The 67,514-nt window shown below is 44.2% G+C and overlaps 1 protein-coding gene and 2 long non-coding RNA genes across 6 annotated transcripts; 1 reads left to right on the top strand and 2 right to left on the bottom strand.

Annotated features, from left to right (window-relative positions):
• Positions 1 to 6,838: 6,838 nt before the first annotated feature.
• On the bottom strand, positions 6,839 to 36,037 carry LOC122211808. 4 transcript variants are annotated; one of them, XR_006198851.1, is made up of 5 exons: positions 35,259 to 36,037; positions 15,809 to 15,881; positions 13,970 to 14,697; positions 9,335 to 9,397; positions 6,839 to 7,209 (listed from the first exon to the last, which is right to left on the bottom strand). It is a non-coding gene; the product is annotated as an uncharacterized LOC122211808 (long non-coding RNA). The 4 variants fall into 4 exon arrangements; XR_006198849.1 differs by lacking the exon at positions 6,839 to 7,209 and having other exon boundaries at positions 8,194 to 9,397; XR_006198850.1 differs by lacking the exons at positions 6,839 to 7,209; positions 9,335 to 9,397 and adding an exon at positions 10,783 to 11,811 and having other exon boundaries at positions 15,768 to 15,881.
• Positions 36,038 to 45,520: 9,483 nt separating this feature from the next.
• Positions 45,521 to 53,529, bottom strand: SLC30A1 (solute carrier family 30 member 1). The gene is made up of 2 exons (XM_042925313.1): positions 52,051 to 53,529; positions 45,521 to 50,383 (listed from the first exon to the last, which is right to left on the bottom strand). The coding sequence occupies exons 1-2, from the start codon at positions 52,658 to 52,660 to the stop codon at positions 49,482 to 49,484; spliced, it is 1,512 nt and encodes a 503-aa protein (XP_042781247.1). The 5' UTR covers positions 52,661 to 53,529; the 3' UTR covers positions 45,521 to 49,481.
• A 128-nt stretch (positions 53,530 to 53,657) lies between these two features.
• LOC122211897 lies at positions 53,658 to 55,289 on the top strand. Its single transcript, XR_006198890.1, has 3 exons — positions 53,658 to 53,746; positions 54,218 to 54,355; positions 54,978 to 55,289. It is a non-coding gene; the product is annotated as an uncharacterized LOC122211897 (long non-coding RNA).
• The last annotated feature ends 12,225 nt before the right edge of the window (positions 55,290 to 67,514 follow it).

Raw genomic sequence — 67,514 nt, 5'->3', positions numbered from 1 at the left:
TCAGTACATCTCCCACCTATTCATCCTCTGTCCCTCCACCCCCACCCCAGGGTCCCACCATCCTTCAGGCCCTGAAGCGGAAGGTTACTTACTCTCCTCACCCAACAGCCTCAGCAACCTTTCTACTGCTTGCTCTCCCCTCACCCCTCCCCTCACCCTCCCTCATCCTCGCCACTTCCCTCCCAGTGCACTGCCTGACATCTGGTAGTTTGTCAAACAAGATGTTTGCTACTTTGGCTGCAGCATCTTCAGGAGGGACTTCTCTGTGGGCTCAGACCCTAAAACAGTGATGGGGACAATGGAAGAGGACAGGCCTGGCATGGGAATCCATCCCAAGCCTCAGACCCCTTGACACTTTGCCAGAAAGCCCAAAGACTGTCCAGACAGGAAGGGGTAAGAGTGTTCTCTGCTTCCGGTGGGATGGCCTGGCTGAACCCCTGTTACTATGATCACGACTGCCATTGCAATATTATCATTAAGGTAGGGGCCCCTGGAGCCCAGAGAGTGGGATTCCTGATAAAGAAGCCGAGTGGCATTTAATTGTGACGATCATTTCACAATGGATACACATATCAAAACATCACGTTGTACACCTTAATTATTTACGATTTTTATTTGTCGAAAAACAAAACACAAAACAAAACAGGAAGCAAAAGCCAAGTGGGTATCAGCCTTGAGCTGATAGCCAAATTTAGAACTTAGCATATGGAGAGTTAAATGGAAAGCAATTGCTGAAAGCTACCTACACTGGCTCTTTTAGTGAGCTGCCGTGGGTCCTGCGCCCACAGGGAGCTATCTCAGGCTGCCTTGGAGGGACAGATATGGAGCTCTGCGCCCCTGTTCTCCAAGTGCCCGGCTGCGTGCCTCTGCCCCCATACTTGGTTCACGCCTGACCCCAGCGGTACGTGCTCAGCCAGGCCCTGCCTCGTCCCCAGCCCTTTCCTTGTCCCCAGCCCCTTCCCTGAACTGGAAGGAAAGCCCCCGTACCTACTGCCTTCCCAAGCTTGGCCCTGACTCAAGCCAGGCCTGAGACAGCAGCGGGGCAGGGAGGAAGCTTGGCCCACCCGTTAGCCTGACTCGGCCTGGGACAGGAAATGCTTCAGCCAGTTTCAAAGGCTCTGTAGCCAAGGGAAGGAAGCCACTTGAGGTGGGTCCCCAGGTCAGACCAAGGCTTTTGAGAAGGTGGAATAAATTAAGAATGCCAGGCTTGGAGCCTTGGGGAAAAGGTTGCATCCCCTGTGCCTGGCTAGGCTACAAAGTTCACGGTGAGCAGTGAGCAGGACCCAGATCTGCCCCCTAAATGCAGTACTTATAGAGGACTGAACCTGTGGCTTCCACACCAGCCGCACCTTCTTCATGGCCTGGCCTCCAAGGGTGGGAGACAAGTGGGCCTAAGTGACCCTCCCCCTGGCATGTCATTCCTACGGCAACAAATAGATGCCCAAACACCAAGTGATGAAATTCTCTCTTCCTTGCAAAGACTTTTGCAACTTAGCTTGGCGTCCGCCCCTCCAATTCACATCTAACTCTGGTCCATTCGCTGACCTCCAAGTCCCTTTATCTGTTTGTTCTCAGGAAAGAGAATTCTGAGTCAAAAAGGTGTCTGGATAAAGTCAGGCAGATGGTCTCCCCAGCCCCACACCGGCAGCCTCCTGGATCAGCCCAGGCAGGGGCTCCCTGGGAAACCAACTTCCTCCCCACACCTGCCTTCTCCTCGCCCCTTGAGAAGGAGCCCCTGGCGAGCACCCACCCTGTGCCTTTTGCTAATGTTGTATGTGCCTCCTCTGTTAAATCAGCAGACCAGCCACATTTTACAGACAAGGAAGCTAAGGCCTGAAAGCTCCAGTAACACTCTCAAGGCCTCAATGCTGTTAGTAAAGGGCCGAACCAGGACAGGAATCCAGGTTTGACTGACTCCTTAGGGACCTTTTACTTCATTCTCCCAAGTGCTCTTAAGTCATAGTGGCAGAAGTGAGCCACCAAGTGAGGACTACCTGACTTTTTCTTTCTTTTTGTTTTTTTTGTTTTTTTGTTTTTTTGGGGTTTTTTTTGTTTTTTTTTTTTTTGACTCTGGACACTTTATGGGCAACACCATGCCACTCAGTGGCGACAAGAGGGTAAGTGTCCCTGGAAGGCGCCTCTTGAAGTTAATTGGGACAAGCCCATCTTCTGTTCAGCCCTCTACATAATCCTTCCAGGTCTAGTCACTGCTTCCTCTCACAGGAGTCTAAGGTTTTTAGTCCTTCAGCCTCTTCAATGGGGCAACAGACATCAGGGAATATCTTGCCCACCTCTCCCTTCTCCCTGGGACCAGAGTGCTTGACCCATTTCCTTGATGCAGCTATTAAATTCTTGTAGAAGGGAGGAAGTAGGGAGCTGAGTGGAAAATTGGGAAAGAGGGAACAAGACTGCAGACAACCTACTGTGGTAGGTGGATCTCCAGCCATAAATTTATTCCAGAATAAATAGAACCACTCACCTTTTATTTGTAGGCAGATTGGAGATGTCACCACTAACAGATGTCACCTGGACACCAGCACAATCCACTGGGGCATCACACAGCAGCTCTCAGAACACCTGGACTGTCTCATGGGCTAACTATGGAGAAACCCTACCCAACAGATCCTCACCCAGCCCACTGGCCCCTCCCAGCCTCCCACCCCCAGACTCCCTGGCTCCACAAGGAAGCCTTGATTCCCCTAAGGTTCTGGTGAGAGCTTCACCAGAACATGGAGATCCTGGCTAAAATCCTACCCAATCTTTTAGTCCTGTCTTGTGGGAAATGGCCAGGATAGTTAGATGGGAAGAAGGATCCCATTCCTGACCTTAAAAACCCTCCAATCTCTCACATACTGCTGGTGGAAGTATAAGTTGGTACAACCTGGAAAACTTGCTGACAAACACACTACAGTTAAACATAAGCCTAGCAGTGCCACCCTTTGTATATAAGCAATAGAGATTAGTGGTTATGCTCACCAAAAACATGCACAGAAATGTCCGTTATAATTCTATTTGTAATAGTTCCAAACTGGAAGCAACCCAGATGCCCATCAATAGGAGAATGGATAAATGAATGGATTATATAATCAATATGTATATAATTTTATACATTTGTTTCATATTACCTACATATATGATTTCTATATATTAGATTTGCTATGCAGCATTACATATGCTATACAGCAGTTAAAAAGAGGAAACCACTACATATAGCATCAAGCGCGAACCTCACAGACATTCTGTTGAGCAAAAGAAGCCAGACTCTAACCATATGATTCCATTTCTGTGAAAGTCAGGAATAGGCAAAGTGAAATATAGCAGTAACCTCTGCCCGGGAGCAGGGTGTTTTCTGGGAGAGTGCATGAGGAAGTTCTGGGGTGCTGGAAATATTCTATACACGTATCCAGGTTGAGGTTCCACACGTGTATATATACATTACATATTTCAAAATCCATCTGGCTGTATACTCAAGATTTGCCAACTTCATTAGGTAAGTTACACTCACCACCTACCCTTCCTGCTCCCTGCCAAAAAAGAAGGCAACAAAAATTTTAGACGATATTGTTTTGGTTTATTTGGTTTGTGTTTTGTTTCTGATTAATTTCACCGCTGGGAAAAATTAGTGGGCAGGCTCAAGTCTCACTTGAGTCCGTCGTATTATAGGTAAATACTATTTCATTGTATGTGGCCAGGGAGAGAACAGCTGTTCCTGTGTCTTAGCTAGGTCCGAGACTGGTTTCCTGTGAGCATGTGAGTGTGTGTGTGTGTGTGTATGTATGTGCATGTGTGTGTCACATGATGTTCAGTTAGATGATGATCTGCCAGGGGTCAGAGATTGTGTGTGTCAAATTCCCCTTAACACCCGCACCACCCACAGAGATTGATTTCAACAAAATTTATTGTATGTCTAGTAGGTGCCATACTCTATTCTGAGGACTGGGGATATAGCAATAAAACAGAAAAAAAAAAAAGCGCCTAGTTTTGGTGATACCAATCAAGATTGGTGGACAGTGGTTATAGGGTGGAGGAAAGATCGTTTTCAGATTCTTTCCAACTTCCTTTGGGATCTGGGGCAGGCCTCACATCCTCCAGCATTTTGCCTTTTCCAATAAAGAACTCCAAGTTGCTCCTCTGCAGGCTGGAAAGAGGGGTGGGGTGTGAGCCAACAGGTCAGACTACCACAGTTATGCCACCAGTCAAAGCCTGCAAATGACTAAACATGGTTTTAGCTAATATGAAGGACCCCCCAGAGCAGTCAGGGACTATCACTAAAGTGTCAGGTCATTAGGAAGGGCAAACACAGACACACTTTGTTTGGTTCCTGGTCCTGCCGCCTCTTCTCTGGGTCACTGTGGACAGGTCACTTAATCCTCTGAGCCTTTTTTCTCATCGGTGAAATAGGATGGTCATGTCTACCTCAAAGGGCTATTTGTACGGGTAAAAGAAGCTAGATCAGCGCTTCCGTGGCACACAGTCTTTGGGAAATATGTAGTAGTTATTGGAATTAATTGGAGAGACAGAATATACGCATCCAAACTGAAAACGTTCACTCACCTCCCACTCGAATCTAAAGTATGCCTGTTCCCACTCCTCAGCCTTGCACACAGCTCTTCAAACTCCTACACCCTCTGCCAAATCAGGAAACTTCCCACCTTCAAAACCAGAGACATGCCATATTCAGCAAGGCTTCCCAAACTCACTTGTTCCTCCGTGGCAAATACCCCTGCTTCAGACCTCACATCTCTGCTGCCAGGAAAGCTGTTCTCATGATCGAACTCCCTTGTTTTTCCATCAGACAAGGAGATGCTTGTGGGCAGGGGCTGTGTCCCCTGATCAGATTAGAGTTCTGACACCAGCCACTATGGAGTCCTTGACTCATGGCCTGCAGAAGCCACACTTGATTCCACCTGAAGGTCTTAGCATGTGCCCCGGCCAGGACCTGGGATGCTTGCTGCTCTGCTCTTTTCTCTCCCTTCTCTCAGCAAGTTGCCAAATGAACTCTTAGATACCCTCCAGGACTCCGCTTAAACACCACTTCCTTCAGGAAGCCCTCCTTGACTCCTGGACTGAAATTCCTTATTTTACCCTCTCAAGGCATCCAGTAATTCTCCTTCAGAGCACTGACAGCCAAGAATGATTACATACCAGCAAGACTCCTTTAAATGTTGCAAGTTCAATGAGAACAGGTACATTGTTTTCCCTAGTATAGTCTCAGCACTTACTTAGTTCAGTGTTTGGTGGGTGCGTAACAGAAGTGCAATAAACACTCTTTGAATGAATGAGTGAATGAATGAATGAGTGAGTCAGTGAATGAATAAATATAGCCTCTCCTCACCGTTCCCAGGTCTTAGCACGCATCTGTCCATACAACACCCTCAGGTGCCAAGGAAAAGGACAGATATGAGGACCGTCATCTGCTTCTGGCTGAGGTATATTTATTTCTTCCTGGGAACTTGTTACCTTTTTTCCCCGGTTGAGCCATGAGTCTTCAGGTTTTCTGGACAACGCCCCCCACCCCCACCCCGTACACACCCTGTGCCACCAACACTGAAGAACACACACATTCCTCAGTCAGAAGAAAAGCTTCCAAAGGGTTTTCCCCAACAGGGGGAACGGGGCAGCAGGCTCATACCACGGCAGCGACCACGGGCTAAATATACCCTGCTTTGCATCCTGTGTGCTTGAAAGCACACCCGGTAGACACGCATCGCAGGCTTGGAAGCGTACCTCACCCGTTCACCCACGCCAGCTCCAAGAAGCTGCCCCCACAGCCCCCACAGCCCCCACAGCCCCACTGAAAGAACCTGGCTGGATCCTCTGGTCTACCCCCGCCCCACTTCACCCCCACTACCACCCCCCCACCCCCACCCCTGCCCTACCACCCCCACCCACCCATACCCCCACCACACCCCACTCCACCCCACCCCACACCAATATTTTGCCTTTGCCCAGTTCTGACATGTGGTTAGACAGGTGCCCACCAAAGCCTTGGGCAGCAGCCAGAATCCGTGGGGCTGTAGAGTGCGGATCCCCACCCCAGGGGGCGGTGGCCAGGAAAGCACTGACGCAGGTGGCCTGCAGTCTGGTTACTGTCTGTTCTTCCTGCTGCAACAAATCACTGTATTGCCCTGAGCCTGTTTCCTCAGTGGTAAAATGGGGGTGGGGAGTGATCATACCTGTGCGTCCCACCCCCCAGGCTCATAGTACAAACCAACCCCAGCTGGGAGAATGGAGAGAAGGCCCTGCGATGGGCTGGCCACCGTACAGAACACTGAGGAAACAAACGTGAAGGAGGTTGGCCCCTGCCCTCGAAGGGGCCACGTCAGCAGTAAACAAACATTCACAATCCAGCGTGACAGAGGAGTGGGAGGGGTGCCACCAATGGGCCACACAAGAGGAGCAGATGCCAGGGTGATGGACACCTGTGGAGCGTGTAAAAGATCCTCCACCAGGAACTCAGGCCAACCAGAGCATAACTCTTGCCCGCTGGCTGCGTGACCTTGGGCAAGTTACTTAGCCTCTCTGTGCCTGTTCTGTGCCTCATAGAGGTGATATGAGGATGAGGATACGTAAATGAACTTTTGTAAATGAACTTACGCAAAGTACTTAGAACAGTTCCAGGGGCAAAGTAGGCACAAAATAAATGTTAGCTGTTATTCTTATTATCTTGAATTCATTCAACCAATATGTACAAGGCTCTGTTTCAGGCACAGGGAACATGTCAGTAAACAGAACAGACCGGAAAAATCTGCTCTCGTGGAGCTTACATTCTGGAAGGGGAGGGAGACCTATTTAATACACAGTAAAACCTTGGCTCTTGAGTAACTTGGTCTGCGAGTGTTCTGCAAGACAAACACACATTTCTAATAAATTTTAACTTGATAAACAAGCGATGTCTTGCCATATGAGTAGTTATGAGATCACAACAATGATTCTTGAAATTTCCTTTGATATATAAGTGCTTTGGATTACAAGCATGTTTCTGGAGCGACTTATGCTTGCAAACCAATATTTTACTGTATTTGATGAGGGTGCTTTGGAAAAGAAGGAAGGAGAGAAGGGGAATAGAGTTCCAAGCCATGGGGGAGGGTTTCCATTTTAAGCATGGTGGTCAGGGAAGGGCTCACTGGGAAGGGGACATCCACCGGAAGAACCAGGGTACAAGCAGAGTAGCATCAGGGGCCGTCTCCTCTGGTCCTATGAATACATCTTTAGTTGCAAAAGAGAAATGACCAGGAATGTGAGGATTAAATTAGAAACTACAAAACGCCAGACATACACTGAGCCCAGAATAAATGTCAGCTCCTCCCTTTCCCTTTTGTCCCCAACGACTCCTCTCCAGTCATCAGGGAATTTGAGATCTCCCAACCAGAGCATGCTTCCTTCTCGAGCCTCTCTTGGCGCCCTTGCCTGGGTCCTTGCAGGCAGGGTGGTCTCAGGTCCGAGGAGCGTGCAGCGGGCTGCGGAGTGTTCTCAAGAAGACTGAGAACCTGAGCCTGGAGGCCGGAGGGCAGCTACCAGCCCCGCAGCCTTCTAGCGGTGGGACCTTGGCCAGGGACAACAATAACAACTGTCACTTATGCCAGGCACTTATTCATTTTATCTTTCCATCAGCCCTGGGGGGTGGACAGGAAAAGTGACCCTTGGGGAGGTTCACCGGGCAAGAGGCAGAGAAGCTAGGGCCAGATCCTAGCTGTGGCACTCCAATGTCCCAGCTCTCAGATTTACCAGAAAGAAAGATGAAATCAAAACCCGAACACCGGATTAAATTTGAGTTTCAGATAATCAAGAAATCGTTTTTTTAGTATAAGTCTGTCCCAAATATTGAACGGGACATACTTGTAGTAAATTATTACATTGTTCGTGTGAAATTCAAATATAACTGGGTGACCTGTGTTTTACCCAGGCTTTCAGCGGATCTATCACGTAGGTCTCCCAACGTTGGAAGTCACTGCCTCCCGGGGACTTGGAATATCTAGAGGATCTAGACGTAAAGGCACCAACCGAGGAGGCCAGTAAAGGTCCTGGCACGCCCCTTGCTTGAAGTGAGCTCTCACTTGAAGGTGGGTTGAGGCTCATCCCATACAGCCAGTAAGCAGGCAGAGGGGCCCCTGTTCTAGCTCCTGAGCTTTAGGAGGCCCGGACATGACTCTTCAATGGCCAAAAAAGACTACAGGGCCAAGAAGTCCTGTGTTCCCCAGCCACACTCTAGCACGAGGACCCCGAAAGTCACTGCCCAATGGGCCCTGAGCCAGCTTGCAGGGCTTGTGAGGATTTCCACCCTGGGCCTCCTGAGGGCCGACCTCATGGCTGGTGGGGACACCCCTGATTAGGACTGCCCGATAAAATACAGGGAGCCTAGTTACATTTGAATTTCAGACACACAAGGAATACTGTTTTAATGCAAGTATGTCCCAAACTTGACAACCTTTCCCTGGGCCCAAGGACGCCCATTGCTGTTTGGCGATGTGTCAGTGTGCGGGTGGGGCTGTCTACATAGGCACTGGTGATACTGGTGGCCCCCCAAGATACAGGATGGAACCAGAAATGGGAAGAAAAGGTGGGTGGGCCACCGTCTGGGAACACATTTGTTCTCCTACGCTGAGCCCTGCAAATACCAGCACCTCCCACTTCTCTCTGCTGTCCCCACCCACCTCTGAGCTACCAGCCCTGCCTTCCCCAAAGGGACTGCTCTTGAGTGGGGCACCAGGGAGCTGGCTGGCTCATCCTCTGTCCAGCCCCCCCAGCCTTGGACACCAGCCCCGCAGCCCCTCCATCCTTACCCTCAAGCCTCTATCTGCCACTATCTCTGCGGCCTCCCCAGTCCTCCCAAGGTTTGCTCTCCCCACAAGGCCCCGAGGGCGTCAGTTGAAGAGATGGGTTGGAGAGATTGGGTAATGGGTGTTCTGGTCTAGACAAGTCTGACCCGGCCAGCCCCACAGGAGGAAGGTCAGAGACTGGCCAGCGGGGAGAGCAGCGGGTCTGGGCGGAGGTGGGGGTGAGGGCTGCTGGGAATTCAGATGCCCTCCTTGACCCATTCTAGAACCCTGCGGAAAATGCTGTTCTCTCCCCTGGAGGAGCTTCTCCTCAGGACTGAGGTGAAGAGTGAGGACAATGAACTTCTACCCCTGGGCCCCAGGCTGCAGAAAGGCCTCTGCTCTGGACGCCTCCCGTATCTGTATCTCGTTCGTACCTCAGTCCTAACACCGAGTATGTGTAGAATGCTTGCATCAGTGCCCGGGACGTGCTAGTGCTCAGCACGCTACTGCTTTTATCATCATCATCACTACTTAAGAATGATACACGACGACATTTTTACGCTCATCTTACTCACTGCGTGGTGAATTCCGAAGGACTGGGCAGGCCTGTGTTTCGTTCATTTTAGTGGTCCCGGCGCCTGGCACAGACAAATATGTGTTCAGTAAATGTTAGTCTAGTGAAAACAATGGATAGCGTTTAATTGTTCCCGTTTGTGTGTCCCTGACTTTCCCCCAGTGTCTCCGTGCTACGTGCACACGGACCACGATAAACCGTCCCTGGCTTCTATTTTTGCTGTGCCTCCTTTTCACAAGGCCTCAAACCTCTCCAACTCTTCACACCCCCATTGCCTGTCCCCACCCCTAGATGCTTCCACCAGGGTTTTCGCCTCCCCAGTGCTCCCCACTGGGCGCCACCAGCCACTGCTGCCAACGGCTTGGAGCGGGGGTGTCAGGGGCCCTGGACTGGGGCGACGGTGGATGGGGTCAGAGTCTTTGAGGGAACATCTTTCCGTTTTATTTGCAGTCCTCTTTCTAGTGCTTGGAGAGTATCAGGCTGGGCTGTCTGTCCCCTCCCCTGATGGGCTGAGGGTCACTTCTCCCCCTAACGTCGGGAGTGCGGTTACCCACCTCCTTCCCGGGGCGAGTCCTCCTCAGCGGCTGCAGGGACTGGGGAACAAGACTTCTGTAGGACAGCCCCCCAGCCAGACACGTCTAACCCTGTCTCAGGCCCGTGAGGGACCCTGCTACGGCTAGTCCGAGGAGTCACAGGCACGCACACTCACCCTCACCCCCACACACTCACCATCACATACACACCCTCCTGCACACTCTCATACACTCACCGCCTCACCCCTCCTGATCGCCTCTACTGTCAGCAGCTCCACAGATAAGCTACAATGTGACCAACCCACAAAACACACGCTGCTGTAGTAAACCTCGTTTAGTACTTAGGAGCCCCAGTTAGCAGGGGACGCGATGTTTTAAAAATCTCTATTTTCATTTTTTTTCAAAATTAGCACTTTTTCAGAATCCCTCTACATCCCCTTCTTCTAGACCTCTGCATCCCTTCTGCTCCCTCTCTCTCGGCCCAGAACTTCTTGCTTGTTGCACCCCATCAATACCCCTAAAGATCCAGAGCTAGGGAGGCCCAGCCCCGCGAAGGGCAGGCTGGGGAGGGACAGAAAGCCTCTGCATGACCCCTGCCATCTCCTGATACTTTGCTGGACTTGTGAGCCCGGGGGCCCAGGGGAGGGCATCAGAGGGCCTCGTGCTCAGGGGCAGGGCTGAGGACACCCTCTGTTCTGGGCATCTGGGCGGCTTGCCGTCTGGCCTCAGCCACCCACACATGCAGTGATCTCTCAGTCCCGGGCTCAGCCTGGGTGCTGCTGGGGGCCTGCACTCTGCCTCCCTCCTTGTCTCTCCTCTCCAGCCCTCTTCCGCTTTCTCCTCATCCCTGCCCAGGCCCCTGCGGGTCCCATTTTGCTCCCCACCCCCCCTCCTTCTCTCCCCTGCACCTGTTTCTTCCTCTTTCTCCCTCTCCATCTTGTTGGCTCCTCTGAGTCACTTGCTTCCACACCGTCCTCTCCTAAACGGATAGCCGGTGGCCCCTCCCGGTCCCCTGAAGTGCAGGGCCTTCCAGGAATCCCCTTCTGAGAGCTCTGATCAGGCCTCAGGGGACCCGAGGGGCAGGTGGGGGAGGGGTGGATAGCAAAAATAGCTCCTTGTCTGAGCCTGAGGGAGGCCTTAGCAGGGGAGGAGCTGAAAGGTTTCCAAGCCCAGTGGAGAGGACAGAGGACCAAGAAACTGGCACCTGTGATAATGTCTGTGCCTGAAGTGTCTGCAGGGTGCCCCTGGTCTTCCCATGCCAGGATGTGCCACTGGCCACCAGAGCAGTGGGACCTCCCAGGCACCTGGCCTCACTGCTCCTACTGTGGGGTTTTGAGAACTGGTGACAGGCACAAAGACACTGAGGCAGGTCTTACAACATCAGGACTGGGGTTGCTTATGCCATTCCCAGTGGCTGCGTGCCCGAGGGGAGCTGGGTGCAGTGCTGTGCTGAGGGCCCCCATCAGTTCCTGCTCTGTACCTCCGGGACACCCTTCCCTTCAGGTGGACATCTTTTCCCTTCCGCCCACCCAAATCTCCACATCCCAGGGCCCACCCTCTGTGAAGTCCAAGACCGTGGGAAACCCTCCCTTGGCCTTTCGGTCTCTTAATTCCAGCCTGTGCCCAGCAGGCGCTATTGGTTGCCCGTTGTTCCGCGGGGGTCCTCCCGACTGCCGCTCTGCTGCCCGATGACAAGGGCAATGCCTTAGACATTTTTTTCTGAGACACAAATAAGCAGCAGCAGCATTATGGTCATTATGAGTTTATTTCTCTTAATCATCATCGTATGGTTGAATTCTCCTCCAGAAAGAAACTCCCATTTGATAAAAGCTTTCAAAATGCCCTTTGCTTCCAGGACACGATTTCATTTCATCTTCACTGCACCCCTCACTAGTGGACATTGTAGCTCCCATTGAATAGGGGAGGGGAATGGGAGCTCAGGGCCCTGCAAAGACAGCAAGACTGGATTCAGTGCCACCCCGTACAACTGGACCTTCCCTCCTCCCGAAAGCTCTCTCTTCACCTGGCCTCAAGGACACCAGCCTTCCTGGCTCTCCTCTTGCCTTCCTGGTTGCTCCTTCTCTTCTCCTGGGCTTCTCAGAGTCCCCAAGGCCCAGCCCTTTTCCTTTTCTCTGTCCGCACTTACACTCTTCATGACCTCATTCAGGCTCATGGCCACTGTCTAAAGGACGACACCTCAAACAGTTCTAGTCCAGACCTTTCTCTTGTCTACCTGCCTACCCGACATGCCCAGCTGGAGTGACAGACATCTCAGATGAAGTAGATCTGAGGCTACTCCAGTTCTCCCCAGGCCTCTCTGGAACCTGCACCATGGGGCACATGGGTGGCTCAGTCCGTTAAGCATCAGACTTTGGCTCAGGTCACAATCTCATGGCTTGAGCCCCGCATGGAGCTCTATGCTGACAGCTGAGAGCCCAGAGCCTGCTTGGGATTCTGTGTCTCCCTCTATCTCTGCCCCTCTCCCACCTGTGCTTTCTCTCTCTCTCAAAAATAAATAAACATTAAAAAAAAGAAGAAAGAAGAAGAAAGGAAAGAAAGAAAGAAAGAAAGAAAGAAAGAAAGAAAGAAAGAAAGAAAAAGAAACTGCTCCGTTCTGTCCTTCCCGGTTTCAGCCCCTGGAAACTGCAACTTCTCTTGTCAAATACCCGGAGGCTTTCTTTGCTTCCTCTCTTTCTTTCCGTCCCCAAATCCAATCTGCAGGCGATCCCACTGGCTCTTCCCTCATCTATACCCGAAATCAACCTCTTCCCCACCACCACGGTATCTCCCTTGCTCCAAGTTGCCCTCCCCTGTGACCTTCGGGTCCCACCAGGCCCTAGTTGGTCTCTGTTTCCACCTTCTACCTGCCCAGCAGTGGGAGTGTCCTTTACACATAGAAGTCAGATCGCATCACGTCTGTGCTCAGAGCTAGCCTCCATTCTCTGCTCTGGACCCTGCCAATCCCCATCTCTTCCTGCCTCCCTGCCCCACCCCTTTCTCTCTAGCTCTTGCTCTCAAACACAACAGCCTGCACTTTCCTGCCTCTGCACTTTGACCTGGCTGTTCCCTCTGCCTGGGATACTCTTCCTCTGGAACTACATGGATAACTCCTTCACTTGCCCTGACCACCGTGTTAGGATTGCAGCCAGAATCAACCTCAGCCCCAGTCACACACACTACTGGTCCCCCTTTTTCTGCTTCACTTAATCGTTATTTCACTGTCTTTAAGATCTAATTTACTTATCTCTTACGGTGATTATGGACTGTCTCCCCATTCCCCACGAGAAGCAACCCGAGGGCAGAGGCGTCAATCTTTTTGGTTTGCTGCTATATCTCAAGTACCAATAGTGGCGCCTGGCACATAGTAGGCACTCAATAAATATTCCATGACTTAATGAACAGCTTATCCCTTTCTCCTCTTTTGCTTGTCTGTGTGCTAGAACTTCTTGAGGCTCCAGCTAAGAAACTGGCCAGGTGGACATGTTCTATTTTCTTAGCCCCGTAACTTAGGAACAAGGCAGGGGAGGCCTTAGAAAGCCAGGAAGCTGCTAGGACAAGTTTGGCTGGTCCATCAAAAAACAACAACAACAACAACTGCTTGGGTTGGGCTGAGCCCAGCCGTGACCTGTGCATATGGCGCCTCCCTCATCGCCCTCCCATTCCAAACCCAAGGGGCCCAGCTGAGCCCGTGTCACCTAGCCTGCAATGTGCCCCACCTACCGCCCTGACCTGTTTTCTCTCATTCACTCCTCCTCACAGCTTCTCCAAACCCCTCCCTGCCGGGGAAGCTGCCTCCCAGTTCCACTCCCACATGGACCACAAGATGCTTGCATGGATCTGGACGCCCTCAGCACTGGGTACAAGCAACTTGAATACTGCCGCCCCCCACACGTACACCCCCAGGGTGGTTTATACCACAGGAGCTGCTATGGAGGCAGGCTACTTCCATTCAAATGCAAGCGCCACTGCTAACCAGCTTTGTGAGTGTGGACAAGTCTACTGTGCTCCCCAAACCTTAATTTCCTCATCTGTAAAGTAGGACCTGTGGCTGCCTTTGAGGGTTGCTGTCAGAGAATCTATTCACAGAGAATCTAGTACTGCACCTGCGGCCCAGTGGGTGCTGAATCATGGTTACTGCTCCGTGAACTCCCACTTCTTGAGGGCCCACCGTGTGCCAAGCACTGTTAAAGGTGCAGGCGGCCGTCCAGTGCGTGGTGGGTGGGGGGAGGGGACAGCGTCCTTCTTAATGGACGGGCGTTGAGATGAAGTGTTGCTGCCGGGAATTGCTACTGGAATTCTGCCTTGGATTGCAAGCAGATAGAAGACACGGTGCGTGTGACTTGCGTCAGGGTGGGGGTGGGGGGCGCCCCAGAAACTGTCCTAACTTATTGCTGTCTGCGAAAGGAGCAACGTTTATCGGGGAAAAATATCCACTGGTGTTGCAAAAAGACTTGAGGCTCATCTGCAAAACTCGCGGAGGGCGAAAGGGTTTGGGGTCAGGCAAGTCTGGCTCAAAGCCCAGTTCCGCAGAAAAAAGGCTGGAAGGATATTCTCTTCTCTGCGTAGGGCTCACTTTCTCTCTCCAGGTCTCTTGTGAGCATGCTGTTGGCAGTGATGTCAAAACAGGCTACCACCACTGCGTCCTCAGCGTCTCTGACATCAGTGGGCAGTGTGGGAGGACGGCGGGTCACCGGCGACCAGCTGCTTATTGAGGCCATCTTCTCCAGAGGTGACATTGTGCTGTATCTGTGCTGGCTGGCACCACACCCCGCACCTCTGTTACACTGCAAAACTTCTGCCTTCCCGGCTGGCTGAGCCAGGTGAGCTCCCCCTGAAAAGAAAGAAAGGAAGGAAGGAAGGAACAAAGAAAAAGAGACCCTCTTCTTTTTCTTTCTTTCTTTTTCTTTCTTCCTTCCTTCCTTCTTTCTTCTTTCTTTCTTTCTTTCTTTCTTTCTTTCTTTCTTTCTTTCTTTCTTTCTTTTTATATATTTTTGAGAGAGAGAGAGACAGACGGACAGACAGAGCATGAGCAGGGGAGGGGCAGAGAGAGAGAGAGGGAGACACAGATTCTGAAGGAGGCTCCAGGCTCTGAGCTGTCAGCACAGAGCCTGATGTGGGGCTCACACTCACTAGCTATGAGATCATAACCTGAGCCGAAGTCAGATGCTTAACTGACTGAGCCACCCAGGCACCCCACAAATGTCTTTAAAATGAACAAAAGAATGGAAAACAGAGTAGTTGCTGCTGCTGCTGCTGCTGCTGCTATGAACCTCTAGGCAAATTTAGGGAAGCCAAGCTGCCCTTCTGCACCCCTGCTTGGTTTCCAAAACCCTGCTCCTGCCTCTCTCCATTCCCAGGCTCTGCATTTACATCACATATTTAAATATTCACAGTTTGGGGGGCACCTGGGTGGTTCAGTCGGTTGAGCATCTAACTTGGGCTCAGGTCATGATCTTGCAGTTTGTGAGTTTGAGCCCTGCTTGGGGCTCTGTGCTGACAGCTCAGAGCCTGGAGCTTGCTTCGGATTCTGTGTCTCCCTCTCTCTGCCCCTTCCCTGCTCATGCTCTGTCTCTCTCTGTCTCTCAAAGATGAATAAACGTTAAAAAAAATTTTTTTAAATATTCACAGTTTTGCCTGAAATAGATGAGAATCATGAAGCTTGCAATGTTTCCCAAGGATTACCAAAATCTCTTAATCCCCTTCTTTCCTGTAATATCCTGTAGGGAAACTGATTTTAACAAATGCATTTTTAAATTGCTCAAACGTTTTCAAACACATGGCTCTAGAGTATCAGGAACAGCTTCCATATTGAGGCATCAATGGTAGTCTTAGTTTGCACCAAATTGTGTGTGCGTGTGTGTGTGTGTACGTGTATTTCTTAATCCCAGCTTCCTCACTTACCTTGGGACCTGTCCCCAGGTGTTTGGCCCCCTGAGCCTCACCTGTAACACCCGCATGACATTCCTCCAGGAGGAATCCACTGAGCACCTTCTATGGCAGGACCTTCTCCAAGCCCTGGACACAGAGTGAACAAAACAAAGGAGATTTAACCTGTTGTGTGAGAGGAGCCAGACAATTAGTTACGTACCTCAGATCATTTTCAGCATTTAGAAGAAAAACGAAGCAAAGGAAGAGCACGGTGACCTACCTGCCCCTTGAGCTGCTGTGTGGATCGTACCACGTGTCAGGCCCACGTAGGAGCCTGGTTTCCTTGTCTCACTCCATCATCTCCTACAGCACCCTGACCAAGGGGTGGGAACGTCCCACCCACACTCCACATTATGAGGTATTTTTATTTTTTCTCTTTATCAGCAGAAACTCAGGATAGGAATGGCAGTGGGCATGGTGGTGGGCGTGTGAGATACTTTTCTATTTCTTCTCTTTACTGAGCCTACTACGTTCCAGGCAGTTGGCCTGCACAGCCTTTTTAAAATTGGAAACTTTTACATAAACACCCTGAGTTCTGGATCCTCTTGAAAAATTGGGACTCTAGCAGCACTGGGTATGCCTTCCCTTGGGGCAACAAGTAGCCAGTGCCAAGAGGTGGCTGGTTACTTTCGAGAGCGTGAACGTTCTCTGGCTCACTAGCCCTTAAAGTCTCTTACACACAGCCAGCTTTGGTCGCCTGACTTATGTGCTCATCATAATGAATACATACAAACTAAGGGAAGAATACTGACAGAAACATATCAGGTTTTGACATTCCTCCCATGGAGAAGAGTCTATGTCCCTCCCCTTGAATTCGGGTGACTCGTGCTTGCTTCAGCCAACAGAGTCCAGTGGAAGTACCAATATGTCAGAGGCTAGAACATAAAAGCCCTTCCGCTCTGTTCACTGGAACTCTGTCTTCCAGAGTCCCAAACTACCATGTAAGAAGTCCAATTGCCCTGGGGCCACCATACTGTAAGGATGTCCAACCCACATACTTCCAAGCCACATGAAGAGGCCATTTATGGGGGCTCTAGTTGGTAGTCCCAACTGAGCCCAGCCTTTGAGCCATCCCGGTCCGGGCACCAAACATGTGAGTTAAGATGTTTCCAACATGTGAGTTAAGATGTTTCCAGATGATTCCAGCCCTCAACCAGCCACCTGTTCATGTCTTCCACCCTGAGGCCTCAGACATGTGGACAAGAGAAAATTCATCCTCACTGTGCCCTTTCCAAATTCCTGACCATAGTAAAACGATTGTTGTTTATATATTTTGGGGTGGTTCATGATGCAGCAATAGGTAATTGGAACAATGTCCATTAGGAAGGATCAACTGAGCCCAGAGCTGAAGGTAAGTAGGTAAAGAGAGGGGCACTGGAGCAGAGCATTTTGAATAGGGGTTTGGGGAAGACAGCAGGTACAAAAGCTCTCTGGTGGGAGGAATCTGGTATATTAAAAAACAATAAAGAAAGCAAGCAAGCAGAAACCCCTCTAGGTATTTCCAGCACGAACTATTTAATACAGGAAGTTAAATGTTTAAAAACAACAAAACGCTAGGGCTGAAAGACAAGTCAGAGAAGCTGCCATAGAATTCAAATTTAATACCAGGTTTCAAGATTCAGGAAGTTTCAAGAAACACAGGAAACCTTCCACAGTGATCTGACTCTATTAGGAAGGCAGGTGATGTGACAGAAAGCACCTACAGGCGGCTACAAATCTTCTATGAACCCAAAGCTCATGTAATTGTCCACCACTGCCCTGCTAGAGACACAATAATATTTCTGCTTCTCTTCTACTTCCAAGTCTATCATAAGTGCCTCTCATTTGTGGAAACAAGCCTAGAAGCTTATTGGCTGAGGATTCTGGGAAATGTGGTTTCTGGGCTTCTGGCTCCGACAGCACTGGGGAGAGCACAGAGGGGAAGGGGGACTGAGGTCAATGGGCGATCCAGCACACAAGGCACGACTGACCTCTCCTTCATCTCCTTCATCACTTCTGGTCATCTTGTCTTCCATTTCACTTCAGCTGCTCACCCCTGTGATCATGCCCCCATAATCTCAATGTCGTGTCTCCTGTCTTCCCAATTCACTCCCTCTGGTACCTGAATTCCAATAATTCTTCTATCTCCTGAGACTTACCCATCCTTCCTTTTCCCTCCATCTCCCCAGTGCCCCTCTCACCCCGATTAGATGATCTAGTCAATCACTATAGGCACTCATTTTAATACCCTCAACGCCCTGCCCCCTCTTCCTTCACTGTATTCTTCTAGAAAAATGCCAGCTTTGGCTAAATCTAGCTCTCCACCTACTTAACACCTGTACCACAACAGCTAAATGTGTCTAGAAAACATCAACGATGGTAACTGACCTTACTGTAAATTCACAGCCAACTGAGGTCAGGTGGACCCCTAGGGCTCCCCAGGAATCCTATCTAATTTCTCTTGTTCATTCGCCCTCCCACTCTCTAAGAAGACTTGCCAGAGAACTTTCATATGCTCCTACCACATCTGCCAACTTAAGTCTGTATCCAGATATTACACTTTCCTCCTGTTACTCTGGACACTGTTAGTGCTCCTTGCTGAAGCCAGACCCTCTCCTTAGAAACTAGAGCCCATCCTGTCCTCTACCCAAGGACCTTATTCCAACAGTGTCTCTCTCCTTCATCATCACATTTTCACCCTCTATCATGTCACTCCCATTAGCCTACGGACATAATGCTATTTCCCTTATCTTTCAAAAATAGTCTTCGGGGTGCCTGGGTGGCTCAGTTGGTTGATTCCAGCTCAGGTCATGATCTCACGGTTAGCAAGTTTGAGCCTCACGTCGGGCTCTGTGATGACAGCACCAAGCCTGCTTGAGATTTTCTCCCTCTCTCTGCCCCTCCCTGGCTTTGTCTCTCTCTCTTTCTTCTCTCTCAAAATAAATAAATAAATAAATAAATAAATAAATAAATAAAACCTTAAAAACAAAATAGTCCTCTCCTAATTCCATGTCCCATACCAGCTACTGACCCCATTTCTATACTTCTTTACAGCAAAACTCTTCAAAAGAGTACCTGTACTCACTGTCTTCAATTCCTATCCTCCATTCTCTCTTGACCCCACTTCCATCAGTCTTTTCCTCTTACTTCTCCACAGAACACATCACCTCAAGGTGACCAATTACTGGCCAACACATTGATTCTCATTGAACTTGAACTGGGTATGAATTGAACATACCCAATTCCCATCTCACTTGGCCCCTCCGGACTTTTTAACTGAGCTGGTCACATGTTCCTTGGAACATTTTCTTCCCCTGGCGTCCAGGACCCCACCCTCTCCTGGTTTTTCCTCCTACCTCACTGGCTGCTCTTTCTCTGTGTCCTTTGCTGACTCTTTTTCATCTTCCTGACCCCAAATCATTGAAGTGCCCCAGGCCTCTGTCCTTGGACTCCTTGGTCTCTTTAAGAGCCCATTGAGGTGGGTGGTCCCGAATTTAAATAAGGACAATTCTCAGCCATGCTCATGGTTTTAAACACGTCCTATAGCTGATGACTCTTAAATACACATTTCCAGCTAGATCTGTTTCCTGAATTCTGTACTTGAACATCCAAATGCCTATTTGATACCTTCTCTGGGAGGTTTAATATTTATCTCAAATTTAACATGTTCAACACCAAACTCCTGCTCTTACCTGCAAAGCCTGCTCTCCTATAGTCTTCTCATCTCTGTACGTGGTCAATCCATCTTTCCAGTTGTTCGGGCCAAAAGCTTGGAGTCATCTCTGACTCCTCAGTTCCCGTCACACCCAGTCCTGAAAGCCCTGCCAAGCATCTAGATTCTGGCCACCACTCAGCACCTCCACCACAGGGACTGTGTTCAAGCCTCCCTCATCCCTCTCCTGGATTCTGACAAGAGCTTCCTAACTGGTCTCCCCAATCCTGTCCCTTCCCTCCTTCATTTTATTGTCAAAAAAGCAGGCGGGGATCCATTTAAAACCTAAGTCAAAGTCATGCCATTTCTCAGCTCAAAACCTGCCATCTCACTCAGAATAAGAACCAAAGTGCAAATGCCTGGGTTCTTCTTTGATCCCGTCTTCTATCCCCTTCTGTTGCAGCCACACTGTCCTCCTTGTTCTTGAGCATGGAAAGCATGCTCCCACCTCCGGGCCTTTGTATGTGCTGGTCTCTGCCTGGCATGTGCTTGCCTCATATGTCTGGCTTGCCTTCTTTTTAGGCCTTTGTTACAATGACACATTGTAAGTGAGACTTTCCTTGACCATCCTTTTAAAATCCTGGCCATCCTTCCTTCAAGGCCTTTCTTCTCTCTCTTTTTTTTTTTTTTAGTGTTTATTTATTTATATGAAATTTATTGTCAAATTGGTTTCCATACAACACCCAGTGCTCATCCCAACAGGTGCCCTCCTCAATGCCCATCACCCACCCTCCCCTCCCTCCCACCCCCATCAACCCTCAGTTTATTCTCAGTTTTTAACAGTCTCTTGTGGTTTGGCTCCCTCCCTCTCTTTTTTTTTCCTTCCCTTCCCCCATGGTCTTCTATTAAGTTTCTCAGGATCCACATAAGAATGAAAACATATGGTATCTGTCTTTCTCTGTGTGACTTATTTCACTTAGCATAACACTCTCCAGTTCCATCCACGTTGCTACAAAAGGCCATATTTCATTCTTTCTCATTGCCAAGTAGTATTCCATTGTGTATATAAACCACAATTTCTTTATCCATTCATCGGTTGATGGACATTTAAGCTCTTTCCATAGTTTGGCTATTGTTGAAATGTTTATTTATTTTTGAGAGAGAGAGATAGCACAAACAGGGGAGGGATGGGGGAGGGGGACCCAGAATCTGAAGCAAGCTCCAGGCTCTGAGCTGTCAGCACAGAGCCTGACGTGGGGCTTGAACTCATGAACAGTGAGATCATGACCTGAGCCAAAGTCCAACGCTTAACCAACTGAGCCACCCAGGCACCCCTCCTTGATCATCCTTTTGAAGTAGGACCCCCTTTTCCCCTCCCTGTTCTGTTTTTCTCCTTAATGCTTTATTGCCAGCCAACTTGCTCTAAATTTTTCCTGACTCTAGAATATAAATGCCACAAAAGCAGAGACTTTATTTGGGTCACGTGAGTATCCTCAATGCATATATCCATGCCTAGCACACAGTAGGCATTCAATACTATTTGTTGCATTAATTGAATGAGTAGGTGTGGAGGTCATGGCTGTTAGGTGAGGCTGAGAGGTGGGCAGGAGCCAGATCAGCAGGGCTTTTAGGTCTTGCTAAAGATCTGGGGGAGGGCTGACATGATCATAGTTGTGCTTGGAAAAGCTCCCCTGGGTTCCAAGAGGGAGAACACTTCCTCTAGAAAGGTGATTCTTGCCTTTATGGAATTGAGCGTAGGGAGATAGGGGGATTTGCATTTTAGAAGATGCTACTCTAACTTAGAAGGGGCAAGGGGAATGTGGGGCTAAAGAGATCTCTGCATTTGGACAAGACGCAATACCACACGGGGCTGTGATTATGGGCAATCAACCCTGTACCTCTGAGTCAGCAGCTCAGTAAAACCCTTTACAAGCAACAGGCCCTCCTGCACTGGAGGGGCCTACAAAGGCTCACTGCTCCAGAGATTATCAGAACGTAGTGGATGTGGCATTCTCCCACCTCCCTTGTCACCCCGCATCAACTTCCCTTTTCCTCCTGCACTCAACCCGGAGAGATTTCAGTGGAGATCAAGTCCAAGGACAAGAGGCTAGTGAGCTTCTCAGGCCCCTAGAGAGTAGGGGAGGAACTGTGGGAAGGGACTGGGGCTGAGCAGAAGCAGCCTGCAGACCCTCTCAGGGTGGAGCACCCCCCCGCCCCCCCTTTGCCGTGAGGTGTGGCCCTGGGGCAGCCCTCACTCAAATGCTCCCTGTCACCAACACTGCAGTCACCCAAACAGCTGCACTATTTATTCAGCATTTCCCTGGCCTGCTGGGCTCCTCAAACTAAATTTGCCTTCTGCACATTCCTTGAGGGTTTTAATAACCTACCAGTAAGAACAAAAAGTCCGTTTCTACTAACCTAATGTCAGGCCAAGGTGGAAATACCTTTCTAGGGCCCCTCCCTGTCCAGCTCAGCTGGACTCTCATTGCAGAGGGAAGCAAAATTAATTTTGACTTTGCTGCCGAGATGCACCTAATTCCTTCACTTTGCCAAGGAAGGGGGGAGGAAAATCACAGCCAGCAAGGCAGAATGTTCCCTCCCCAGGCACTCAGGAGTTTGGGATTCTTTCCTACCTTCTCGTGTGCTGGGTTGCAGGATTCTTGCCAGCTACTGACCTCCCATGTCCTGCTCTAGTGCCTGCCAGGCACATACCACCTAATGAGGCCACAGGGCCTTAGGGAGAGCGCCAGGCTGAGCCTGTGTAGCCAAGTTTGCTTTGTCACTAACCACAGGTCACAGGCCAATCCCGGGTCAGAGGCATCCTGCAAATGCACGGTTGTTGGTGGCAGAGGGGAACCAGAGAGGAGAGAGCTTCCTGAAAGATCACGGGCCAGACTAGAGAATCAGCCCTCGCAGACCAAGAGCAACCCCTCTTCGGGACCCTCTGTCTCCTGCCCCGGCGGGAGCAGGAGACCATCCACCATTTCCCCTCTCTCCTGCCCCCAGGAAAGTTCCTCTTTCCCTAGTTCTCACTCAGGAAAGTCTAAATACAGTGAACCATAATTATTGATTGATAGAGTCACCTGTGGGGAGAAAAGTTTCCTTCCCTTTTGGAGGAAGGTGAGACAGAAAACTGACGCTTGAGTGCCTTCTGTCCACTTCGGAATGTTAGCCTGGTATTATGGAAAGTGCCTCAGTATCTGAGCTTAGAACAAGCAGGGCAGGGGCTCAGATCCCAACTTGCCTTGTATAACTATGTGGCTCTGGGCAAGGTACTTAGCTTCCTGGAGCCTCTGTAACTACTTCTGTAAAACAAGAGTAACAGTACCTTCCTCCCACGGCTTTTGCAAAGACTAACAAACATGCAGCAAACTTAACTCTTAACTCCAGCTTGAGTTAATAAATGGAGAAACTGAACTGCTAAGAGGTTGGGTTATATGCTAACAGAGGAAATGTCTTGGGGCTGACACGGGACCCCCAGACTGAGCCTGTTGGGGGCAATGGTTCTCTAGCAGGATGCAGGAATTTGGGGTTTGCCAAGGTCGGTTCTGACTCATGATGACCTTGAGGGCCACACAGCTTGTACGGCACCTGGACCTGGTCACTAGCCTGTTGAACACCTCTTCAACAACACATCAGTCAACGAGTTTGGGCCTCTTCCCCTGCCCGGTACCATAGGTGGATTTAAAAAGGAATGAAAAACAGGCCTTGGCTGGGTGACCAACTCCTCCCCCTTTGCCCAGGCAGGCCTTTCAATGTTAGCACTCAAGTCTCATGTCCCAAGAAACACCTTTTCAGTTCTGGGCAAACCAGGACGGCTGGTCACCCTGGTCCAGACAACCACCAACAGAAAGCAGCACTGACCCAGGTAGCTCTGACGTGGATGCTGATGTTTGTGCTGCTTAAAACTCGTGGGCTGAGTGTCATTTCAAGACGACCAACTGAGCACAAGCTACCACTCTCCCTTTTGGCTCAAGTTCTAACAATCACAGAAAAAAACACCGAACTTTTTTAAAACGTCAGTATGTATTGAGGCATCATTTGCATAGAAAAATGACACTTCTCAAAGCGTATAGTTTGCGACCTTCTGACAAGTGCGTGCAGGTATGTTATCACCACCACAATCAAGATGTAAAACATTCATGTCCCCCCCCCCCCCGCCGCCAAAGTCCTGCGGTGCTCTTTACGGTCCTCCCCTTCCTCCAACCCTCAGCCACTGGCAACCACAAATCTGATGTTTGTCCTTGCAGCTTGGCTTTTCCAAAATGTCATTTGATGGGAATTAGACAATGTGAACCTTCTGTTTGTGGCTTAATGTGTGTGAGATTCCTCTGTGTTGTGTGAGTCAGAAGCTCTTTTTTGATTTCTGAGAAGTAGCCCACCACACGAACGTGTCGGAACTTGTCCATCTATTCGCCAACTGCCTGCTTCCAGCCTTGGACACTTACTTATAAGACAGCTATAAACATTCACACACAGATCTTGCACGAACATAAATTTTGATTTCTCCTGGGAGACCACCCTAGGGTAGGGCTGCTGGTTGTATGAATATTAAAAATCGCCAAACTGTTGGGGTGTCTGGGTGGCTCAGTTGATTGGGCATCCAACTTCGGCTCAGGTCATGATCTCACGGCTCATGGGTTCGAGCCCTGCATCGGGCTCTGTGCTGACAGCTCAGAGCCTGGAGCCTGCTTGGGATTCTGTGCCTCCCTCTCCCTCTCTTCCCCTCCCCTGCTCAGGCTCTGTCTCTCTCTGTCTCTCAAAAATAAATAAACGTTAAAAAAAAAAACAAAACTAAAAAAATTGCCAAACTGTTTTTCAAAGTGACTGTACAATTTTGCATTCTTATCAGCAGTGAAGGAGAATTCCAGTTGCTCTAGACTGTCACCAGCACTTTTTAATTTTAGCCATTTCAGCCAATGTGTAGGGGTACCTCACTGTAGTTCTAACTTGTGTTTCCCTAATTCTAATGATGTTGGACATCTTTTCACATGTCCCTTTGCCATTCATACTCCTCTGATGAAGGGTCTGCTCATGTCTTTTCCCCATTTTTAAAAAAAGGGGGGCTCTTTGATTCTAATTATTGTATTTTAAGAGTTCTTTACATATTCTGCTCATAAGTCCTTTATCGGGTATTTGTTTTGCAAATATCTTCTCCTTGTCTGTGGCTTGTTTTTTCATTTTTTTGAGAATGTCTTCCAAAGAACAAAAGATTTTCATTTTGATGGAGTAAAATTTATCAATTTTTTTAGTTTATGCTTTTTGTGTCTTATTTAAGAAATCTTTACTTAGTCTAAGATGGTAAAGATAGTTTATGTTCTCTTCCAAAAGTTTGATTGCTTTAGCTTTTATATTTGAAAAATACAATTTAAAAATGAAATAAATTTGGGGCACCTGGGTGGCTCAGTCGGTTGAGCGTCCGACTCTTGATTTTGGCTCAGGTCGTGATCCCAGGGTGGTGGGTTTGAGTCCTGCATCTGGCTCTATGCTGAGCATGGAGGCTGCTTAAGATTCTCTCTCCCTCTGCCCCTTTCCCCTGCTCTCTGTCTCTCAAAAATAATATTAATAATAATAAAATTAAAAAATAAAAATGAAATAAATCTATAATCAAACTCAGAAACAAGAGGAGGAAACTCTTCTGGGCCAGAAATTGTGTGGAGTCCCTAAAAGGCAGAAAGCACACGAGATTATGGAGAAGGTCATTGTTCTCAAAAAGGAAAGGGTGCTACCAAGAGGACCCCACCCTCAGAGGAGGTGGATACTGAAAGCAGCTAAGACATATAGGGGCTTGAACCCCTCTGTACCCTGTGCCCTGACCCTCTTCTCTCAGCCAACTCTATCTAGATACATGGTAGCAAAATTTCAGAGCACCAAAGAGAAAATCTTAAATCCTTCCAGAGAGAAAAAAGGATTACCTACAAAAGAAAGAAACTCAGATTGACATGAGCCCTCACTAGCTACATTGGATATAAGACAAGCAATACCTCTATAAATGTTAAGGGGAAATAACAGAAGCTAAAATTCCATGTCCAGCCAAAGTAGACTCTCTCTAAAACAATTACAGATATATTCCAACAAGAAGAAATATGAATCCATGACGAATGAGTTTCAAAAAGTAGTGAGGTAAGGGGTGCCTAGGTTGCTCAGTTGGTTAAGCCTCTGACTTCGGCTCAGGTCATGATCTCACAGTTTGTGGGTTCGAGCTCCACATTGGGCTCTGTGCTGACAACTCAGAGCCTGGAGCCTGCTTCAGATTCTGTCTCTATCTCTCTTGGCCCCTCCCCCACTCACAGTTTGTCTCTCAAAAATAAATAGATATTTAAAAAAAAGTAGTGAGGTGAAATACATGTGTTTATGTGTGTGTACACACCAAAAGTACATGTACATATATATGTGTATTTTGTGTATTTTATATATATATTTAAGTGTATATAAATGTTTACAGTGAAACAAAAACCAAAATAAAAAAAATTTCTAGAACTAAGCTCTTGATAAGTTTGGTAATTATGCCTGGTAACATGAATAGTTACCCTTGGTGATGGTATGGGAAGACATCCCATGTTTATGGATAGGAAAATTTAATATTACTAAATTTGGTTTGATTTCTCCTAAGTCTTCTGTCTTGGCCTACAAGTGGCTATCTCCTTGTTATCTTCTCAAATGGCCTTTTCTCTGTTGAGAACATATTCCTAATGTCTCTTTTTCTTCTTATGAGGACATCTGATCCGTTATATTGATTAAGGACTCACCCTATCAGCCTTATTTCAACTAGATCATTTCTTTGAAGACCCTACCTCCAAACGCAGTCTTACAGACTAAGGTCCATACATATGACCTCATTTAACTTAAATTACCTCTTTAAAGTTCCTTTGTCCAGGGGTACCTGGATGGCTCAGTTGGCTAAGTGTCCAACTTCAACTCAAGTCATGATCTCATGGTTCATGGGTTTGAGGGTTTGAGTCCCATGTTGGACTCTGTGCTGATAGTGCAGAGCTTGGAGCCTATTTCACATTCTGTGTCCCTCTCTCTGCCCCTCCCCTACTTGTACTCTCTCTCTCTTTCAAAAATAAATAAATAAATAATAAATTAATAAATAATAATAAATAAACAAACATAAAAATATTTATAAAAATAAAGAATACATAAGGGTCCTTTGTCCACATATTTTCACTTTCTGAGGTACTGGGTGTTAGGACTTCAACATATGAAGTGGGGGACCACAATTCAGGCCATAGCATTATTCAGTGGGGAAAGGACAGTCTTTTCCACAAATAGTATTAGGAAAACTGGCTATCCACATGCAAAAGAATGAAATTGGACCCTTTTCTCACATCATATACAAAAATTAACTCAAAATGAATCAAAGACTTAAATGTGAAAACCAAAATTAGTAGAGAAGAAAACATAGGGGAAAACCCTCATGACACTGAATTTGGTGATGATTTGTTGGATAGGCAGTAAAAGCACAGGCACCAAGAGGAAAAATAGATAACTTGGATTTCATCAAAATTAAACACTTTTGTGCATCAAAGGACACTTATCAAGAGTAAAAGGCAACCATGAAATGGGAGAAAATCATATATATACAAATTCCTAGAACTCAACAACAAAAATACAAACAAATGAAAAATGGCAAAGGACTGCAATAGGCGTTTTTCCAAAAAAGATATGCCAATTCCAATATGCACATGAAAAGATGCTCACTATCACTAGCCACTAGGGAAATGCAAATCAAAATCACAATGAGATACTGCTTCATATCCGTTAGGATGGACATCATCAAAACAATGGAAAATACTAAGTGTTGGGGATTGTATGGAGAATCTGATATCCTGGAGGATTGCTAGTGAGAACGTAAAATGGTGCAACCACTATGGGAAATATTTTGGTGATTTCCCCAATTTTGGTGATTAAACACAAAATTACCATGATCCTGCAATTTTACTTCTAGGTGTATACACCAAAGTACTGAAATCAGAGACTCAAACATATACTTGCACATCAATATTCATAGCAGCATTATTCACAACAGACAAAAGGTGAAAATGACGCAAATGTTCATGAACAGAGAAGTAGATAAACAAAATGTGGTATATTCATACAATGGAATATTAATTAGCCTTTAAAAAAGTAAAAGCCTTTAAAAAAGACTCAACACAGATGAGTCTGGAAAACATAATGCTAAGTGAGATAAGCCAGACACAAAAGAACATACTATATGATTCCATGTATATAAGGGACCTAGAATATGTAAATACATGCAGAAAATATAATAGAGGTTACCAAGATCTGGAGGAAAATGGTGAAGAGGAATTATGGTCTTATGGGTACAGAGTTTTTGTTTGGAATGATGAAAAATTTCTGGAAATGGAGAGTAGTGATAGTTGCATAACAACGTGAATGTACTTAATGCTGCTGAATTGCACATTTAAAACGGTTAAATGGTAAAATTTATGGTATATATATTTTATCAAAATAAAGAAATACACGGTAAAAAATATTAGCATGGATGGTTGTGCAGTGGAATGAGAGAGGAGAAAAGTAAAGACGTGCTAAGTTTCCTGTTCAAGGGACTTACTAGAGACAAATTGAACTGTATGGGAATGAAAAGTACAGCATAGGGAATACAGTCAATAATGTGGTGGTAACTCAGGGCGCCCGGGTGGCTCAGTAGGTTAAACCGACAACAGCTCAGGTCATGATCTCGCAGTTCCTGAGTTGGAGCCCTATGTTGGGCTCTGTGCTGACAGCTTGGAGCCTGGAGCCTGTTTCAGAGTCTGTGTCTTCCTCTCTCTCTGCCTCTCCCCTGCTCGCACTCTGTCTCTGTCTCTCTCTCTCAAAAATAAACATTAAAAATTTTTTTAAAAATAATGTAATAACTCTGTATGGTGATGGATGGTAACTACACTTATCACAGTGAGTATTTTGTAATGTATATAATTGTCAAATCACTATGATGTATACCTGAAACTAATGTAATATTTTATGTCAACTGTATTTCAATTAAAAAGATTGAACTCTAGCCATGGTTAAAAAAAAAATATGCTGGGGCGCGTGGGTGGCTCAGTCGATTGAGTGCCCAACTTTGGCTCAGATCATGATCTCACGGTTCGTGAGTTTGAGCCCCGTGTCCAGCTCTGTGCTGACAGCTCAGAGCCTGGAGCCTGCTTCAGATACTGTGTCTCCCTCACTATCTGCCCCTCCCCTGCTCATGCTTTGTCTTTCTCTCTCAAAAATAAATAAACGTTGAAAAAAATATTTTTAAGTATGCTTAATATTATGTGTTAAATATTTAAAGGGACTGAAGTACCTACAAAAATATAAGTAGAAGGTAAAACTTTCTAACAAGTAAAGGAAATTAAATGGAACAAAAAGCAGAAAGCAAAAGCAAAACTATAATGTATGGAAATATAAAACATACACAAAATGGCATGCCTAACTGTAAATACATCAGTAGTCTCAATAAATATGAACAGGTTAAATTTGCCCATTAAAAAAAGGAATCTAGAGCTGGATTTTTAGAAAGTGTCTAGCCATAGACTTTAAACTAGAGATGCACTTAAAAAAAATGACACAGGAAAATGAAAAAATAAAGAAATAGAAGAAGATATATCAAGCAAATATAAAGAGGATGAAAGTAGTTGTAACAACATAAATGTCAGACTACCTAGAATTCAAAGCATTAAAAGTGATAAAAAGAAATGTTTTATATTAATAAAAGGAGCAATCTCTCAAGAAGATATAATGATGATTATTGATATGCTTAAAACACAAGATTGAAATATATAAAGTAAAACTGAAAGTGACAAATATTTGTGATAGTGGGAGAGTTTTACACATTTCTTTCATAAAATGACTAATCAAGCAGACAGAAAGTAATTACAGGTATGGGGAGGGTTTTAATAACACAACTCAATAAATTTCTCTCAACAAACAAATGGAATACACATGAAATTTGCAGAACTTGATAATTTCATGATCATGACCACAAAAGAAATTTCAGCACATTCTAAAATGTTGACTTCATACAGTCTCATTCAGTAACTATAATAAAATAAATCTGAAACCATACAAAAATATAGCTTCCCCAATTCTACTTACCTTCGGATTAAACAGGAAGTCAAAATAGTGGTAACATATAACGTGGAAATGATACAGAATAAGAGTAGTGCATATTGAAATCTTCAAGGATTCAGCCAAACCAGCAGTCAGAACATTTATAATCTTAAATACACATTAAATAATTATAAAGTTCAAAAACAAATGAGTTAAACTTAAAAAAAAAACTAAGCTAATAAAAGAGAAACAAAGTAAACTCAATTGAAATAGAAAAAAGGAATAAAATAAGATTGAAACTAAAAATTAATAATTTAAAAACAAATTTGCACTTGTGTCTAAAACTAAATGATCTATTTGCAAAGCTCAATGTAATGGATATTTCGGCAAATATAACGAAAGAGAAAAAGAACAATTAAACTAAACATTAAGAAAAATGAAAGACATATGACTATAGATAGAAAATATATTTAATAATTATGAGGGACAACTCTAGCAGAACTTCAAGAGATGAATATTCCTGATATGACCTCTTCCACAGCTTGGAAAAATGGTGGAAAACCACTCACTCATTTTAAGATGCTAGCTTAACTTTGATTCTTAAACCAAACAGGATATCACAAGAAAAGAAATTTAAAGGCCAATATAACTTATGAGATAGATGCAAAAATCTTAAAGAAAATGTTGGGAAACCAACATTGTGATCAGCACTGTATTAGAAGACCATGTGAGGATTGAACTGAGAACTCAAAGGTAGTTCACATACAGAATCTGTTAGTATAATTTCCTATATTAATAAAATTAGAGAAGAAAATCAGATGACCACTTCAATAGACAATAAACAATAGCCTTTGATAAATTCAAGTCCATTCATGATTTTTTAACAAACTCCTAGAAAACTAACAAAACTTCATAAACTTGTTAAAAGGCATTAACCAAAATACTTAACAAAGGTGGCACATTTTTGTAAAGCACTAAAGCAATCCCACTAAAGTCAGTAAAGACTAAGTATTACCTCTGCTTCAACATTTTATTTAATTATTTATTTTTAAAGTTTATTTATTTATTTTGAGAGAGAGAGAAAGAGCATGAGCTGGAGTGGGACAGAGAGAGAGAGAGAGAGAGAGAGAAAGAGAGCATCCTAAGCAGGCTCTGCACCATCAAGAGTGGAGCCCAATGCAGGGCTCGAACTCAGGAAGAGGTCATGACCTGAGCCAAAACCAAGACTCGGACACTTAACCAACTGAGTCACCCAGGTGCCCCACATTTCAACATTTTATAGGATGCTCTGACCAATGCAGTAAATATATAAAATGTATAAATGCTGGAAAAGAAAAATATGCCATTATTAACAGATAATATAGTCATTTGTCTAAAGAATATAAAAAAATTAATTGACAGACTATTATAACTGCTCACAGAACTTAGCAAGATAGTCAAATACAAAATTAGGATATAAAGAAAGCAAAACAGAAAACCCACTTCCTTTCATATACACCAGTTACCCCATTAAAAAATGTCATGATAGGGGAGCCTGGGTGGCTCAGTTGGTTAAGTATCCGACTTTGGCTCAGCTCATGATCTCACAGTTCGTGGGTTCAAGCCCTACGTCAGGCTCAATGCTGACAGCTCAGAGCCTGGAGCCTGCTTTGGATTCTGGGTCTCCCTCTCTCTCTGCCCCTCCTCTGCTCATGCTCTGTCTCTCTCGTTTTCTCTTTCAAAAATAAATAAATAAACATTAAAAAAAAATTTTTTTAATGTCATGATAGAAGTGCCTGGGGGCCTCAGTCAGTTAAGCCTCTGACTCTTGATTCGGCTCAAGTCAGGATCTCACAGTGGTGAGGTCCAGCCCCGCGTCAGGGTCCACTCTGAGTGTGGAGAATGCTTGGGATTCTCTCTCTCCCTGTCTCTCTGCCCCCCCAGCCCGTTGTCAAAATAAATAAATAAACATTTAAAAAAAAAAAATGTCATGGTATACATGCCAAAACATTTGAACCTGAATCTAATGAAGACTTTAGCTACCGTTTTTCAGGAAATACTGGAGACATTAAATGACATTGTGAGGAGGCAGACACACACGTTGAACACGGGTAACTCTTCAGGACAAATGATCAGTTTTTTTACTAAATTAATCGCATGAAAAAGTGAAGGGATAATGATGGATACATGGCATTATATATTTGTCCAAACCCATAAAATGTACAACACCAAGAATGAACCCTAAGGTCAACTATGGACTGTGGGTAATTATAATCTTTCAATATACATTCACTGATGGTAACAAATGTACTCTGGGGTGAGGTGTTGATAATGGGGGAAGCTGTGCCTTGGGGGTGGGGAGTAGACGAGGAATCTGCACATTCCTCTTAACTTGCTGTGAACCTAAAACTTAAAAATTTAAGTCTTTAACGGGGCGCCTGGGTGGCTCAGTCGGTTAAGCGTCCGACTTTGGCTTAGGTCATGATCTCACACTCGGTGAGTTTGAGCCCCGCATCAGGCTCTGTGCTGACAGCTTGGACCCTGGAGACTGCTTTGGATTCTGTGTCTCCCTCTCTCTGCCCCTCCCCTGCTCACTCTGTCTCTCTCTCTCTCAAAAATAAACATTAAAAAAAATTTTTTTAAAACACACAAAAAACTTAAGCCTTTAAAGAAAAGTCAAGACCTCAAAAACAAAACCAACACACAAACAAAAAACCCTAGCAATCTGTATTGTGATATGAATAAATAAAAAATATAGAAGCCAAGAATATCACACATAAAATATCTCCTTACCACTCATAAAAAATAAAAATGGTGAGGGAAGACAGAACTCCTACAGGTTAGAAGAAAATCAAGAAACACACCCACCAATCTGTTTAGATCCCAGTTCAAACATGAAAATATATCTTTAAACAATCAAGGAAAATTTAACCTAAACTGGTATTAGATGACATATGAGACATTTTTCCTAATTTTGTCAGGTATGATTATTCTATGTTGTTATGTTTTTTTAAGAAGCCTTGTGAGGTAGGAATATATAAATACTTCTATTTAAATTTTGAACTGATGAGGCTTTAAAAAATAATATATAATAATGAGTAATGTATCTGTGAGTTGCTTTAAAATACTCAATCAAAATTGAATATATATAAATTGAGTAGGTGTATAATATGTATATTTGAACCCTATCCATTTAAAAAAATACATTTTATACCTGAAAATAAATTCCATGTGAATTACATATGTGTATGTATGTGTGAATTATATGCATATATATTAAAATAAAACATGATAACAAATTTTCATTACATGGGGCTTGGAATGTCTACTGAAACTAGATTTAAAAAGCAAAAACTATAAAGAGAAAATGTAATTTGTCTGCTTCAAAAATATAAATGCTTTGTGTACGAAGAGATACCACAAGAATATCAAAATTTAAGAATAAGCAATAGCCTAGGAGAAACAAATAATATCAAGAATATACTTTTTTTTGAAAAAGAATGTATTTTATTTTATTTATTTATTTTTAAATTTTTTTGATGTTTATTTGTGAGAGAGAGAGACAGACAGACAGAGTGTGAGCAGGGAGGAGCAGAGAGAGAGGGAGACACAGAATCTGAAACAGGCTCCAGGCTCTGAGCCATCAGCACAGAGCCTGTTGCGGGGCTGAAACTCACCGACTGTGAGATCATGACCTGAGCCAAAGTCAGCCGCTTAACCAACTGAGCCACCCAGGCGCCCCCAAAAAGAATATATTTTATTTTACTTTTTAATTTTTTTTTCAATATATGAAATTTATTGTCAAATTGGTTTCCATACAACACCCAGTGCTCATCCCAAAAAGAATATATTTTAAAAACTCTTACAAATTCATGCAAAAGAGATAACCAACCCAAATGAGAAAACTACAGAAAGAATTTGAAAAAGAAATTCACTAAAGAGGAAATATCAATGGCCAATAAAGACATGAAAAGACACTCCAATCTACTGGTTTTCAAATGTATGCAAATTAAAGCCAAATTGGAAGTACCACAAAGTTTTGGCAAGAATCTTAGTTTAATAATATGAAAACTTTTCAAGTACTCTCATGCACTGTCAGTGGGAATTTAAATTGGCCCTTTGAAGGGCAATTCAGCAGTATCTAATAAGTTTAAACTGTATATACCCCCCATGACACTTCTTAAAATCAGCCTTCTAGAAAGGCAGACGCATGTGCTTAAGGAAATGCGATTAAAGACAATTCATTGCAGGAGCACCTGGGTGGCTCAGTCAGTTGAGCATCCGACTCTTGGTTCCAGCTCATGATCTCACAGTTTCATGGGTTCAAGCCCTGCGTCTGGCTCTGCGCTGGTAGCGTGAGGCCTGCTTGGGATTCTATCTCTCTCTCTGCCTCTCCCCCACTTGCGCTGTCTCTGTCTCTCTCAAAATAAATAAACATTAAAAAAAAAAAAAACATGAAGATAATTCATTGCAGCATTGTCTCCAAGAGGGGAAAACTAGACCTCCTTCAATACTCATCAACAGAAGCCTGACCAAATAAACTGATCACTAGCAGAAACTATGCAGTAGCTCCAAATGGAGAAGTAAATCTCTATGAACTGCATCTTGCTGCATAAAGAAGCAAGTTGCAAACTGATTCAGTTGAGAAACAATCTCCACAGAAAATCCTGCATAAATTAATACAATTATATGTTAGTAATATATGCATACACATATATATGAATATGGCTTGAATACCTATGTAAATATAGTACTCATATTAACTTAATACCTGTATATACACACACAGTCATAGGTTATCAACACATAGATATGTACATACACACACGTGCACATAGCAAAATGTCTTGAATGACACACACCAAACTGAAGATCATAAGGGGATGGTGATTAGATCAAAGAACAAAACCATAGGATTAGAGCAATAGAAAGTGAAAACCTTTGAGGTATTCAAAATCCACTATTTTTTCAAAATCTTGAAAACAGAGGGAAACGTCCTTGAACCTTGTCAGTATCATTTAAATTGTTTACTAGGAGAATGAATCTGGATATAAATTGTATAATTAAGAATAAGTTTATTTTTGGGATGCCTGGGTGGCTCAGTTGGTTAAGCATCTGACTCTCAGCTCAGGTCATGATCTCATGGTTCCTGCGTTCGAGCCCCATGTCGGGCTCTGTGCTGACAGCCTGGAGCCTGGAGCCCACTATGAGTTCTGTGTCTCCCTCTCTCTGACCCTCCTCTGCCCCTGCTCACACTCTGTCTCTCTCTCTCTCTCTCTCTCTCTCTCTCTCAAAAATAAATAAATATTAAAAAAAAAAAAAGAATAAGTTTATTTTTTAAACTTCCAGAGCTGAGTAGATGTCTTTGGCCACACTGATGAGAGGCACCTTAGGACAGAGGGGATGGCAGCTGGAATGCAGATTCTTGTGTCTGGAGGCTTTTAATTGCTGACTAGCACTAACTCAGTGACCTCCACTGCCCCACATGGGTCTCCCCGAAGAAAAGTTAAATCCCAGGCTAGTGACCGCCCCTCTACCCCTACAAACCCTGTATATATGGGGAAAGTAAAACTCTAGGGGAAAGCCTTTGGATCTTGACTCCGTGGAATCCACAGAAGTATCTGATAAAAAGGAGATAATTCTGCAAACACAAAATTACACATGTCAAAATATTAAAAATCTGGATGACAAACCAGACCGTTAGGACATAGTGAATCGACATTCTTAAAACACACACGACGTAGATTTTTCTGAAATCGTGATCTCTCTTGCTATATTCAAACCAGGTTTCCACTCACCAGAATCCATCTGTAAATGAGGAGCCTAAGGAAGGGCACATGGAGAATAACACATTCTAAGGTCAAATGGGAAAGACATCCAACTCCTTCTACAAAAGATGAGGGCAGGGAATCAAAAGTTGATTGAATTCAACCAGCTGATCTGATGTGGCTCCGCCCCTACTCCCAGCCTAGTCCCCCAGTGCAAGTTTACTTTGCATATGGAGATCATGCCACCCATTTTTCAGTTGTGATTCTGGATGTACAGGGACCACAACTGTATCAATATTTGGATAAGGATTAGGAATTGGACAGAGTGCTGGGGGGGGGGGCTGTTTTGCTAGTTCAGGAATGCTCAAGAGGATGAAAATAATCATACGACCGTTCATTGAGGTTCTACCAATTGCCAGCACTGTGCAAGGCACACTTCCTACATCACTGCGCTTTAATTCAGTCTCCTAAGACTTCAGGAAGAATGTCCTCATTTTGCAGGTCAATCACTTGCTCAAGGCTACATAACTCGTAAATGCCAGAGCGAGCACTTAAACCAATTCTCAGGTTCCAAAGTCCATGTTCTCACTCACCCACCGCATTCAGCAGGCTCTCTTTTTTTCCAGGGAGGCAAAATCAAGCTGGAAGATGTCTACTTTAGGGGCAAAGCATTTGCTCAAAGCTCCAGGAGTCCAGGCAGCAAAGCGACATCAAGGTCAGCCTCGAAGAAAGAGCCCCTTCCTTGGTCCTGGGGTGGGGAATCCTCCAGACCCGAGAGGCCTTGGGGCTGGAGCTCATCATCCCCAGAGTTGACGTTTACGCACAGAACCTTGCTGAGTCACCTAGGAAGTCAATGCTATTACACAACAAATCAGACGGCCACTAAGCCAACCTTGTTCCTCAGGGTTGCTTCAACCCCAGGCTTTAGTGACCCAACCAAGGGGCAGCAACTCCTTAAAGGGAAGTCCAAGTGTTAGAAAAACAGGTTTTGGGGGAAGAAAGCTGATTCTCAGACTGATCAAATAATTCTAGGTGCACAGACCATTCCCCCCCTCCCCAGGGCATGCTTTTATGTCCTCCAAGAGCTGAGCAACCCCCACCTCAGGGTCCTACCCTGCTATTCCCTCTGCCTGGAAGGCTTCTCCCCCGGAAATCTGAGGGACTTGCTCCTGCACCCCATTTAGCTCTCTACTCAAATCTCTTTTTCATTCTTTCAGGTTTTCTGGCCTTTATATCTAAAATATTGACGACAACACTCCTTCCTTCTGACAGACACACAAACACGCCCATAGCACTCATCCCTGCTCTATTTCTTTTCTCCTTAGAATCTATCATCAGCTAATATAATATACATCGTACTTCTTTATCTTATCTGCTAGACTGTAAACTCCACAAGGGCAGAGATTTGTGTCTGCGCTCGCAGCTACAGGGCCAGCACTCAGAACAGCGTCTGCTGTTTAATAAGCACTCAGTAAATACTTGTTGAATGACTAAATCCATCTGGGCTTTAGAGAACAGAGAAATCTTGGAAAACCCCTACAAGGTGTAAGAGTGGCATTCAGGGAAAAAATCTAGAGCTTTGGAGACCCCTATTTGAAGGTAGGCCCAGACTAGATACTTAATCTAGTGTAGGAAGTAATCTAGATTAAAACTTATTCTCACTAAGCCTCATTTGGTGGTTGGTCAAGGGAGAGTATTTGCCTCTTGGGATCGCAGTGAGGTCTGATAATAATGTCCGAAAATTGATTTAATACCAGGCTCTGTGCCAAGGACTGTACATGCACTATTCCTTTAATCCCCACAACAATCCCATTAACCCCAAGCAGATCAAAGTGGCGTGCCCAGGGTGATGAAGACAGGAAACGGACAGGTCACAGGACTCCAACCTTCATTTTTGTGTCTCTGAAACCCACAAGCGAACCACCACGTTGGATGCAGAGTGATGCTGGGTGCTGATGGGGAGAAGGTGCCCACACTGTTCCTCAACTTGCCCTCCTGCCTGTGCCCTAGGCACAGTTGTTCCCAACCACTATCCCGGAGGTACTGCTCCTGCTACTGAAAAAGAACCGGGACTGGAGAGCCTGGGTGGCTCAGGTGGTTAAGCAACCAACCTCAGCTCAGGTCATGATCTCACAGCTCGTGAGTTCGAGCCACGAGTCTGGTTCTGTGCTGACAGCTCAGAGCCTGGACCCTGCTTCAGAGTCTGTGTGTGTGTCTCTCTCTCTGCCCCTCTCCTGTTCGCACTCTGTCTTGCTCTCTCTCAAAAATAAACATTTAAAAAAAAAAAAAGAACCAGGACAGTTGAGAACCCAGGACAACCCACACCTGTGGCCCTACCAGCCTTATGACCTGCTGCAGCCTTTCACATTCAAGTGCATGTACTCTCAGCCCTCCTGCCACCAGGATCTTATTTGGCACTGGGCCCTGGTACTTTGTCACTTTTACGTGGAATAAGTGATTTACAGGAAACAATATTTTTACTTGAAATCAATGTATCACTGAAATCGTTCCATTGCTTAACAAGTGGCATATGTTGTTCAACTGAATTTTTTTTTTATTTAAGCAAGAAAAAAAATTTGTGGACACATATAGTTACATATACACACACATAGTTTTAAAATACAAGTTGAAATATTGCCCTGTGTTTCAGCACCAAAAATAGACAAAAAGGGCTTTCAAAACCTAATTTATACACTTCACAAAATTAGCTCTTTTTTTTTTTTAATACATACAAAATGCTCGTGTTGTGCTTTGAACGATGATGTAAGACAAGTTTCAGATTGCTCTTTGCAAGCCCTTCTCCACAAATCCCATACTGTGGGCAAGAGCAGTCTTGACTTCCAATAAATGAAAAACCTCTTGGGATGGAATCAGCACCATCTTTTCTCTTTTGTACGTTGGATTTTGTAGGAGTGTGGATACTAGAATGTTCTATAAAATAATAGTTATTAACGAATGCAACTGAGTGATGCAGAGAAGCAGATACTGAAGCAAATATGCAAAATCATTGTGTGTGGTTTTTTTTGCTGCTCATTAACTTCTGTTTCAAATGGGTGCTCCTTATGTGACTTGTCACTAAGTTGTAATTAAGAGAGGGAAAACACAACTTAAAACACTTCAGCAGCTAAAGCCCCCACCCCCAGCACTAGTGGTGTTCAGTAAAAAAAAAAAAAAAAAATATGTGTTAGCTGCTGACTCAGGAGTTTTTTCACCAGACCTACCCCAACATGCTCGCTGCCTGCACACTCAGAGGTACTCAAACAATCCAGTTAGAAAAAAAAAAGTAAAAATTATATTATCCATTGATTTAAAAAGAAGGCAAAGGAGAAGGAGGAGGAGGAGGAGAAGAGAAAGAAGGAGAAGAAGAAGAAGAAGAAGAAGAAGAAGAAGAGGAGGAAGAAAAGGAGGGGGTGGGAGAGAAGGGGAAGAAGAAGGGGAAGTAAAAGGAGAAGGAGGGGAGGAGGAGAAGAGGAAGGGGAAGAGGAAGGAGGAGGAGAGGAGGAAGAGGAAGAAACACACAGTGAATGTTATTACCTCCTTTGGATGTGCTTCCCTAGAACTGCAGGTGGTGATGCCCGGCTTGCTGGGTCAGAGCAGTGGAAACTCACCAAGGACTCTTTTCTCTGTGCCATACCGCTGCCCCTCACAAGGACTTCTCAGAAAATCCCCACATCTCAGCTAGAAAGATCTCCAAGCTATTGGGTCCAAGCTCTGCCCTTAGCAGAAATCACCACCAGGCTCCCCAGCGAGAGAACAGACAGCACATGTGACACACGGCAGCCAATGGAAGCACCTCACACCCGTTCTCTCCGTGGCCTGTGTGATTGTTGGAATTGTCTTTCTTGTTCTGACCCTCAATTATTTTCCCACCTTCCCTCCTTTCCCCATAGCAGCCTTAGAAGAGATTACAGGTAAACATCTCTTTATCTTCCAGATACTCCTGTCTCCTGCAGGTGGTGTTTGTTTTAGGCATCACCAGAAGGGGAAAAAATGTCTAATGACTTTGAAAGATAGAGAGAAATGTGGTGCCAATGAAGAGAACTGGTATGAGCCCAAGAGTTAAGAAAGGGATTAATCAAGGTTTTAAGGGTCACAAATTGGGCTTAGAGAGAGAGAAAAAGAAAGAAGAGAAAGAAGGAGGAGAAAAGAGAAGGAAGGAAAGAAGAAGGAAAGTAAGAAATAGGAAGGGAATAAAATGACCGGCTAATATTTCCTGAGCACTTAAAATAAGGAGCAGAAACAGTTCAAAGTGCTTTACTTGTATTAATTCATTTAATCTTAAAATAACCCTCCAAAAGAAATACTATTCTTATAATTTTGCAAATGAGGAAAAGAAGGCAGAAAGTTTAAGTGTCTTAGTGTGGAGTCTGGGATTTGAAAGCAGGCGGTCTGACTCCAGAGCTAAAGGCTTTGCATACTGCTGAATTTGAAGATCCTCGCAGATGGGAGACTGGGCTGATTCTCAGTATAGTTGATGTCATGGCCAAGAGCACAGACTTTGCCTGAGCCAGAGCTGGGTTCAGTCCTGGTTCCTCCACTCACCAGAAGTCACTCAATTCTCTTATCCTCAGTTTCCCCATCTTTAAAGAGATAATAATAGCCTTTGGTTCATGGGGTGCTTGTAAGGATTACATGGGCTAAATTAGCACAGTGCCAGAACACAGAATGTGCTAGATACATTTTAGTTTTTGTCCCATGTAATCCTCACAAGGACCTTATAAAGGATGTGTTGTCCCATCTCACAGATGTGAAAAATGAGACTCCAAGAGGTATCCAACCTCCCAAGGTCATATGCCTAATAAGGGGTTGTGCTGAGGAAGAACAGGAAAAAGAGAATGGAGAAGGGAGGAAGAAGAAAAGAAGGAGTGACCAGGCTCCAAGTGGGACAAAAGAGAGAAATGTAAGGAGAGGAGAATGGCGGCTGCTGTGGTGAATGCCACTCTATAGTTACCTCAGGTGGACTCAGAATGACATCTTTAATTCATACAAGGTTGTTTCACTCACCATGTGCTCTCCTTTCATTCAGATTGGGTCTTGTGGTAACACATGAGCAAGTCTGGATGCCCGCCAAATCCCTTAAAGAATTATCTATCCCTAAAGCTTTGTATCTCAACATACAAAGTCAGATCATATGTATAGTTAAAGAAAATCCATCACTGTATTTCATATATTCAACCTGAGCATCTCCTTACCTGCAGAGCAATGTTTCATTAATTTACTTATCCAATGTGAATTACTGCATGAGCATAAAACAAAAAGTTACATCACCTTTTATAGTGTCTAGCCATTTTTTCATAAAATTTAATTACAAGTTAGTCTGTAATGTAACTCCAGTGAGAGCAAAATAATAAATACACAAAGTTAGTGTGTAAATTATAGTTTCACACTAATATACATACACTACCTTTATTTCTTATTGCTGCTATGACAAATTACCACAAACTTAGTGGCTTAAAATAAGATAAATGTATTACCTTATAGTTCTTGAGGTCTTAAGTCCAAAATAGGTCTTATGGAATAGATAACAAGTGTCAGCAGATTCATACTCCTTCTGGATGATCTAGGGGAGAATCTGTTTCTTTGCCTTTTCCAGCTGCTAGAGGCCATCTGCATTCCTTGGCTAGTGACCTCTTCCTCCATTTTCAAAGCCAACAACATAGCATCTTCCAATTTCTCTAACCCCAACCCTACTTCTGTCACCCATATTTCTGTCATCATATCTTTTAACTCTGATCCTCCTGCCTTCTCCTTTAAAGACCCTTATGAGTATATTTGGTCCATGTAGAATCCAAGATAACCGCCCCCCCCCCCCCGCCTTGTCTCAAGATTCCTAACTTAATAATACTTGTAAAGTCCCTTTTCCATGTAAAGTAACATATTCACAAGTTCTGGGGATTAGGACATGAACATCTTTAGGGGATCATTATTCTACCATAATATACTACCTAATTTTTTCAGCTCGATGACTTTTAAAATGTGTAGAAACTCAGGACCCAATGTCTTCATCAATAGATACTGCTGCATCACTATCACTTTCCAGAGGAATTTAAAACTTGGTGCAAGAGCCCAGGGCAGGTGCCATTGAAGGTCACTCTTGGTTCAGGCTATAAAAATTCCTGATAAATTTTGTTCAATATTGTCTTAGACATTTTCACCATTAGAAAAAAAAAATAAGTGCAACCATTCTCATTTTTTCTATTTGAATATTTAAATTTGCACGTTAATAAAAATCACTGATTCTAAACCCTTTTAGGTTGCCAGAAACCCATTTCTACTTTATATTTCAAAAGAGACAGCCAAGGGCTTCCATGACCAATTCAGATGGCCACATTTGCACTGCTTTCCTGAGCAGAACAATCTTCCCAAACGATCAGAGGAGCTCCTGTCTACCTGGTCCTATCAATGGTTAGAAGTCTTAGAAATCACACCTTTAGACTTTCTATGTGACCATGCAGCATGGAAGCATGGTTCCTGGACTTAAGGATGAAACTAAAATTTGAACAAAACAGGAAGAGTCTGTGGTAACAGTCTATGTAAAAGGAGGAGACCAGATGTAGCATTTGGATCATGTGGGAGAGGCTGGAGGAGTTCTCACTGGTTAGCCTTTTATGGTTTCCCATGGGGGGGCATTCTGCCTCCCTTGGGGATATTTAAAACAGTTAGGGTGTCTTGATGGGCGGGGGAAGGGGGAACTACCTGCATATGTGAGGAAGGAGGCCAGGGTCTCTAAACTCAGTGCATGGGACACTCCTGTAACTATGATAAATTGTCTCACCAAAATGCTCACAGCATTCCTGTTGAAACGCAGATGGTCCTCTTCCTGTGTCTCCTCCTCCTCATCCATATTTACTTTCTTCAATCACCTCTACTCTTCATTCCCCTAGAGGCCTACTGCTTTCAGCATTAAAGGATATTTAAGCTATAGTTCTTTGTATTCTAGCAAAAGCAGTTAATACCTCAAACAATGCTATATGATAACTTAGGTGAAAATGCCACTAGTTTGTAACGATTAGCAGTTGTCCACAAGGCTAGAGTAAAACCAGGAGAGGCTCTGAATTCTAAAAAAGATTGTTATTCCTCTCCCCAATGTAATTAAAAAAAAAAAAAAAAGACACTAAACCATAATGTAAGTAAACCTAACTTAGGTAGGAAAGTTCTTTTTTTTTTTTTTTTTAAGTTTATTTATTTTGAGAGAGAGAGAGGGAGAGAGGGAGAGCACATGCAGAGGAGGAGCAGAGAGAGAGGGAGGGAGAGAGAGAGAATCCCAAGCAGGCTCCACACTGCCAGCACAGAGCCCAACATGGGGCTCGAACCCACGAACTGTGAGATCATGACCTGAGCTGAGTCAGACTGTTTAACTGACTGAGGCACCCAGGCGTCCCTAACTTAGGTAGAAAGGTTCTTCATGTGGTAACTACTATAATTTTTAAAAATAAATAGCAAATGCTTTAAAATTTATTTTCCTCATTTCCTTTGCCTTTCTATTTGGAAAGGCAAATTAGATGAAAATTAAAAAGAACTCTTCAGGGTGGGAGGGAGGGCAGGGTGGGTGATGGGTATTGAGGAGGGCACCTTTTGGGATGAGCACTGGGTGTTGTATGGAAACCAATTTGACAGTAAATTTCATATATTAAAAAAAAAAAAAAAAAAAAAAAAAAAAACCTGAGAACAAACTGAGGGTTGATGGGGGGTGGGAGGGAGGGGCGGGTAGGTGATGGGTATTGAGGAGGGCACCTTTTGGGATGAGCACTGGGTGTTGTATGGAAACCAATTTGACAATAAATTTCATATTAAAATCAATCAATCAATAAAATTATATCAGATTTAAGACTAGAAATCTTTGCAGAAGTTTATATTTGAGTCACAATGTTTCAAATTATTATTTGTGACATACTGATTTTTACTCAATTGTGACATAAGTATTGTTTATTTTTATAGTCCACTCACTGTGCACACTAGAAATTTTAGAAACAGTTTAACAGAATTATAGGATGAGTATTAATTACTTGGTGTGCTTTCATTTCTTTTGCATTACTTGGTCACTTATAAGCAGTAGATCTTCTTAATTCAATAAAGGTTAATGCTTAGTAGTGTTTACTATTTTAAAATAAAAAAAAAAAGAACTCTTCATTTTGAATCTACTTATTTAGTTGTTGGTGATTCAAAGTGATGGGAAAGCAAGCTACTTGATGGATTCCTTGCAGAATTCCAGTTCTGGCTCCATCACTTACTAGCTAGAGGACTTTGGGTAAGGTGCTGAATAGGTCTGTAAAATGGGAATAATGAAATATGCCTAATGGTTTGAAAGAATTAAATGAAACCATGTGTTGCTTTGTATATTTTCATAAGAGCCCAGAATATTATAGCTATTAATATTATTACTATATTTTCAGTGCTAGGTATATTTTAGCTATGAATAGTATTCTTTTGTTCCACTCCCACCATTCCTCAATATTCATTTAACACCTTTGAATTCCTACAGTGTGCCAGTCCCTGTGCTAAATCCTGAGCAAATAAAGATAGGGGCACCTGGGCGGCTCAGTCAATTGAGCTTCGGACTCTTGATTTTGGCTCAGGTCATGATCTCACACTTTGTGGGATCAAGCCCCCTATCGGGCTCTGAGCTGGGTGTGGAACCTGCTTAAGATTCTCTTTCCCTCCACCACTTGTGGACTCTCTCTCTCAAATAAATAATTATAGATGATAGATGATAGATGATATAGATAGATGATAAAGAGACGACAGCTCTGACACCATAGTTTGTAATCTAAAAGGTAAACAAGTTTATAAATAAGCAAATGCAACAAAGTGCCATAAATTCCTTGATTTACAAGAAAAAAGGGCTCAGGGCGCTCAGGTGGCTGTCAGTTAAGCCTACTCTTGACTTCAGCTGAGGCCATGATCTCATGGTTCATGAGTTTAAGCCCCATATCAGGCTCTGCACTGACAGCACAGAGCCTGCTTGGGATTCTCTCTCCCTCTCTCTGGCCCTCTCCCCCACTCACACTCTTTCTCTCTCAAAATGAATAAATAAACTTAAAAAAAAAAAAGCTACATAGCCTACAGTGGGGGAGCAAAAATTATGGTCAATTCTGAAGACTCAGAAATGTTTACAAAATTCATTAAAAAATGTCCATGACTTTTATTTTCATTTAACTCAAAAGCAACAGCTTTCATCCAGATGTGCAATGCATAGTACATGAAATTATGTTGTAGGGAATGTTGGCAAATACTTCTTGAAAGACCACATTGCCTGAGAATTCTTTTCTGAACCCTTAATAGATGACATTCAGATAAGAAAATAAGCTGGCCAACAGCTATAAGATACTACTGATTATATCTGTGCATTTTGATTTCAGAAATTGAGTTAAGGTATAAACAAAGGATGTGTTTGGAAATCAACTGAAATGTGGTATGCATACGTACATGCGGGCAAGGGTATTTGGGAACTAGTTCATTCTCTTAGCATTGAATACCTAATGAACTGACTTGACTTCCAGTCTCACACTGTCTACTCGCCATGCCAAAGCTAATCTGTGTCCTTTTCCACCTTCTCATTTCTCCAAATATTGATGGCTTCCTCCATTCCTAGAAACCAAATTCAAACTGGTTCACATGGCACTTCAACCTTTAGCAAGTTCCTACCTCTCGATCCTCAGCCCTCTGTACTATCTCATGCCCTTGTCTCTCAGCCCCCATGTACATGAATCCTTCCCAAAGATCTTCATCCCTTCTTTGGAGTATTACTGTATTTACCAATTCTATGATCTATTGCCATTTATTGCCAATTTGATTTTTTCTTATGCAACTTTTATCTGCTTATCTCCCAGCCAGAAGCACAAGTTCTTTAAAGAAATTCTTTGTATGAGAGACTACATTTATCACAGTCCTGAACTCATATAACCAAACTAATGTACTAATGTACTCTTGGGTTAGTAGTTCCGGATGATCATGTAATAGCAAAACATTTAATAATCCATATTAGTAACTATGCTTACAAATAGCAAGTACCAAGAGGCAGGTTAACCTATAATTATGTAACGTGTGAGCTTAATATTTGTAACAAAAACATTTCACAGCCACTGAATATTTCATGTTAGTGAGCCTTTGCAGTGTTAGCCCTTCAATTTCGGTTGCAATTTTTGCCCACGTTTTTTTTCCTTCCCCATTACCATCCTATAACCTGGTCTGTGCACTAGCAACACTTAAGTTAAGCTGCAATTTCCCTTGAAACACCTTAAGTCTACATAACCCAGCCTAGTATAGGAGGGGAGGCCACATGCACAAAATGATGAAGTAGGTATTAAAATTAGTTTATTTTTCTACTTGACATTTAATAAATGAGAAGAAACACAGTAGTCTGTCTCATAAAGAACATTTATAATACATAACAATCCATAAAGCCTCATGGTGAGGTAGGAACAGCTTTGGAAAACAACGCACAGTCATAAAACATACAAAAAGTCAGGTAAAATGTTGCAGCACTAAAGGACATTTGATCTGCATCTGCATTTAATGAGATGATACTTGCATTTAACTGTGCCACATCTGGCCCAAAGGACAGGCTATGGTTGACACAAAACGACACAACATGGAAGTTTCATAAAGAATCACAGAATACATCGATACGCTTCATTGTGCTGTTTCAAGGCAGAACCATAACAGGGCAATTTGTGTCTTTTTATATATAGCCACATAACAATTGTATGTTACATTCCCTTCAGCATCTTTTTGCCAAAGACACTGGACCACAAAATTTTTGGTTTAAAAGTTTAAAGTGAATGACATACAAAAGGCTCCTGTGCCGGTGAAAAGGACCGCTAAATATTCCAGAGCTTGTTAGTACGACAGAATAGCATTGCCACATAATATTGGTAGCGCTACATGAAAATAGTGCTATTACAATTCCCATTTCAGGTGGCCACTGTATTTGACAGTTTTCCACTGAAAAAAACAACAAAAAAACCTCCACCTTCCCAAGAGTTTTAACACTGTTTTAGGACTTAACTGAAACTCTATTAAAATAAATATTTCCATATTGTAGAATTATTCTCCATATTTGTGTATGTGTGAACATCTTAAGACAGCAGGTAAATGACATTTATACCATTCAAACGGTATCTGCTTATAAACAGTGAAAATCTTCAACTCAATACCGGTTAGCCTACTAAATACTTCACACTAGGTTCCATAGGCCATTTCCCCCCAAACTTTCAAAAATTCAAAATTAACTGGGCATGTTAAACAAGATACAAACATGTTATAACCATAGTCTTCTACCTATTGAGATTTTTCAAGGTGCTCTTGATGGAAATTTTTCCTATTCAAATTACATACCTTAGTTATCCAGACATTGTTTTCTAAAACGCTAAAATTCATACACCAAAGCTTTTGTCCTTTTTTGACTTTTTTAAAAGGTCCTGGTCCATATTTTTACCATGCAGATGCCCTTCAAAAAAAACCTTTAAACAATCATAGAAGCTATAAGGTGACAGTGGAGAATGAAATCACTCTCATCACTAAGGCGGCATTTGGCTTGGAAAAATTTGCGTTGGTTTTAATTCAGGCACATGCAGCACCTCCTTTTCACGAAACCGAGACAACAGACAAGTTTCTAAACACATATTCTAAACACACTGATCTTGCTCAAATATAAAAGAGCCAGCAGGAGAGATGCACCTCCTAAAATTGATGCATTGCTATAAAAAGCATATTTAAATATTGGGTTTAAGTCTCCTAATAATTCAGGGTATTCCCCTCATTTTCTTTCAGGGAGGAATAAGCTATTTTGGAAAAGACACTTAAATCCCACAATATTTAAATATAAAAGCATTTTTTAAAAGATAATGCTAAAAATGGGTTAGAAAGTGCATTGTAAAGAAATAAATAATTCTCTGCTAAAACTCAAAAGGTGAGTCAGTGCCCACTGATTTTGCTATTATGACAAAGTCCTCTGAAAAAAGAATTCTGTGGTACCACTTTGTTACATATAAGCTACTTAAAAATTATGCAAAGTGAAATAACTGAAATCTAAAGGCTTTTACCTCCAAAGCACTTTTGGGGGAAAAAAAAAAAAAAAGCCCTTGTTCCATGCCTGTACACCATTAAAACAAAAACAGAAACAAAAACTCAGTTAGCTGATGTCTTATACGTTGTACAACCTTTAAGAAAGACCCAATAGAGCATTTGTAAAGAAAACCCCACTGAATGTATTTTACCAATTATCCTATTGTATGCATTGTTACCAAAATGTTTCTGTAACATAGAGTGTTTTAAGATCTTAATGAAACGTTTTGTAGTTTTAAGTGTTAAGTCAGGAATGTACACGATAACAGTACAGTTTCAAGCTTTCTTTCTCGTTTACCCAAATAAGGAGATTCCCAAATTTCATGTTTAAAAAACTGTTTTGCAAAATTCAAAGTAACTTCCAGTTTAGGAATTGAATTACACAATTATCAGATAAGAGTATTAAAAGATCAAGATGTATTGCAAATTGGCAGGTTATGGTTTTGGCCCATTATAGCAAATGTGAACTTACAAACGGTGTTCCTAAAATTACCTCATTCTCATTGGAAAAATCGGCTGTTCTTAAATAGGCCCATTGCCAGCAATAGGCTTATACTAGAAAAAAACACACCATCTACCACAAAAGATCCCTTTAAAAAGTTAACTGCCCAATGCCGATGCCTTCATCTTAAGACCCATTCAACAATGAATTATTTCAAATCCCAAAAGACAGCCACCCCAAAAGTAGTCAGCTATAAAAGTTACTGAAGTAGTCAGGATACCTTATTTCTAGAAAAATAGAGCTATACATGATAACTGACACTCCTATTCATCCTTTTGAGGACAAAACTCTAGTTTCTTCACAAAGCATAGCCCCTCTCTGTCAAGAAAAATATAACTTAACTAGCCTTAAATAATATTTGTGTATGGATTTGAAACCCACAGCAACAATGTCATAGCCAGGAACATCCTGTGTAGATACTGTGGCAATCTTACAAAATAGACCACTATTAGAAGATCCGAGATAGGTCAAGATTGGATGACCTACAGAATCTTAATGATTAATTTTGCCTTCGTTAATTAACTTTGCTTTCTACGACTTTAGTATCCAAATTGCATTAACCCTTAGATTTCTTTTCTCTCCCCCCTAAGTCAGTGGCTCTGGGCAAAGCACAAGAACTGCTGGTTGTGCTCGAAAAAAGCTGTTTGGATCCATTCATGATTGGTCACCGTGAAACGACTAACGTTAAGTTTTTTGTAAATATCTACAACTGAAAAGATTACATGAATAAGCTTGCCATTTAACAGGTAATTATTAGGTTAGCTTTAACGGCCTTAAAAATACTTACTGTATATATTTCGTAAGCCAACTTTCAGCTCAATGTTCTAATGGCAATCTTTCAAAGAAAGTGATGCTGGTGAACATGTCCACATTTTAGACTAACTTTGGTAAAAGAAGATAGGAGTTAAGATTCTCCGAATAATTTAGAAATGCAGTCTATTAACTTACCACAATCTATATATTTAATTTGGTGAACCTTCTTCCCTGCTCTTACTCTCATATGCCCTATCATATGTAAACTATAGTTCAACTTGTTAATTATTTCAATTGTTTATTAGAATAATACTCAGCAAGACAGAATCCAGGACAGTAACTGATCTTTAGTATCGTAAATACCCCATGTGAAGAAAAAGGGGAACCTTTCCTAATAATATCCATGAGTCATTCTTAAAAACATGCTGCCATTATGCTACGTAATGATCTCAGAGGGCAAATAAATATTACCCGAAACATCAAAGGAAACGAACCTGTTGATGATTTTCAAAGTTTAGTGATTCTAATTCTAATAAATAAAGTATAATACTGGGGGAAAAGAAAAGCAGAGAAATTCCAGTAACAATTTTAATTTATTTATCCCCCTAATTAATTTTTTACCATGGAAAAACTGGAAATCAAATGTCATTATGTTATATAAGGTTTATACTTACTTTAAACAAAAATGTAACATAGTGTTAAAACTGGCTTTCCAAAATTGTTACAGCATAGCTGTACTCTGCACTAATAATCACAAAGTTGTAATATAGAACTATGTTAAGCAGTCCCATTATGTTCTTACAAAAATAGAATTAAACTGTGTGACCAGACAAGGACTTCAATTACACTACTTGGCAAACTTAGAATTTCAATGGAGTCTTTTTCCTCTTGCAGTTTAAAGCAAAAGTCAAATACCACATCTTTCTCAAGACTCACAAAGATGATTCAGGTTGTTTGTTTGGCATTTTTTTAATCTCTATCACAACAGCAGGGATGCTTTCAGCTTTAGTCCTCTTGGGCTTCTTCTCTAGATTGTCGCTAAGTTCTAAACAGGAAATGCTAACTGTCGGGGCCTTTTCTGCATCCTTTCCAGAAGGGGCTTGTGGCCGGGTCCCACAACATTGCTTCAAAGCACACTGAGTTCTGCAGGCAAGTTCACATGGGACCACACTTGATTTAGAGCCTACACTAGCAAATTCAGGCTGGATGGTAGTAGCGTGAATTCCGTGATTATGAAAAACGTCCTTAATGATTTTGGCCACCTGCATGTATGATGCCGGGTCTTCACATTTTATGTGAGCAGTGGCAATGATTCTGCTTCCAGCCAGTTGCCAAACATGTAATTCATGAACTTCCTCAACTCCTTCAACACCTCGAAGTTCTTTTATCAAATTTTTGATATCAATTTGTTTAGGAACAGTTTGTAGAAGAATAAGAGCAGATTCCTTAAGTAACGGATAAGTTGTGTAAAGAAGTATACAAACCATTACAATGCAAAGAGTTGGATCTAAATATAGCACCCAGCAAGGACCAGCTTCATAAACTGTTGCATGAGTACTATTAATTATTTCTACAAATGCTTTGCAGGGGTCAGGGATACATGGATTCACACAAAACTCCCCTTTAGGACAACCCTTCCAAGAAAAGTAAAAGACCAAGGCATTTACTACTACAATCACTGAACCCAAAGCATCTCCAAAGACATGCAGGAAAACTCCACGCATGTTAAGTTGTCCAGCCTTATTATCATCTTCCAATTCCATATGGTCAGGTTCTCTGATAAGATTCCCATTCACTTGTACTTCCACTGCATCATTTCTGGACTTTTCTGGATCTACAAAGAAAGAAAACTGCTGTATCAAATACATTTAAAGTGTTTACACACACATCCTCATCTAACTCCATCTTAGTCAAGGAGGTGAACATTTTTCATAAAATATGATTTAAAAATGTGCCTAGGGCAGTTTAATATAAACTGACATACTGGGAATGAGCCGGGGCAAAATGGCCAGGGCTAAATCAAGTTATTAAGAAGACACTACATTTCCCCATCCTCCTAACCACTCTCCTATCTGCCCGCCTCCCCCCAAAATTTCATCTTTTCTGTGGGGGTGGGAACATTCCACTATACTTTTTGGCATATACAAACAAACAGAAAATATAAAATTGAATGCGATCCCCCATAAATTAAATGCCACGGTGCCTGATCTGACACACAGCTCTAGTCACTCTTTGTCACTGAGGTGTAGTGGCTAACTTTTAAACTTTTATCATGAATGTAAACCATAGAGTATCTTGGTGGAGAGGGTTCAGAAACTAAAAAATCAACAACACAAACCCATCAACAATCATAAACTTCAGGAAAAGCCGCAATAAATGACCACTATCTAACCCTACTAGCTCTTAAACCAAATGTATCCATCTTTGAAAGGAATTACTGTATGCACACCAGAGCAGCTTAATTTTCTTTGCAATAACACCTGGAAGAGCATGGGTGAGGGGAAATTCAATCGTTTATTAAACCTTTTCAAATGTACTAGTTGAATGTCATTAACACGACACCCTGCATCTTGAAAACAGCAACAATTGTCTGTGTAGCATCATACTACCAAGCAAATAAATGTAAATGAAAAAAAAAAAAAAAATCGGAAGGAAATACACCAAATTGTCAATGTCTTTGAGCCTGGGTAGTTGGACTTGGGTTGATTTCCTTTTTCCATCGCCTTTCAACATTTTCCAAATTACCTTCAGGAGCAATAATGTTTAGAATGAAAAGCATACAGTAAAAAATAAGATTAATAAGTGGCCATCACTTTTATTTTAGGATGATTTTGAAAAGTCCTCAGTGAAATGTCAAACACGACCAGACAGGTCCGAAACCTAGGATTGTCAGGATTAGGCTTCGATTTTAGACAACTAACTGAAACACACACTGCTGTTCATAAAAGAAACCTCCAACCAGGGTTTGGAGCTCGGCAAAGTCCAAGGCTAGCTGGCTCTGAATATCGTACTGAGAAACTCGCTTAAAGGGCCTAAGAACTGCTCGGGCAGGGCAAGGTTTCAAGTAGCCACCGACCAAGGATGAACTAACTGGGGGTTCTCTCCGTTTCCCAAGAGGGCCAAGAAATTTAATCAGGAAGCGCTTTTGATCCTGTGAAAACCAAAAGCAGGCAGTCTCTTGTAAGGGCGGCCAAGTGCGGCTGTGGACTGCGGCGGGCTGACGGTCACCTCCTGACCCTTTTCCCACTCCCCAAACCACAGTCCCCACCGACACCCCAGCCGCGCCCCCGCCCCCACCCCGGCTCCCAGCACCCGGCTGAGAGGGGTCCTATTTCCTCGTGTGCCCCGCGGGTGTGGGACCCGGAGGGCGAGGGGAGGAGGCGGCGCGGCGCCGGCCGGCTCGGGCACCAGGGGGCGTGCGGGCCATCCCGCCCCGGGGCCAGCCTAGGGTCCCGGTTTCCCCTGACCCAACCACCTGCGGCGGCCACTCTCTCCTCTCACCTGGCCGGTCCAGTTTCAGCCCGTTGGAGCTGCTGCTATTGGACACTAGGGTGTTGGTCTCCTCCTGTTCGGGCCTCTGCTCGCCTGGGGTCACGCTGTTGTCGCTGCTCCCGGTGCGGTTGCTCTTGCCGCGGGCCCCCTTGGGGTGGCCGTGACCCCCGTGCGAGTGGCCGTGGCCGGAATCGTTGCCGAAGCCGCTGTGATGGTGGAAGAGGCAGAGCCCCATCACGTTGACCAGCAGCCCGGCCACGCCGACCCCGAGGACCACCAGCGGCTGCTGCATCTCGTGCGGCTCGATGAAGCGCTCGATGGCCTCCAGCAGGATGGCGAAGCAGAGGCCGGTCAGGAAGATGGCGTTCACGAGAGCCCCCATCACTTCGGCCCGGATCCAACCGAACGTGTTCTTCTGGGTGGCGTGGGTCCGCCGGGCGAAGCGCTCAGCCACCAGCGCCACCACCAGCGCCAGCACGTCCGACAGCATGTGGAAGGAGTCGGAGAGCATCGCCAGGGACGAGGTCACCCGGCTCACCACCACCTCCAGCACCATGAACATGAAGGTCAGCATCAGCATGCACAGCAGCCGGCCCCGGTTCCGACCCCAGCACCCCATGGCTGCGGCTCAGGGGCCCGCCGAGCGCGGCCCGGCGGCTACACCGGCGGTGGCGGCGAGTCGCCGGCGGCCGGCGACCGGCGACCGGGCGACCGAGGCGGGAGGGCCGCGCGGGTCTCTCGCCGCCCGACCGGGCCGCTGGGGAAACCGCTGACGGGCCTCCGCGGCCGGACGGGGGCGAGCCCGGGGGTCAAGCCGCCGAGCCCCCGCGCCTGCGGGCGTCCCCGGCGGGCCGGCGGCGCGCAGCTCCTCAGGCGTCCGTCCTCGGAGCCGGCGCGGAGGCCCGGCTCAGCCCCAGCAGTCCCCACACCCACAGAGGGGCGGCGGAGGCCGAGGCGGCGGCGGCGGCGGGGAGCTGGGGCTCCCGGAGCCCGGGGACGAAGAGCCGGAGCAGGAGCAGGAGCAGGCGGGCGGCGGGGGCGGGCGACGGGCAGCTCCGCGCTACGAAGGCTCCGAGCATCTGCAGGCTCTCCGCGCAGGTCTTTCCCTTGCTGGTCTCCTCCGCTGTGGCTCGGACCCGGGAGCCGACGCCTGAAGAGCTAAAAAGGCGGCGGCCACGGCAGCTGCACTCGGCCCGGTCTCCGGCGCCTTCTTCGCCCCCCCTCCTTTGCAGACGGTTTACAAAAAAACTTTGCTTTGCACTCGGAACCCCCGTTTTCACACGGACCCGAGCGTGACAAGGCCTCGACGCCCCGCCCACCAGGCCCGGCACGCTTCCCCATTGGCCAGGGCCCCCTCACGACAGCCTCCGCACCCCGCCCATCTGCGCTCGCTATTGGATGGAGGCCCGGAGGGGCGGGAAGGGGCGGTGTCGAGGCTCCAACAGATGGGGGCGGGGCCTTTCCCTCCGGGAGCCGGGCGTGGGCCGGGGGCCGCGGCCGGGTGCAGCGGCGGGCGTCGTGGGGGAGGGTTGGGGGCGCGGGCCGCGTGCAGCTGGGGGTGGGGGAGAGGGGGAGGGGCAGGGCAGGCGGGGTCCCCTAGCACCGCGGGGCCGCTCCTCCGGCCCTGCGGGTCCTCGCAGCACCCCTCACGCCTACTGGGGCCGGGCAGCAAACAGACTTTGATCCTCCGAGCTGAGTCCACGTGGTGAGGCAGGAGGGAAGGGAGGCTGGGGAGACAAGTTGACCTAAGTAAAGCCATTTTGGTATTTAGGCTGACCCTTAACCTAAAAGTCAGCAGGTCATAAAAAGTCACAAGATCCCACTCATGGAAGACCACAAGACCGGACTCCCTCTGGCAGTAAAAGTCATAGAGGCTGGACATTCTTAAAATTGCTCCCTGTGGGTAATTCCACAACCCTAAGACAACAGAGAAACTAACCGCTCGGTGTAAATGATAAACTTGAAGTTTAGGAATAAGCCCCTCCCGTACGTTAGCTGATTTTGAAAAACTTATAAAACCTTTCTTTAGAGTTGGAGGGGGGGGGGGGTCCTCTTCCTCACCTGGGAGGGGAGACGGCTGCTTTGTCCGGAGAGTAGCTCCCTTCTCACTTCTATGCTTGATACACCTTTGTCCCTTTCTCTAAATGGCTTGCCCTGTACTTTTGTCTCCGCAAAGCCAAGACCCCGCCTGGCGGGTGGCCTGAGACCCTCCCTCTGGGCTTCCACCGGCCTGCATCCAGGAGAAGAGACCAGAGACCGCGCCCGCTGTGTGACAGACTGCATCCAGGGAGGGGCCGAGAGGGGGAGCCCGTGGGTACGGGACTCCCGGGTTGGGGTGGGGTGGGGTGCGGGTCCTGTCAAAGAACCGGGATGAGGCCGCATCCGTAAAGGAGTGCTGCATGAACTTGGGACTGCTCAACACCGAGCTGAGGAGTTAGACCTTAGGAGCAGTCTCGCAAGCGGCGAGAACTGAGTCTTTGTAAATATATCAGTAAATATTTACACCTATCACCACCATCCCTAGGAGACCTTGTGTAAAGGCAGATATTTCTGTCACTGATTATCTAAGGACAGTTTAGGCTACAGACCTCAAGCAGGGGCAACCTGGGTTCTGGTGCTGGCTTTGTCACTAGCCAGCTGTGTGACTTTAGAAGAGTCCACTAATCTCTCTAGACCTGTTTCTTCAAACATAAAGGATTGGGCAAGAGGATCTCTTCAGATTCTTTCTGACTCTAAAATTCTAAGGCTCTATGATTGAACAAACATTTTATTTATGGACTACAAATAGCCAAACCCTGTGTTGGTTGCTATGGGGAAGGGGAGGGGCGGTTGAGAATAAGGAAGAATGCGCTTCGTCGGGTGGAGGTAAAATATAAACGTATAAAATGTTTAAATTACAATGAAATACTCAATAACTTGTACCAACTTGAATTTAGAGTGCAAACATATGCACTGAGTGGAGATTAGTTCATCCGGAAGTGAAGAGTTCCCGATCCTAAAGTAGAGGGGTGGCTGGAATCAGGTAACCTAAGCCGGACCCCTGAAAGGCCTCACCACAGCCCCTGAACAGGAGGAAGAACCCCCACTGTTTTGGACAAAACAAGACAAAGGCAAAGCTAGCCAGTGCCTCAGGATCTATACATAAGGCTAGTTTGGAGCCTTGTTATTTTGCATTAAAAAAATATATTTCTATTTTCCCCCCATTTGTATGTGGTGTGTTTCTCATTTCCCCATCCACACTACAGAGCTGGACCCTCATCTATTTCTGTTCTGCAGTAACAGAAAAGAATGGAGAAAAGTTTCCAAGACATTATAAAGGAAGAATTGATAGGATTTGATGATTAATTGGGAGGGTGAAAACTAAGGAGGAGAATTTAACAAAGGTAGTTCAAATGTTTTAACCTGACAGGGAAAATCCTGCGCTAAGCAGGTGAAGTTGGGAGGGAAGGGAGCTGATTTTAAGGGGAAAATACTGAGGCTGTTTTTAATGTGCTAAATTTGCAATGAAATCTGGATGGTGGCAGTGGTAAGGAGTGGGGAGATGAGTCTTGGCACTTCATAATCTCCCCTCCTTTGGTATGGACAATGGACATTTATCTGATCCTGTTGTGTAAACACAGCTTCAAATCTCCTTCCAACCAGCACCTCCTATAGAGAAATTAGGGAGCCCCTTTTGGGTCAAGACATCCTGTGGAAATGGTTGGAATACCATTTTGCCACCTCTTGGGAGCTGCTGTGTCCCTTTATTTAAAAAACAGATTTATCCAAATGTGAGAATTTAATGCCCAAAGAGGAACCAGTAAGGAGATGTAGAAGGCAGCAGCACTCAGCAAACAGGACAGCCATCCCTTCAGTACCTAAGCAGACAGAATTGGAAGATGTTTAGACCCATATAAAAACAGGCTCTTAGGTTCAGTTCAACCCAATAGTCACTCATGAGAACCCATCTGGTGCAGACTTTTCTTTCTCTTGTAAGCCATTTCACAATGTGCTTTATCCTCACATACAAAGGCGGGGAGGGATGGGGAGGGAACTACATTTTCCAGGGTGTAAAAAGTTGTAATCATGCACTCCACAAAGAGTAATCCCACTTACCTGACCGCAAAATATTTCAGTCAAATAAACTTTTCTTCCCCCTAGCGCTGTGTAGTCAAAGTAATTTGGTAGCTAGACTGATACTTATCCTTTTTCAGCTGATAGCCCTTGCAGTGTTAACACAGCCACAAGTGGGTTAAAATAAAAGAAAGCCATGGAATTACTCACCAACAACCCTGGAGGTTGTGGCCCCTAGTTGAATAAAATGGTTTGGCTTTTTCTTCCTAAATCTTGAGAACTCTCCTGATAATTTGCTTAGTATCCAAACTGACTAAACTCAGCATACTTTAAAGATGAGAGAATAATGCTCCTTTTGGAAAGAGACTGCCAATTTGAGTGAAAAATCAAATGTGTAACACAAACTGCAATCTCAAAGCCCTCTAAAGACCTCATCCTGCTCTCAATGCCAAGCTCCTCCAACCTGCAAATTATCAATCCAAAATGTAGCTTGGTTGCAAAGGATTCTTGCAAAAAAAAAAAAAAAAAACAAAACAAAAAACAAAAAAAAACAACAACCACCCTGCTAAATACTAACACACCTCTGAATCTTGCTTATCAAAAATCGTGACTGCAAGCATGGAAAAGAAGAAAACCATGTGAAAACCAGATTACATTTAACTTTAGTTAACAGTAAATCACATCTAATGTTCAATCTTAAAGCAAAAATGATGGGGGAAATGGATCTGTCTGGTTTTTTGCTTGTTTTGGAACGTACGTGAATAATTATTACAAATACACGGTAAAATCTCTAGCAACAACACGAGGGCCAGGGTTTGAATTTTTAGCGGCTCCCCGAGGGAACAGGCAGTAGAAAAAAGAATAAACAAGTAACAATGCAAGAATAAAGCCCAGAAACATCACAAAAGGGCTCAGAGGTATAAGGGAAACCATATGAAAGAAAGGGTCAGAGCAGGAAACCCTATGAGGAAGCAAAGGGGAAACAGGAACAGCTAGACTAGAATGTACATTGAGAAGCCCAGGACAATCGCTGAGCTTTTTGTACTTGGATAAGCTAAAGAATGGCAGGTAAGAGTGAATAGCAAGGGAAAGAAAACTGGATCAAAGTTTCTGGGAGACTGAAAACTGGATCAAAGTTCTCCAGTCATGCCTGGAAATTAAATCTAGAAATAAAGGCAGTGACACCTATATGGAAAGCCTCATTAAAGACATTTGTGAATGTCTTATTATGCCAGAAATTGTTGAAGGCTCAGGTAGTCAGTTTTAAGGTATAGATGGAATATACCCATTCTCTTTAGCCTTTCTACACTAGGGGCTGGAGATTGAAATTAAAGTACAAAGAACAGAAGTTAAAAAAAAAATTTTTTTTAACTTAAAGACATTTTTCTATGACTCTCTCCATTACTTGTCTATGAAGATGATGCTGACCAGTCAGGCATCTTGAAAGGATCACACGCCTTATGAGTTTTAGAAAGGTCAAGGAACTGGTCCTTAAAAGTTACTGTGTGATTAGGCCTTACTTTCTACATCTTTTCAGTGAGTGGTTGAAAGAGATGGCCTCTTCACGGGAGTTAGGAAATGAGTTAAGGGGATGCTGAAGCCTGGCTGACACTCTCAGATGGGCCCTTTCAGGTTACCTGGTATTTAGCACCACCAAGAATCCAGGACTGAATTTTCAACTTGCATATTCGGACACTGCATTTTTATCATTTCACCTACAGGGGACTGATTCGCATGGATTCAAAATGGACTAATTTGCTGGCTGGACCTCTGGTCTGTTCACTTTGTCTGTCTAGAGGGGAGAGCCCATTGCACACAGGCTGCCTCTCTGTTGGTGGACAGAGACTTTCAGAAGCAAGGTTGCCCCGGGACGAGGGAACTAGACCGGCAGTTGGATATTCTGTGGAGGGGAGCAGTTCCTCCCTCTCTCCTAGGCTGTAAAATCTCCTGCCTGCCTCTGCACACACACTCTGCCCTCCTGCCCCTTAGTTATACTCTTCTTTGCTGCCAGAGTGATCTTTTCAAAACCCAGGTCTGGTCATTGCAAAATACTCCTCCTCCTCCTCCTCCTCCTCCTCCTCCTCCTCCTCCTCCACCACAGTGCAATCCTTCAGAGACCTCCAGGTGTTCTGAGAAGAACGAAGCTCAAATGCATGGCGCTGGGTATGGTCAGTCCCTGGATGTCCTCCCCAGCCTCAAGCCATCACTCCACCTAACAGGACTGGCCTTTCTGACCACCATGCTCCCTCTTGCAAAAAGACTTGTGCATGCACTGTTCCCTCTGACTGGGACACTCTTCCATCCCCTTTTCCCCACGTTAGTTGTTTCTCATCCATCAACTCTCAGTTTAGGGGCCATTTCCTCAGGGAGGTCTTCTCTAACCCCTATGACCAGGTCAAGTCTCTCTAGGGCAAGTTCTCTTGGCTCCTTGGCCTGAGCTTTTATGGCACAGAACAATGACACAGTTAACGTTTATCCACGTGAGTATTTCATTAGATTGTGAGCTCCGTGTGGGCAAGGGCGATGTGTGCTTTTGCTCACCATTGTGTCCCTAGCCAGCCTGGCTCAGTAAATGTTTGTTGAATGAATGAATGTTAATAAATTACCTTTGTCCAGCTTAGTAATTCATACATTCGGTCAACAGAACCTGACCATTGAACAATAGTGGTTCTCCATCTACACTTGAACATGACGATCAGAGGACCTTTTCCTGCTGGACAATGTAGGAAACACCATGACACTTTCTTATTAATTAGCTCACCTTTTTCCTCTTTTTTAAAAATGCTTATTTATTTTGAGAAAGAGAGAGTGCACACAAGCAGAGGAGGGGCAGAGAGAGATGAAGACACAGAATCCCAAGCAGGCTCCGTGCTGTCAGTGCAGAGCCCAATGTGGGACTCAATTCCACAAACCGTGAGCTCGTGACCTGAGCAGGAATCAAGTGTCCGATGCTTAACCCACTGAGCCACCCAGGCACCCAAGCTTACCTTTGTATTTACATCAGACAGGCTTTGGCTGTGATATTATCTCACACAAGATACAATTAATTGGATGAAACTGGGACTTGGCCTTGAAATCTGCCATATGATAACATTCTAGGTTCTCACAGCTTTCAGAGTGCTTCAACATTCCTCACTTAACATGCATGACAAGGCTATGAAGTTTGCCGACTGGATCTTACAGATTATGGACTGAGATTCCAAGACATGAAGAAATTTGCTCAAGGTCCCGGGGCTTGTGAGGCCCTAATCTAATCTCACCAAGAACATGTTTATTTTTAACTTCGTACCCAAATTCATGAGTAACAAACCCAATACGAGGCTCAGAACCTAACATGCACTAACCATAAAATTCTATCATTCATCTCAGTTCTAAAAGTTTCTGGTTCTATGATTTTCTTATTAATTTGTAATTACTATAAGGACCAAGGGGAGGTGGCCTACTTGTGAGTGACACGTACCTCTTTAACAGGTCACTCCAAAGTCTGATTCTCTAGTGATGTGTTCCAAAATTGGGTCTGTTCACACATAATTCTATAGAATGAATTAGTTAATCCCAATTCTTCCTTTTAGTTTCTGTAACCATTCAGATATCTTCCAAAGGACTAACATTAGTGAAAAACTGACCCCTTCCCTGAGGTGCCTTGTTAAAATGCAGGTTCTGATTCAGTAGGGGTTGTGGTGGAGACTGAGATCCCGCATTTCCAAAAGCTCTTGCAGGACTCCAATGTTGGTGGCCTCCAGACCACACTTTGGGGACAAAGGCATTAGAAAAAAAATTTTTCTTTACCCTGGAAGAATATTACATGGAGTTAGGAGTTAAGATATCCTCCTCAAACTTAAAAATGTTTTCATTTTACTTTTTAATTTTATACTCACCTGCCATACTTGCATTTTATTTTGTAACGAATGCTATTCTGTATCAAAAACTTTTTAATGAACCAAATGTCTGGTCCTTGTAGGAAAGCATTCCTTAAAATTAATCGAACTCCAGGTGTGAATAAGCATTTAAGTTTTTGCTTTCACTCTTGCAGAAAGAAAAATAATGAGCTTACAGTTTTTGGAAACATTTCATTATTCTGACTAGCATTAATGGCTTCTGAAGTCTAAATAACAGGTTGGGCTGAGGACTCAGAGTATGAATGGGGGTCTCTCGTACTCAAACCTTTTATTATCCAATAGGAAATGCCTTTTTCATCAGGCGTTACTGATCACATATCAGAAGGAGATGAAAAGACTAAAAATGAGTAAGGGGTGTTTAATATTCAGGTTGTACAGGAGCAGCAATAGTCACTAAGAAGAACAGATGAGAAGTAAGACTAGAGATATTTCCCTCTGCCTGTCTGCTGATTCTGGAGAAAGAAAGCAAAGGTCTAGCTTCATGGCAGCCACATCGATGACCATTCCCATGAGTCCTTGTTATTGACTTTATTTATGCTTTAAGTTGGCTTCAGGGCTTATTCCATCATAAGGTCAGGGTTGAGCATCTCTTAACCTCAAGAGAGACATCCTTCAGTCCCCAAAGTGCCATTGTCTTAAAAGGGACCGCCATCAAAATCACAGGGATTGCATTTCTAGGCGCTGCTCAGGTGCCTTCAAATTTGAGAGCAATCCTTTAATGGAAAAACCAGTGTGGGCTAAAATGGGGCAAATGGAAATGGTCCGATCTCTCAATTGCCTCCTGGAATGGCATCTAGGAAGATGGAAAAGCTAAGTCTAATGGAAAAGGGAGTCTGGCTCCACATGCTGGGATGAAAAGAAGGATGAGCTGTTTCTGTGGCCAGCTCTCCAGTCTAGGCCTACATATCTCTCATAGCAATTACGTGAGCACTTCTAGTAAGTCTCCCACTCCCACCCTCCTCCAGTCTACTTAATGCAGTGCTTTTTGATCAATATCCCCACACATCAATGCTCAAAACCCTCAGTGGCTGCCCATTACCCACAGAATAAGGCACAACATTTTATCTAGGTGTAATTGAAGGCATTCTGCATGTGACTTTAACTTGTTTATCCAAACTTGTCTCTCACTCCTCCTCGACACAAGCCCACGATTCAAGCCAAATTATTTTAAGTAATGGCTCCAAGTTACCTAATGGCTCCAAGCTTCCATTTCCTCAATGTGGACCAAAATAATAACTGATCTTACTGGGTTATTGTGAATTAGGTTAGTTAATACATATAATATGCTTAGCACAAGGCCTGGAACATGGAAAGAGCCTGTAATGGGTTGGATGGTGTCCCCCCTGCCCCCCACCAGAAGATATGCCCATGTCCTAATTCCTAGAAACTACAAATGTTACTTTATTTGGAAAAGGGGTCATTTGAAGATGTAAGTAAGGATCTTGAGATGAAAAGATCATCTCTAATAAGAGACACGGGGTAACTAGACAGAAGAGAAGGTCATGTGAGGGTAGAGACAGGTTGCCAAGGAGTGCCAACAGCCAGCAGATGCTGGAAGAGGCAAGAAAAGGAATCTCCCCTACACAGTTTTGCCAACACCTTGGTTTCAGACTTCTGCCTTCATACGTGTGAGAGAATAAATTTCTGTCGTGTTAAGCCACTATATTTGTGATAATTTATTATGGTAGCCACAGGAAACTCATACGGGGCCCATTATATTTTAGCCATTATTATCATCAATTAATCCCCAAATGTGCCTTTCCTTTTTCCTCTCAGCATCATGTTTTATCTCACTGTTCTCTTTGTCCAGCACAGTACCTTGCAATTAGAAAACAGAATAAATATCTATTGAAAGAAAGAAAAAGGGGAGGAAGGAGGGAGGAAGGAAGGGGGAAGGGAAGGAAGGAAGGAAGGAAGGAAGGAAGGAAGGAAGGGAGGAAGGGAAGAAGGGAGGGAGGGAGGGAAGGAGGAAGAGAGGAAGGGCATACCGCTACCACTTACCTGGTGTTACATGCCCACAGTAGCTTTTCTCGATGGTCTTATTCCATCAACTCTAGCACAGTGCCAAGAACAACCATTTGATACTTGTCACCTGCTGTCCTGTGGTGTAACTTTGTGTGTCTCTCTCTTCCCAAAGCTTCTTGAGAACAGGGATTACTTCCTTTATCTTTCTATACCCTCAGGGCCTAGCAAATAGTAAGTAACTCAAATCTGTGGCCATAATAATAATCCCACCATCAAAAACTGCCCACTAATTTGCTAATTTGTCACTCGTTCTAGAGTTTCCGCACGCCCTAGCATTTATCATATCCTTGTCAATGCTAGCAGTTTGCTCCTTGTATCAACTGCCTTTCCCAACTGGCACAGAACCTTCTAGTTCCAACATATTTCAAGGAGCAGCAAGTGGTAGATGAGCTTGAACAGGTTAATTATTCTGCTGGGTAGACTTGTGCTGAATATAGGCCCATGCCTCCATGCCTGAAAAGTTCTTCCTTACACATACAGAGATGGTTTCCTGATGTTTCTCAAAGTGGAATTACTCTGTTATTTGTTCACTTGTGAGTCTGTTTTCTGTGTGACCCACATAATTCCCTGTTTGGGTTGGTGAACCCTAAACTGCAGGGAATCAACTCAGCCTTAAGCTTCTCCCATCTGATGACAATTATTCTCATGACTCAATGCATGTCATTCTTTTTTTTCCCTCCACATAGCCCAAAAACGCAGAGACTGACCACCACTTGTTAATGTGATGTCAGATTGACTTAAAAAAAAAAAAAGTCTCCTTATTTGGACCTATTTTCAAACTTAGAAAAAGTTTCAAGGGACCCCCATATACTCTTTACCTAGATTCACCTTTTGTTGACATTTTATCCCATGTGCTTTAGAATTTGCCTTCTTTCTGTCTTTCTCTCTCTTGAACCATGAGATGGTAAATTACATACATCAGGATCCTTCACCTCTAAATATTGTGTGCATTGCCTAAAAACAGGAATATTCTCAACATAACCACAGTACATTTACCAACTTCATAAATTGACATTGGTACTGTCCAAATCCCAATGCTGTCAGTAGATCTAACAATGTCTTTTATGGCATTGTCCACATCTCCCCCCACCCCCATCTTATGTCGAGCGTAACGTCCCTGCAGTTTGTTGAGCATTTGGTTTTCTTTTTCACCTTAGCTTCCTTTAATCTGGAACATTTTTACAGCCTTTCTTTGTTTCTCATCATGTTTACATTTTTTAAGAATTCAGTTTCCCTGGCCTTTTTTTTTTTTTTTTAAAGAACATTTTCATATTGCATCTGTCTGATGTTTTGTTTATACATTCTTGGCTGGAATATTGCAAGATTAACACTTTGTCCTTCTAAGGGTATCACAGCTAGAGGCACACAATGTCCATCTACCCTTATTGGTAATGTAAATTTTTCTCATGCATCAAGGTATTGTTCAATTTTCTCTACTGTATAATTAATTTTTCCCCTCCCTTCAACTAATAAAGCAGTCTTTGGAGAAATACTTTAAGTCCAAGCAAATGTCTTGCTCATTAACATTTCTCCCTTAGATTTAGCATACATTGATGGTTCCTGCCTGATTCTATCTTTACTCTGATGATTGCCAAATGATGATTTTCCAGCTTCAGCAATCCCTCTGCGTTTACCAGTTAATCCTTCGTATTCTAGTTCTCTATTACCTATCTATCTATCTATCATCTATCTATCATCAGTAAGGGGTTGAATCCTATTTTTTCATGAATCCTATTTTTTCAGTGGCTTATAATTCATCACTATACTTAATTTTGGTGCTGAATTTGTCCCAGATTTACTCAGTGGGAACCCTCCTCAACCTGGCTCCTGAGTCAGATAGATATTTTTAAAAGGTTTCTGGTGGTGCCTGGGCAGCTCAGTTGGTCGAGCATCCGATTTTGGCTCAGGTCATGATCTTGTGGTTCACGGGTTCAAGCCCCGTGTCGGGCTCTGTGCTGACAGCTCAGAGCCTGGAGCCTGCTTCGGATTCTGTGTCTCCCTCTCTCTCTGCACCTCTCCTGCTCATGCTCTGCCTCTCTGTCTCTCAAAAATGAATAAACATTAAAAATAAATAAAGTTCCTGGATTTTGATTGGAAGATAAAATACAAGACTTTAATGGTCATTCTATGCACCTTAGCACAATAGGAGAGCATGTCGTGCAGTGGTAAAGGGTTTGGAATTGAGATAGATCTGCTGTCTATTCTGGCTTTCCTATCTATAGGCAATGTTTCTTGGGTAGATTACTTACCCTCCCTATGCCTCGGTTTCCTCATGATAGTGTGATAATATTAGAACTTACTTCACAGGGCTGTTGTGAGAATGTACGCGAGCTGCTTAGTAGAGTAACTAACACTTGATATACATGTGTTAGTGCCATTACTTAATTTCTCCATATGACAGCTCATGCAGGTTCCGGGTTGTCTCAAGGACTACCGCTGCTTCCTATTGCTAACAGAAACCATCCACAAGCCACTGCAAATTCATATCTATTAAAAAAATTTTTTAGGGATGCCTGGGTGGCTCAGTTGGTTGAGTGTCCGACTTGGGCTCAGGTCATGATCTCACGGTTTGTGGGTTCAAGCCCTGCGTCGGGCTCTGTATTGACAGCTCAGAGCCTGGAGCCTGCTTTAGATTCTGTGTCTCCCTCTCTCTCTCTGCCCCTCCCCTGCTCACACTCTGTCTCTGTCTCTCTCAAAAATAAATAAACATTAAAAACAATTAAAATTTTTTTAGTTTATTTTTTGAGAGAGAGCAGGGGGAGGGGGGCAGAGAGAGAGAGAGACTCCCAACCATAAGATCATGACTGGAGCTGAAATCAAGAGTCAGACACTCAACTGACTGAGCCACCCAGGCACCCCTCATATCTATTTTAAAATACATTTAAAATAATTGAATTGTTGACCATTGTGGGTCTCCAAGAATCCAGAGATAATTTAGCCCTGCTTTCCTTTGGTTGAAGATGTAGAGTCTGAGACCCTGAGAGGTTCGTTGGCTGGTTCCAGGTCACCCAGAAGAGTGGAAGAGCAAAGAGGGCTGCCCAGTCTCCAACGATGCGCTCTGAATGTCATTCTCTATCTCTACGGTGATCAAGCGCAGTGCTCATTTGATTTCTTTTCCCAGTCTAAGGGGTATTATTCAAAGCATCAGTGGGAAAGCATCTCATTTTCGGCATGACTCATCCTTGTTCCAAGATTACCATGCTCCACTTTCATTCTTTGCCTCCCACTCAGTTTCACATCCAGCCAGAGTCCTGAGAGTTGTGCCCTCTCCATCCCCCCCACCCCACCCTGCTCTCTCCCCTCCCCCACTGTGCTTTTACCTCCTGGCCCAGCCTGCCCCACCATCCTCAGATTCCACTGGTCACTTTTATTGGACTCTGGTTTAAGAAAGGCATGTCTTCCTGAAATACCGCTCTGATCTATGTTGAAAATAGAATAAAGAAATATACTTAAGTTGCAGCAGATGTACAGAGACAAGTGTTTGTCCATATGCTTCCGACATTCCAGTAAGGTCCAAGCATTATAGCAAAAAGCATGTATTTCTGGACATTTATATTTTATTTCAACCTCCTCCAAAAAGAATTAGGGATTCTTCTGATGTGTTGGGACGTTGTTGAACAAAATAGAAGGGAATACATGTGCTGCTGGCTAAGGCTTGGGGGAATCTTTTTATTACGCCAAGATTTTCAGTTTTGTGCTGTTTTTTCAAACACGCTCTGACCTGTATAATTTGATCTTTGCTTACATTAAAATGCTAGTAAAGTGCTGAAATATTTACAGATAGAATGATATGATGTCTGAGATTTGCCTCAAAAATAATCCAGGATGTGGGAAAAAATGGATGAGGGGAAAGGTGAAGCAAGATTGGCTATAGATTGATAAAGTCTGAGGCACAATGATGAGTACATAGTGTTTCTGCACCTTTTTATATGATTGAAGTGATCTATAATTAGTAGTTTTAAAATTCATTTGAATTCTCACAATTTGCTTCCCCTCCCTGCCTCCTCCACCCTCCCCATTTCTGTTTGTTTGTTTGTTTGTTTGTTTGTTTTTTGCTCTGCTTCTTCCAAATCTGTCATTTCTTGAAAAGCCAGCTCAAGCTATACACTCTTTAATAAAAGCTTCCTGATTACTTTTATCCACAAAAACACCAACACTTCTTAGCACCTAAATGTGTGTTGCCTTGCATGAGTCTGAGTTACTCTTGTAGCCTGACTGGTCTGGACACTTGTTAAGGGCAGAGACCAAACTTCCATTTTGGGGTAAACCCCAAACAGCCTGGTCTAAAGCTGGGCTCAGTCAGTGCTTCCTAATGGATGCACATGCTTGCTGGTAGATTGGAAGAGACTGGTGAAAAGTGTTCTGAAGGGTGCCACTGTAAAGAACAGGCTATGTATTTGCCATCATTTTTTCTTTAAAGCTCTTCTGCAAGGTTCGAGATATCTCATTTTACCTTTAGGAAGAAGTGTCTTAAGAGAAATTCTTCTCCCAATTGAAGCATTTCATGTTAGGTCCTCATTCAAGAACAAGCAATGCAAATGCCAGTGGATAGTTTACCCCCAAAAGAGACTTAATGAAATAAAACCCGATACATGGAATTAATCTCAGAACTCTGCATCTCCTCCCACTGCAATAATTGAAGGAGGCAGTAGGGTGGGAAAATATCAGGAAGAAAATTTCAGTTGTTAGCTTTCAAAATTTTGCCTGGGGAGCCACATAAGAACCATCTCATTTTAGGCTTGTCCCTGCTGGTTTAATGCAGGGCCAGAGCCAAATTCAAAGGGAGTCTCATTGAGCTGCATGTGCTTATTAGTTCCTTCTCACACTGGTCTTTCAAAATGCTTAGAACTAGTGCTTTTTCAGACGAGGGGAAGAACCACTAGAAAGTTGGAAAGAGTCCAAGGAAAGTTTCTCCATCTTTCTTCTCCCATTGGGAAGCACAGGGAAATCATCCCTGTGGTGAAGCCTTCTCCCATCTGTTAGTCCTCCTGGAAAGGAGGACCCCACAGCAGCCCTCTGGATCAGAGTTTACTTCAAGAATAACCCTGCAGAAGCAGAAACAACCCTCCCATCAACCCAACCTGAAAGCCTTCACCCCACAGTTGCCTGTGGTCACGGATGCTTTTGTTCAATATCTTCTGCATTTGCATCCCAATGATTTGTCTCTCAGCCTTCTCTTCTCCGGGGAAAATAATCCCTGGAGAGGATGGATTAGGGAAGTACAATTGTCTGGCATTCAGGCAGAGCAAAAAAGAGCCGAAGATACAGAATAGTCTTCCTTTGCCTGCTGGAGTTCCCCACAGAGCCTCTCCAAGTGGGTCTTTCAAGACTTCCCCTGAGCTGACTCTTCAACAGAACAAGGGAGGCCTCACAATAGAGAAATGCTATTCTCTCCATTAAACACAGCTTGGGAAGGTAGAAAGAGTAACAGCAAGAGAGAGTTTGTTGAGACTTAAGGAAGAGCTTCAGGAACCAAGAGGTTGGAGGAATCGCGAA

Source organism: Panthera leo, chromosome F3 (assembly GCF_018350215.1).
Source record: "Panthera leo isolate Ple1 chromosome F3, P.leo_Ple1_pat1.1, whole genome shotgun sequence".
NCBI classification, from domain to species: Eukaryota; Metazoa; Chordata; class Mammalia; order Carnivora; family Felidae; genus Panthera; species Panthera leo.
This window is presented reverse-complemented; position numbering and strand designations above follow the sequence as displayed.

Bases quoted from the DNA above. Each gene is read 5' to 3' on its own strand.
- SLC30A1 (XM_042925313.1), bottom strand. From the start codon at position 52,660: ATGGGGTGCTGGGGTCGGAACCGGGGCCGGCTGCTGTGCATGCTGATG. The intron at 50,384-52,050 runs GTGAGAGGAGAG...CTTTCTTTGTAG, and splicing joins GCTGAAACTGGACCGGCCAG to ATCCAGAAAAGTCCAGAAAT.